Source organism: Ixodes scapularis, unplaced genomic scaffold (genome assembly GCF_016920785.2).
Source record: "Ixodes scapularis isolate PalLabHiFi unplaced genomic scaffold, ASM1692078v2 PGA_scaffold6__148_contigs__length_123643588, whole genome shotgun sequence".
Taxonomy (NCBI): domain Eukaryota; kingdom Metazoa; phylum Arthropoda; class Arachnida; order Ixodida; family Ixodidae; genus Ixodes; species Ixodes scapularis.
The window spans coordinates 9622333-9693744 of NW_024609881.1; the positions used below are offsets into that span (position 1 = coordinate 9622333).

The window sequence follows — 71412 nt, forward strand, 5'->3', positions numbered from 1 at the left end:
TACTTGAGGTACATGTCCTCTCATTTACTTTGTACTTTACTTCAAGTACTTTTTAGATGTGCTTTACGCAACACTGCGAACAAGCAAACACCGTCTAAAAAGTCAAGCTCAGACAGTGCTAAACCTCAAAGTACAAATGACACATTCGCAGTACATCATTGACCAAACAAACAAGTACAAAACAATTAGGCACGCAGAAGCAGAACCAGCTATCAAAGCATTTTGTGAAAAAAAAGTAGCCGATTCATATTTGGCTAGCACAATTTTGCTGACGGATAAAAACCGCTGTATTTTTTATCGTAAAAAACAAAACAAAAAAGTAACTTCAAAAGTAATTTGCTGCTTTTTCACTGTAATTAGTAATTTTCTCAATTTCTATTTGAGTAATTTCTACTCTACTCAAATTACTTTTGACATCAATACTCAGTAACTTAATTACTTTTTTTGAGTAACTTGTACATGTCTGGTTTTGCACCAACCACTGGAGTCTTATTTCCTCTAGAGGACTTCCTTTCCCTTTACAACGAAATTTTGTTTACAACAAAATTTCCTTTACAACGAAATATAAAAAATCACGTGACGCAAAAGTAACGAGTAACAACAAACCTACCTTAATAGGCAATACCGCACAATCGTTAAAAAATGGTTAACCAATAGGAATCTAACAAGTACGTCGATGGGTCACCCAAAAATTTAACGCGTAACTTCCAACGCTTCTTTCAGGTAGGAAATGCGGTCAGCGTCTACAAACGCCCCCTCGAGCCTGACAAGCTAGTCGAGGGGGCGTTTCAATGTGGCATTCAAGTCCATATCACCCTCGCATTGGTGCGTGCTGCCTCTCTTGAACAATTCGATTAAATCAACGCTTTCATAATGACAGGCACTTCGTATTATGTTTCTACAGGTTTTCCCGCTCATTTTAATCCAAGCGACACCCAATTTAATCCCGGGGTACTCAATTCAATCCAAGCGCCACACAATTTAATCCCGGGGTCAGTCAATTTAATCCACAATATATATATATGCACTTATTGTGTTCAGTGGTCGAGTTTTGCTTACAGATTTGGTAACTTAGAATAATAGATCCTTTCCGAAATTCAGTCTGGCCACTTTGATCACTATCATCACCATCTGAAAAATGGTATATGTGCCATACGAATGGCGGCTTTCTAATTACTGATGAAGGAACATTTTGAAGATACTTCTAAGCTGAGGATTCGAGGCCTATACATTCTAGACGTTAGCACGTTGCGAAACCGGAATCGAATGCAAGCGCTGCGTAAGTGTTCATTTCTCTAATTCGAGCCCAGTGAACCTGTTAGTGGCACAAAATCGACTTCGAAACCCCTTGACTTGGCGCTTCGTTCTGACTGGTTGCATCGTTGTGTAAATCGACACTGGAAGAGATGATCCAGAAAAACCTGTATAGCAAAAAGTTTATTCTCGTCTGCCGTTGACATGCAAAAGTGACGGTGCCCGATAAAATACTGCAGGCTACGGGTTCATTGCCGCCATTCGTATGGCAAAAGTTAAACCGCCATTTCAGCCTCCAGATGGCACTGAATTTCGGAAAGGGTCTATTGTTTGTACAATTAGAATTTTTGGGGGGGCAATTGATAATTTGTTCACTAATGCGATTACTTTGAGTTACTATTGCCACTATTGACGAGGCTTAATTGATATGTTGGTTACTCTTTTTACAGCGCAGCTCTTAGGCACCCGGTTCCGGCTTAAGCGCTGTCGGCGCTGGCGTCGCCGACGCCGTCGGCGTAACCACGCGGTGCATGATGGGAAAATTCCCCCGCTAAATTTAGCGGAAAATTTCCCCGCTAAATGTAACGGAAAATTTTCCCTGCTAAATCTAGCGGAACATTTTCCCCGCTGAATTTAGCGGAAAGTTTTCCCCGCTTAATCTAGCGGAAGATTTTCCCTGCTATATTTAGCTGAAAAATTTCCCCGTTAAATCTAGCGGAAAATTTTCCCAGCTAGATTTATTGGAAAATTTGCGCCGCAAAGTCGAGCGGAAAAGCTTCCCCGCTAAATTTAGTGGAAAATTTTTCCCGCTAAGTCCAGCGAAAAATGTTTCCTGCTAAATCTAGCGGAACATTTTCCCCGCTAAATTTAGTGGAAAATTTCCCAGCTGGATTTAGCAGAAAATTTGTCCCGCTACGTCTAGCGGAAATTTTCCCCGCTGAATCTAGCAGAAAATTTTTCCCGCTATATTCAGCGGAAAATTTTCCCAGCTAGATTTATCGAAAAATTTGCCCTGCAAGGTCTAGCGGAAAAGCTTCCCCGCTAAATCTAGCAGAAACGTTTTCCCGCTAAATTTACCGGAAAATTTTTCCTGCTAAATCTAGCGGAACATTTTCCCCGCTAAATTTATCGGAAAACTTTTTCCCGCTCTATCTAGCGGAAAATATTCCCCGATATATTTAGCAGAAAAGTTCCCCCACTAAATCTGGCGGAAAATTTTCCCGGCTAGATTTATCGGAAAATATGCGCCGCAAAGTTTAGTGGAAAAGCTTCCCGCTAAATCTAGCGGAAAATTTTTCCACTAAATCTAGCGGAATGTTTTTCCTGCTAAATCTAGCAGAACATTTGTCCCGCTAAATTTAGCGGAAGATTTTCTCCGCTAAATCTAGCGGAAAATTTTTCCCGCTGTATTTAGCGGATTATTCCCCCCGCTAAATCTAGCGGAAAATCTTCCGAGCTAGATTTAGCGGAAAATTCGCCCCGCTAAGCCTAGCGGAAATTTTTGGCGCTATATCAAGCGCAAAATTTTCCCCACTAAAATTAGCGGAAGAATTTCCCCGCTACACTTAGCGAAAAAATTTTCCCGCTAAATCTAGCGGAAAATGTTTCCCGCTAAATTTAGCGGGAAATTTTCCTCGCTGTTTAGCGGGAAAATTTCCCCACTAAAACTAGCGGAACATTTTCCCCGCTAAGTTTAGCGGAAAACGTTCCCCGCTAAATCTAGCGGAAAATTTTCCCCGCTGAATTAAGCGAAAAATTCCCCCCTAAATCTAGTGGAGACGATTTCCGCTCAATTTAGCGGAAAATTTTCCCCGCTAAATTTAGCGGAAAGGCTTCTCCGCAGCCGAAAAATTCCCTGCTAGATTTAGCGCAAAATTTCCCCGCTAGCGGAAAAATTTCCCCGCTTTATCTAGCGAAAAAATTTCCCTGCCAAATTTAGCGGAAAATTTTCCCCTGAATGGACGGCGAGCAGGAGAGGAGGAAAGGCAAAGCCCCCACTCCGCACCTTCCCCTCCTGCTCCTCCTCAAGAGCTGCGCTCCGATTCGGCATTACAGGGAGTTGTAAACCGCGCTCGAATATATTTAAGTTGAATGGACGTTTTGTTTCATCGTTTTTATTACTCGACTTATCATTGGTACAATTCAGATGATACAAGTACTATTGCAATTTATGATAACTTTTTTGATAACTTCGCGCTAATATTGACGCACTGATATTATTTAAAGCTTAGTTGAGGTATGGCTTCCACTTCTAATCATTTCGACCTATTAATAACACAATCTGCATGATAAACGTTCAACAAGCATCATTAAGTACTCCCTCAATTGCATTGACGAATTATTGGCAAAAATATAATTTGGTAGAAGCTCATTTGACATTCTGCTTACTTTTTGGTCATGTAGCTATATTAACGCGAATAAATGTAAAGTAGCAAACATTTTCATTACTCAGTCAATTAGTTTGACTTATTATTGAAACATGCTACGCCATAGAACTTCAGCTAAGACTTTGATTACTCCTTTCATTACTCCATGTTCTTAATCCCACAAGAGATATCAAATTAGCCCAATTAACTTAAAGGTAAATTTTTATCTTTACCACATATATTAGTCACAAAACTGAGTTAATATCAGGATTATTCACATGGTGATTACTTTAAGTTACTAGTGACCCGTTTGACTTTTAATTAATCGAATTAAAATTTTCCTCACTCTTTATTACTTCGAGTTTTTATACAAAAAAGCGATTTATTCTCAGCTCGGACATCATCATGATCACTCTTTTGATTACTTTGACTTACTATTCACCGAATGAAGTTTTATTCGGCCTAATTGACATCGTCGCCACCCTTGTGATTACTTTGGGCAAATAATAAACTAACTGATCTTTATGACCACAAGTCAAATCATAATTACTTTTTTGGACTTTGATTCGGCCAGACTAACATCTTGATAACATTTGATTATTTTCAGCTAATCAAACAACTGATTTATTTTGAGTTCAACCGACGTTTTGATCTGTATTTTGATTACTTCGAGTACTATTGACTCACTGGACTTTATGTCAGCCTAAATGACATGTTGCAGATTCCCTTGATTACTTCGAGTTATTATATAACTAACTGATATACTATGACCTCACTTCACATTATTATTTCTTTTAACTTTAGTTATATTTACTTTTCACAAATTCGGCCAAATTTACATTTTGATGACTCTTAATGGATCGATCTCACTGGGCATTCAGCCCATGCGTGACGCTGCCATAACTTTAGTTCGCAGGAGGCAGACGGTCGTGCATGCAAGGGCTCGTGCCTGGTAAGATCGGTCTATTAGTTCGAGTTAATATTCAACGATGTAATTTATTATGAGCTAAGTGACATTCTGATTACTTTTTGGATTACTTTGGGTTATCATTGACCCTGTAGACTTTAAATCGGCTTAATTGACATTCAGTTACTCTTTGGATTACTTCAATTTAGTATGCCGCAAATGAATCTATTATGAGCCAAATTAACCTTCAAATTTTTCTTTTGATCACTCCGAGTTACTGTTGACCCAATGTGCTTTAAGTTGGATTAGTTGACTTTGTGATCAATCTTTTGTTGACTTTGAGCTATTATCCTAATAAACTGGTTTATTATGCGCTCAATTGACGCTATTATTACGTTTTTATTGGTTTAACTATTTACTACATTGACTTTATTCGACCTAATCGACATTTTGGTGCATCCCTTTTACTTCGAGTGATATTACCAATTAATATATTATGATATCTATTGAGATTAATATTACTCTTTTAATTACGCCGAATTATCTTTGATCCGATGGACTTTTATTCAGTCTAATTGACATTGCGATGACTCTTGTGATTACTCTGGGTTAATATTCAACCAATTGAAAAATTATGATGTTTGTTGAGATTCTGAATACTCTTTTGATCACAAACTTATCGCTTGTAAACTCAATTCACATTATTATCACTCTTGATTACTGGAGTCACTTTAGACCAGAGAACTTTAACTCGGCCTCATTGATATTGGGATTACTATTTTAATTAGTTTCAGTTAGTATTCAACAATCTAATTTATTAAAAGTTGAATTGACATTATGATTACTTTTTGAATTACTTCGACTTACTATTGACCCAATCTAAATTAAGTTGGCCTAATTGAAATTTTGGTTACACTTTGGGTTACTTCGAATTATTGAAACACAAATTAATTTATTATGAGCTAAATTAACATTCAAATTACTATATTTATTACCTCGGGTTACTTTTGACCCAATGGACTTGAATTCGGCCTAATGGCTTTGGGATAACGGTTGGTTACTCGAACGTTGTCTTCAAGGAATCGATTTATTAGTTGCCTAATTGACATTGAACTTACTCTTTACTACTTGTAGTCACTATGGCCGAAAGGACTTTATTTGGCCTATTTCATAATTCGTGGGTCTTCTGATTACTTTGATGTGATATATATTAAACCAAATGTTTTTATGAACAAGACTCACACTATTACTACTCTATTGATTGCCTCGAGTTTTGTTTGTCTCATTGAACTTTATTTCGACCTAACTGACATTGTGATGACTATTGTTTACTTTGTGCTAATATTCAAGCTATTGGCTTATTGTGAGCCGAACTGGCATTATGACTACTGTTAAACATTTTGATTTACTATTGACCCAAGAGACCACCTCTAAAAATTCTTGCGTGCACTACTGCGCACGTTGCATTTCGGGACCTCTTTGGCCATCCAGAGGAGTGCCATTGTGATTGTGTCGATTTCGATTGTCCTGTTGATGAAGTAGAGCATCTCAGCACTCCCTAAAACTAAACTCAGCGCTCGCTTGCAATGCACCCATTAATCTTCGTTAGAGCCACGGACCTCCAGCGGCCTTAGGAACTTGTCTAGACATGGCGAGGGGTAAGAGTAGGGCCGGCCACGTCCGATACTTTTCTGGCAGCCTGGACTACAACTCCAGAGTACAGCATGACCCCCCGGGTTCACAAGTAATTTAAAAAGCGCGTTTGAGGAGAAAATGAAACGAGATGACCGACCCAGTATTCTTCTTCCATGTGACGTAGTAGTCCTGTTTATATAACTCTAACACGTCGGAAGCCCTCCCTTCCCCGCCCCCCCCCCGCCCCCCCCCCCCCCCCAAACGTGCCGCAGCAATTTATCCGCATTCGTACGCAACACCTAAAGTATTTGGTACGCAACACCTACAGTACAGCACACCTACTTTATTTTGTCCTGGCGTGTTGATAAATTGCACTCCTCCTTATCGAGACTGCTCGCGACGACCGTGGGCTGTTAAAAAGAACATAACATTTTTGTTTTGTATCTTTGCTTTAAAAACAAATGCAAACAGCTAAAACAAAACTTGAAAAGAAAAAAAAAACGCGTTTGCAAAACGACGGCGCCTTTCCTGCCAACGGATTTCATCTGCGTGTCGTCTGCTTTCTTTCGCTGGTCGGCTACACCGACGCTGCTCACGACGCCACTTATCAATACGGTCGCCAAACTTGCCCGCCACTCGACTCGGTCGTCTGTGTTGCCGTCCGACGTTGACACTGAAAAATTTTCGGCGCCATTTTTTAAACAAAGGAAGCTACGCCTTGCAATTTTGTAAGATAAACCGACCTGTTCAATACAAGTTTGACAGAAAATATGTTTCTACGTGCAGGAGCGTTGATTTTGACGGCCCATTTTAGATCGGGCCTGGTTATTTCAGACTCTTCATGTTTGTGAAGTTTGATTGCTTCGAATAAATATACAATCAATTAATCTATCACGAGCTGAAATCTGATTACTATTGCTATTTTTATTACTTAGAGGTACTCTTGACACGATGTACTTTAATTCGATCTGACTGTTATACTGATAACTATGTTGACTACTTCAGTGGATTCAAGGCTGCTGGGGTGTGGCGATACGTTTGCCGAAGCACGTCGTCTGCTAACAACCTCGGATATCCCGCGCGCTAGAAAATCCGAAGCTTCAAATGGGAAGACAAAACTATTATAATATTTTCCTAACCATTGCTCAGTATTTAGGTAAATGATACTGAATAATTTCTTAAGGCAATAAGATTAACACTCACTTTCTGCACATTTTAGTGACAATGTCTCTCGTTTTCCCCCTTGAAGTTTCTGGTTTTCTTGCACGCGGGATATCAGAAGCTCTTAGTAGACGACGCGGTTCGTCAATGGTATCACCACACCACGACATTGAAGCCTCTGCGCCCATGTTTATTGTGGAAAGAATCTTCAAAAATGAAGGATTCCTCTGGTCGCCGACGTGGTAGGCCTAACAAAGGCCACAATGACGTTCGCGTAAAGTATGCCACGGTTTCTGCCTAAGACCGAGCGAGGCTTCTTGATTGCTCAAGACGCGGTGGCGATCTGCCGTCTCTCGCACGAACACTCAGAATCAACATCAAAACTTCCAGATACATCGTGCGAACGGACAGGGATCTTCCAAAGGCCCGGGGAGGGTCAAAATCAACATTTAATGTTGACGTTCTGACCTCTTTGACGAAATAGGTGGACGACCATCCGACCTACACCCTGAAACAACCCAAAAGTGAGCTTCAGCGACAACGGCCCGGGCTGGCAATTAGCACGTATTCAATCGACCGCCTTTTGGACGGACATGGATACAGCCTGAAGCAAGTTTCCTTGCAGCCGGCCGACCGCAACAGAGTAGACGTCAAAGAAAAACGGAAGGTCTTCGCCACTTGGCTTGAAAAAGACGGCCCCCAAACTTAGAGGTTTTACGTGGATGAAACCAACTTCAACATTTGGTGTTCCCGCAAGTTTGGACGGTCTAAGCGTGGTGCGGAGGCCGTACAAAAACCATCAGCCTCAAGAGGGCCGAATATTAAGATTATCGCCTGCATGTCGGCCGAGGGTTTGCTTCTGTGGAAGACGGTAGATCAAGTATCCTGGCTCACATTTAATGAGTTTCTAGAGGATGTGTCGCGTGCTATCATAGCCACTGAGCCAGACTGCGAGGCGATTATTATGGGCAATGCCCCAGCTCACAGGAGGGCAAAAGATGCCGCAGTGTCTGACCTGCACACGGTACAGTACTTGCCTCCCTACAGCCCCTTTTTTAATCCTATAGAAGAGTTGTTTTCTAAATTCAAGCTCGGGGTCAAGGCCTACATGCGGGAGCGGAGCGAAGAGATTTTCACACGGCCCGACGACATCACAGTCAAGGAACATCGTTGGCGCCTACTTCAATCTGCCAATCAAGATGCGATGCAAAAAATTCACCAAGCCGACTGCAGGGCCTACGATCGCCACAGCTTTGAATTTGTCACTCCAGCGCTGTATGGAGCAGACATGTAGAAGACCCCAGCATTGTCACGCCGTGTCTTTTTAGAAGTATTTGAGTGAAGATACTGTGTGCCCTTTTGTCAAGCAGTGTAGGGAGAGATGACATTCACTGAACAACTTGAAGTGTGCTTTACATATATGTTAGAAATCAATACCAAACTGTTCATTCGTAGATGTGCCGTTCTACTTTCCTTTCCCAAGAAAATATTCCCCCCTTAAACTTCCTGTGTCGATGTTAAACAAAAAACACGTAGTGATGCGACACAAAGGCATACAAGCTGAGACTACAAATGCTAAAAAATTATGTAATTGAAAAGGTTCTAACAATAATTAATTAAATAGTAAACATCCCAGATTCGAGAAAGAGTATTGCGAAAAAACTCGGAACTGTATACCATTCTCAGAGAAATGTATGACCTTCGATTCCTTCAATAAGATATGTAACTGACCGAAGCAAGGCCGCGGTTTTGATATTCTCACAGGACCTCCTTCACAGAAACCCTGTCGCATTCTCGGGTGGTCGCCCGTAACTTGGAAAAATAATCTTGCATGCGGGTTTATAGTTTACCTCGATTCGAAAAAACAAAAACGCAAGAAATGAACGCCGCAACTTTTTTTTAAGGAATTGGGCACAAAAGCACGTAAATAATATACTTGCTTTTAGTCCAGACAAAGTTAATAAAATGTGGCATAGCTTACAAAAGCTTTAAAAATGTAAATAAATATTCAACTTAACCATTATGAGCAAAATTATAATGACTTGTGATCTGCACTTCCTTCGCTGCGTTATGCTGAAACTGCGTTGAGGTTTTAAGCTTTTCTATTATTCCAGTCCACATGAATGTCATAAGCATGTTCCACATAAGCTAAAAGGGGCACTGGAACACTTTCTGCGTTAGTTCATTTATGGTCATAACTTAATCTATGGGCTCTAAGTATCCTAAAAACCAAGCATTGCAGCATGCTTGGCTGATTTTTTTATTAATAACGGAATCAAAGATCGCGTTCCTCGGAGGTATCGCAGACACCAAAGGGAGCCTTCGGACGAGGAGAAGAGCTCACTGGAAGGACTTCTCGTCCGACGCCGCCCTCTGATGTCCGCGGTAGTTGAAGTGAAGTATAAAGTAGCTCAAATGACTAGCAGTAATCGAAATGTAATCAAATCATCAATTTAGCCAATAATCATTAGATTGGCTGTATAATGAGCCAAAGTAATCAAAATAGCCACCAAACTGTCATTTCGGCAGACTGGTCTTGTGGGTCAGTAGCAGCTCAGACCAATCAAAAGGGTAATCATAATGCAAATTTAGCTCATAAGAACGCAGTGGGTTCGATATTAGCTCAACGTAATTAAGAGTCATCAAATTGTCAATTAAGCGTATTAATGTTCGTTGGGCCAGTAGTAGCTTGAAGTATTCAAGAGTGATAGCAATTAAAATTGAGCTCATGATATATAAATTGGTGGCGCAATAACTCCAAGAATTCAAAATTAGTACCAATATGTCAATCGGGCGGATTTAAAGTTCATTGGGTCAATAGTGAATAAAAAAGATTAATCGTGATGTCAATTATGCTCACAAAAAATCGATTGGTTGGAAATTAGCGAAAAATAACCAAGCATCATCACAATTTCAATTAAGCCACATTAAAATTAGTTGGGACAAAAGAATAATAACAATGTACAATGTAAACCGAGCTCTTAAAATACCAATTGGTTGAATATAAAGTCGATTCGATTAATAGTGACTTAAAGTAATAAAGCGAGTAATTATAATGTAAATAAACATCATATATTTTTTAAATAGATTGAATATTAGATCAAAGTAATCATAGAGTCATCACAATATCAATTAAGCTGAATTAAAGTTCATTGGATCAAATATAACTTGGAGTAACAACAAGAGTAATAGTGAACCCTTATTTAAAAGTTTAAAATTGATTAATGTTAATAGTACATATAAATATCGTTTGTGTATGTGTTAAAAATCTGAAGTACAAAAAAATCATCTCAATCTGATTGATCTGGCTTCTCTTGCTCCAAAAGTACCAACTTACCCCACTCGAAGTTTGCAAAACTGGAAGTTACCCAATATTAGTACGACCTATGCTGAGCAAATGTTATACGCTTCCAAGCCTAATTAATTTTCTTAGCTCCGAAAATATTGATCCCATTAAGTTACCGAGACAAGATATTCGAGAATTTTTTTCCAGTGTGTTTTTTGAGTAGTCCTTTGCAGAGCTTTGCGATGTATAATGCTTTGTGTTTTCTGTGTATATATCTAAATGTATACATGTATGACGTTTTCATTTTTATGTTACTGCGCAAAACGTTAATATTGCCGCCCGATTACTTTTTGAATGTCATTGTGTCTTGTTTATTTTTTCATGTGCCACTGCTGTTTGTGTGAGAGGGGGGCCGGGGACTCGTCAAGCTGCATGATGCAGCTTTTTTCCTCGGTCTCCCTTCATCATTTGTTTGATGCAAAAATAAACATTATTATTATTATTAATAATATCAACTGAGTTCATTATCGATCAGTTGGTGGTAAAATAACACAAAGTAATCAAAAGAGTAGCCGAAATGTCAATGACGTCGAATTAAAGTCCTCCGGAATAGAAGTTACTCGAAGTAATGCAAAGAGTAATAATAATGTGAATAGAGCTCACAAACGAAATTTTGGAGCTATAATAACACGCAGTAAAAGATAAATTGACCAAAATGTCAGTTAGGCCAAAATAAAGCGGACTGGATTACTAGTAACTGAAAGTAATCAAAAGAGTAATCATAATGTCAATAATCATAATAAAAATTTAATTTGTTGAATATTATCTCAAAGAAACAAAAGAGTCATCAACATGTCAGTAAGATTAAATTAAAGTTTGTTGGGTCAAAAATAACTTGAAGAAATCAAAAGAATAATAAGGATGTCAACTGAGTTTATCATAGTTAAATTGGAGGTATAATAACGCGAAGTAATAAAAGGTAGCCAAAATGTCTATTAGGCCGCATTAAAGTCCATTTGGTCAATAAAAAAGTCATTGTAGTGGCAATTGAAAAATAATTATTAATTTTGTTAAATATTAGCACGAAATAATCAAAACAATCATCGTAATATTAGTGAGGCTGAATTAGAGTCATCTGGATCAAAATTAACCCGAAGTAATCAAAATAGTAATAATAATTTGAATTGAGCTCACAACCGATGAATTTTGCTGTAATTGCACGATGTAAACAAAGGAGTCGCCAAAATACTAGTTAGGCTCAATATAAGTTTGAATTAATAGTAACTCAAAGTAATCGAAAAATATACATAATATCAATGAACATTCTATAATAATTCAATTATTTATATATTAGATCATGGTAATCAAATGAGTAATCACAATGTCCATTGGGCTGAATTCAAGTCCATTGACTCAAAAGTAACTTGAAGTAATTAATATTAATATTAATCTGAATGGAGCTTATAGTAGATCAATTGGCACTAATAATTCGAAATAATCAAAACATTTACTAAAATGTGAATTAGGCCAATAGTAAAACAAATTAAACGAGAGTAGTCATCACGTCAGTTGAGCTCATAATAAGCTATTTTGTTAAATATTAGCTTAAAGTAACCAAAATGTTCATCACAATGTAAACTAAACCAAATGAAAGTCCACTGGGTCATTAGTAACTCGAAGTAATCAACAGAGTAATATGAATGGTAAATTGGGTCATATTAGATGAGTAGGTCGTGTTATGGCTTGAACTAATAAAAAGTCGCCAAAATGTCAATTAGGCCGAATTAATGTCTATTTGGTCAAAAGTAATTAAAAGTAATCAAAAGAGTAATCATAATATCACTTGGGCTCATAATAAATCAATTGGTTGAAGATTAGCTGAAAGTAATGAAGAGTCATAAAAATGTCAGTTTGACCGAATTTAAGTTCATTTGTGAAAAATAAATTTAACTAAAGTCAAATAGTAATAATAATGTGAATTGAGCTCATGGCTTATCAATTAGTTATATAATAACTCAAAGTAATCAAGGGAAATTGCAAGATGTCATTTAGGCTGACATAAAGTCTACTGAGTTAATAGTACTCGAGTAATCGAAATACAGATCAAAACGTCGATTGAACTCAAAACAAACCAGTTGTTTGATTAGCTGGAAATAATCAAATGTTATCAAGATGTTAGTCTGGCCAAATGAAAGTCTGAAAAAGTAATTATGATTTGACTTGGGCTCATAAAAATCAGTTTATTATTTGCTCAAAGTAATCACAAGGTGGTCATGATGTCAATTAGGTCGAGTAAAACTTAATTCGGTGAATAATAAGTGAAAGTAATGAAAAGAGTGATCATGATGGTGTACGAGCTGAAAATAAATCGCTTGTTGATATAAAAACTCGAAGTCATAAAGAGTGAGGAATATGTTAATTAGATTAAAATAAAGTCAAACGGGTCACTAGTAAATCAAAGTAATCACCATGTCAATAAAACATATTAACTCAGTTTTGTGACTAATATATCGGGTAAAGATAAAAATTTACCACTTAGTTAACTGGGCTAATTTAATGTAAGTTGTGGAATTAAGAACACGGAGTAATGGAAAGAGTAATCAAAGTCTTAGCTGAAGTTATATGACGTCGCATTTGTCAATAATAAATCAAACTAATCGACTGAGTAATGAAAATGTTTGCTACTCTAGATTTATTCGCATTAATATAGCTATATAACCAAAAAGTAAGCAGAATGTCAAATGAGCTTCTACCAAGTTATATTTTTACCAATAATTCGTCAAAGCAATTGACAGAGTACTTCATATAATGCTTGTTGAACTTGTATCATGCAGATTGTGTTATTAATAGGTCGAAATGATTAGAAGTGAAAGCCATGCCTCAACTAAACTTGAAATAATATCAGTGCGTCAATATTAGCGCGAAGTTATCAAAAAGTTATCTTATATTGCAATAGTACTTGTATCATCTGAATTGTACCAATGATAAGTCGAGTAATAAAAAAGACGAAACAAAACGTCCATTCAACTTAAATATATTCGAGTGCGCCGCAATAACTCGAGGTAACAAAAAAAAAAGTGAAAGCCCTTTACAACTCCCTGTAACACCGAATTAGAGCGCAGCTCTTGAGGAGGAGGAGGGGAAGGTGCGGAGAGGGAGCTTTGCCTTTCCTTCTCTCCTGCTTGCCTTCTATTCAGGAGAAATTTCCGCCGAACTTGGCGGGGAAATTTTTTCGCTAGATCTAGAGGGGGAAATTTTCTACTAAATATAGCGGGGAATATTTTCCGCTAGATTTAGCGGGGATTTTTTTCGCTAAATTTAGTGGAGAAAATTTTGCGCTGAAGTTAGCTGAAAATTTTACGCTAGATTTAGCGGAGAAAAGTTGTAGTGCCAAAGCGCGACACTTATTCTGGTGGCTCACGCAACGTCTGGAGCTAATAGGGAATTTTCGTAGATCGTTTCTGCTGTCCCGCAACGCTCGCCGCAACCAGCTACGCTAGACGGAACTCTACAGTCAAGGCCATCGGCGCGCAGGCGCAGTAGCGGCTTCTCCGTTGTGGAGGGCTTAGCGGAGGGGGAAACGCGGCCTACGAAAACTCCCTATTGACGTTTTAAGCGTGCAACAAGAGCAGCACCGACGGGACCGAGCCCCTGGCTCGAACAGAACAGCACGAGACTGACAGCGTTCCACGGTGCAGCAGGGCGGTCTCAGCGGAGCCCTCTTTTGATGATCTTTTTCACTTTTATAGGCTCTTTTCGGTATCCAGACTGCCAACTTTGGTCAATATGATCATCTGAAAAATGGCATATGTGCTATACTAATGGCGGCCTTATGTTTAGTGATGAAAGACTTGAAGATGCTCCTAAGCAGATGATTCGATGCCTATACATTCTACATGTTAGCGCGACATGAAGCAGGAATCGGATGCAAGAGCAGCGTGAGCGTTCATTTCTAATTCGAGCCCAGTCAATCTGTTAGCAGCACACACTCGTCTTCAAAGCCCCTTGATGTATAGAATTTTATCACGGCGTCTATGTGAGCTGGCACTTCGTTCTGACTGCATGTTGCATCTTTTTCGCCATCGACACTCAAAAGAGATTTAAAAAGAAATGGTCAGTGACTCGCGTATTCTCATTTACCGTTGACTTGCGAAAGTGACGGTGCCCCATACAGTACTGCAGACCACAGGTTCATTCCCGCCATTAGTACGGTAAAAGTTAAACTGCCATTTGAGTCTCCAGATGGCACTGAATTCCGGAAAGGGTCTATTGCGGTTATAAAGATCAGTTTGTTAATTTGCATCGACGGACGTCTTTCCTGAACCCCACGATTTTTCCGCTAAATTTAGCGGGAAAAATATTCCTCTAGATTTAGTGGGAAAATTTTAAGCTAGATTTAGTGGGGAAAATCTTCCGCTAAATTTAGCGGGGAAAATTTTCCGCTAGATTTAGCGGGGCAACTTTTCCGCTAAACTTAGCGGGGAAACTTTTCCGGTAGATTTAGCGGGAAGAAGGTCCCGCTAAATTTAGCGGGGAAAATGCTTTACTAGACTTAGCGGTAAAAAATTTCCGCTATATTTAGCAGGGAAAATATTCTGCAAAATTTAGCTGGGAAAATTTCCGCTAGATGTAACGGGGAAAATTTTCCGCTAGATTTAGCGGGAAAAATATTCCACTAGATTAAGCGGGGAAACTTTTCCGCTAGACTTGGCGGGGCAAATTTTCCGCTAAATCTAGATGGGAAAATTTTCCGCTAGATTTAGCAGGGAAAACTGTACGCTAGATTTAGCGGGGAAAGTTTTCCGCTAGATTCAGCGGGAAAACTTTTCCACTAGATTAAGCGGGGAAACTTTTCCGCTAGACTTGGCGGGGCAAATTTTCCGCTAAATCTAGCTGGGACAATTTTCCGCTAGATTTAGCGGGGAAAACTTTACGCTGGATTTAGCGGGAAAAAGTTTACCGCTAAATTTAGTGGGAAAATTTTACACTAGATTTAGCGGGGAAAATTTTCTGCAAGACTTAGTGGGGAAAATTTACCGCTAAATCTAGCAGGTAAATTGTTCCGCTAGATTTAGCGGGAAAATTTTCCGCTATATTTAGCGGGAAAAATTTTCCACTAGATTAAGGGAGAGACTTTTCCGCTAGACGTGGCGGGGCAAATTTTCCGCTAAATCTAGCTGGGAAATTTTTCCGCTAGATTTAGCGTGGAAAAGTTTCCGCCAGATTTTGCGGGAAAACTTTTCCGCTAGATTTAGCGGCCTTTTCCGCTAGACTTTGCTGGGCAAATTTTTCGCTAAATCTAGCTGGGAAAATTTTCCGCTAGATTTAGCGGGGAAAACTTTCCGCTAGATTTAGCGCGAAAAATGTTTCCGCTAATTGTAGTGGAAACATTTTACACTAGATTTGGGGGGCAAATTTTCCTCTAGACTTAGCGGGGAAAATTGTCCACTAAATCTAGCTGGGAAATTTTTCCGCTAGATTTGCGGGGAAAATTTTCCGCTAGGCTTGGTGGGAAAAATTTTTCCACTAGATTTAGCGGGAAAACTTTTCCGCTAGATTTTGCGGGGCAAATTTTTCGCTAAATCTACCTGGGAAAATTTTCCGCTAGATAGCTTTACGCTAGATTTAGCGTGAAAAAGTTTACCACTAAATTTAGCGAGAAAAATTTTACACTAGATTTAGCGGGGAAAATTTTCCGCAAGACTTAGCGGGGAAAATTTTCCCCTAAATCTAGCTGCTAAATTGTTCCGCTAGATTTAGCGGGGAAAATTTTGCGCTAAATCTAGCGGGAAAAATGTTCCACTAGATGTAGCGGGGAAACTTTTCCGCTAGGCCTTGCGGGGCAAATTTTTCGCTAAATCTAGCTGGGAAAATTCTCCGCTAGATTTAGCGGGAAAAAATTTCCGCTAGGTTTAGCGGGAAAAAAAAGTTCCGCTAAATTTAGCGGGAAAAATTTTACACTAGATTTAGCGGGGAAAAGTTTCTGCTAGACTTAGCGGGGAAATTTTTCCACTAGACTCTGCGGGGCAAATTTTTCGTTAAATCTAGCTGGGAAAATTTTTCGATAGATCTAGCAGGGAAAGTTTTCTGCTAGATTTAGCGGGCAAATTTTTCCGCTAAATTTAGCGGGGGAATTTACCCATCATTCACCGCGTGGTTACGCCGACGGCGACGGCGACGCCGCTTAAAGGGGTAGTGAAACGAAATTTTAGCGCCGATCTTGTTGCATAAATATGAGCTAGGGACAGGCACCACCTCGGAAATATAAATATTGCGCTGTAAAACACAGGAGAACTAATTTTAAACATATTTAAACGATTTCAAATTCTCATCTGGTGGATGGGGGGAAGTTCTCGTGACATCACTTGTGGCATAATAGCAGCGCCGTTCTGCGGCAATACGGCGTGCCGGCAGAATTCGCCTAGGCCTGAACGCGTTTGCAAAGCCTTGGCGGAGAAAGCCAAAGCGTAGTTGGCCACAGTGAGCTCGTTCTCGTTGCGGCTCTTTGCACGACACGACCCGAGCATGCTTCTGGCACGGCCGGTATTAGTTGCTGCGAGTCGCGAGCTGCGAGCCGACGTTAAAAAGGATATGTTTGAACTACGAGGGTGTCAGCAAGAGCCACGCAAATACCTGTTCACACTCGGAGCGGACACGCGCGTTTGATCGAAGTGCTGGATTCGCTCTGTTAGACCGCGTTTCGGTAAGCGCTTCTGGACCGTTCTTTTACGATTGCAACTCGATACTGACATGACACTCGGCAAAGAAAGGTTAGACCGGCGTCGAGTCAGAATAAAAATGGCATACTAATAACAGAGTGTACATACCGAGTTGCGAAGGTAATCCGTATGGCGTTTATTTTAGCTCTATATCACACAAAACAAGGAGATAGAATCAATGAGAGTCCCTTTTCGACGACAGCGTTCGTCACCTCTGTCTCGGAAAACAAGGAGATCGAGATGACAAGGGGAAAATATTGACCTTTGAAATTTAGTTCAGGGATCAAACTACTCATCCGGTAAGGGTCCACAAGGGTCACGCGGGCATATTCCATTCAGCAGGCCAGCCGGTCATGGACAGACGGTCTTGGCCAAGGACCGCCGGAGCAACGGTGCGCCGAGTCGATGTTGCTGCTAGGCCTACTATATTCTGCCGAGCTCGCTCGGTCGGCAGAATCGTGGCCGTTGTAGCTCTTCTCGTGTGTTTGTGGATCCTGCGTTCTTGATCATCGTGGTCTGTTTTAAGTACTCCTTCCTTTTTTCTTGCTGGTTGAAGTCGGGACGCACGAGAAGAGCACGTAGAAAAATAAATGTCCGTTGGTGGCCGATACCAAGTAACTGAGCGACGCTGTCGGCCTGGTTGATTTGATCGTAAAAAGTGCGTAAGACAGCTTCGGAGCTGTCGTAGGATTCTGTCGTAACCTGCGCAAAGGTTACGACAATTTCGTTTTGAGAGTACGGGTTTTCTCTCAAATTTGTCGTACGCACTTTTTCGTCGTGAGTTCGCTTTGAGAATCCGGCCTCAGAGCTGGAGCCTGGTTTTGTCAGTGCTGCGCCATGGTTGCCGACTTGCCGTGGTGCAGCGTGCGTGCAGCCCTTGCACATCTCAAACGGCCACGTTGTCGCAGGTCGTATATCGTCGACGCGCCACCAAGTGGCAACGCTCGTAACCACAACATTCACGCCGTAGCCTTTCCCGTCTGGCACAAGTGACGTCACGAATGCGCCCAATATCCCAAGACGCATCGCGCTCTCCGATGGCCGATTTTCGAGCGCGCGCCCAATCGGGCCCATTAGGGTGAAAAATATTCGCGACTCCAGCGACCTATAGGGGGCGCCACCACTAAACAAACATGGCGGCTGAGTCCAGGTCGCGTCGGCTCGGCCGGACCGCCTGAACAGGTGGCGCGTTCAATTTAACAGATTTTCTTTTGTTTAATGAACAATTTTATAGGTATTTGAACTGAGACTGTTCAGTGTAGCCGGTGCACATAAACTTGCAGAACATAGATTTGTTTTCCAAGTGTGTTTTCTGTTCTTTTCATGTCAAACTTTCGTTTCGGAGATTTCGTTCGAAACCGAAACTATGGGCTCTGGAGAGACGGTGATATACTAATCAGTTTTGCTCATCTAAGGAAAGCGGCAATGACTGCAGAATTCTCCCACCGGCAGTAATGTTCAGCTAACTCGCATGCCTCGACCATGCGACTTACCTGTCCGCGAAATCGGGCTTTTGTGCGTATCCGCGTTTAAGCAACAGCTTCAGTTGTCTGCTCGGTCAACAACTCAGGCTGCAGGAAAATTACGAAAATTAAGCAAGCGCTTCTTGAGCCAAGGATCATGCTAACCCGCCGGCACCCCACTGAGCAGCTGATACTCGTATTTCAATTCAGGTTTTAGTAACAATCGAGAAGTCATTTTGACGAGCGGGTTATGTATTATATTACGTACTACGTCCCACTAAAGCGATATTAGTATATTCTTCGGTTTGAAATATGACCTTAGTTAATTAGCTATTAAGTGAACTGCTGAATAAAAGTATATTTGGCAGACAGAGAGATACTAAGTTAAACTTAACCAAATGGTTCTAGCCGGTAGCACGGAGACGAATGCGGACAAACTGAAGAGAGTCTTCATTGGAGATTCACGCAGAACCTCTCTGCACTGAACTTGACTTCGAATCCTGAACGGAAAAAAATGAGTATTTTTGTGGCCGGTCAACCTGAGCAATGTGGACGTATATTGCTGTTGGCTTAATTCGACGGGGGTATAATATAAATAATGGAGGCGCGATAGATCATAATGCCGTGACAGCTTCTAACGTTGCGAGACTCGTCCCCCACCTTTTGAAAACAGATAATTTCCCTCATTCTTCATTTGCAGCGAGCAGGCTTTCCTGAATCAAATAATTGCGAAATCAGCCCAAATCCTTCAGAGTGGTCCAGAAGATTTTTCGGCAAAAAGCAGCCAAGATGAATAGCCAACGCACCGACCGCCGTGGGTGGCTCAAACTTGAAGCTAATCGAACCCAATCAAACTCAAGAGAAGCAGCTATCGAACCTTCCCATTCACTTGACTGCAGCATTGGTGTTCCCTCCAGTGAAATGCCTCGTCTGTCGTCCTCCCACTGTTCTACGTCCTTATAAAGAAACCCCTTATCAGTTACCAAGTAGTCGTCACTTTGAATGTGATTCGAGACAGACAAGAAATCAAAATGTTTTTCCGCGATTCCTCCCCATCAAAGAAATCGAAAACACGTGATGGAAGGAAGCAATCTACTGAGGCTTCGCCACACTAATGAACACTCAGGCAAACTTAAGACATTTTCGAACCTTCGTGAAATTACATTGTTCGCCACCGCGCCGACAACACGTGTCCGCGAAAGCCACCAGAGACGCGGAGGGGCGCGGAGCGACCTGGACCGGCTGGTTCCCGGTTTTCCCGCTTGGTGGCGTCCGTTTTGCTGGAGTCGCGAATAGCCATCCGTTCAAAATACAAACGCGCGATTATGATTTATGAATATCATTGATCATATTGAACCTATTTCTGACCATAATAGGTGTATTTCAAGTTTCGCTTCAGTATCCCTTTAAGCCGGAAACGGGTGCCTAAGAGCTGCGCTCTAAAAAGAGTAACCAACATATCAATTAAGCCTCGTCAATAGAGGGATTAGTAACTCAAACTAATCACATTAGTGATCAAATTCTCAATTGCCCCCCAAAAATTCTAATTGTATAAACAATTGTTCTAAGTTACCGAATGTGTAAGCGAAACAGGACCACTGAACACGGTAAGTGCATGTATATTTTGTGGATTAAATTGACCGACCCCGGGATTAAATTGTGTGGCGCTTGGATTAAATTGTATGGCGCTTGGATTAAATTGAGTGACCCCGGGATTAAAATGAGCGGGAAAACCTGTAGGTACACTTCTAAAATCCTGAGAACATCTTGAACAGATATCCCCGACTGCGACTGGAAACTTACCAGATGTTCTTCCAAAAAGCTGCTGACCCTAGCCAATAACGTCTTAGGTTCTAAAGAATAGTACAGATCTTTTATGTCAAGATAAAAGATTGTGCACCTCTTTCCGTGGAAAGTTTGCAATTCAGCCACTAAATCATCAGAACAACGCAGTGACAACGGGGATCTAGTATCCAAGATCGTGAGAGTCTTCTGAAGAAATTAGGACACTATTTTCTGCCATGTGCCATTCTCGTTTATGACTACTCTTAGAGGAAGATCTACCTTATGATCTTTAAGGAAAAATTTAATGCCAAACGTGGCTTTAGAAACATTATTAATTCTGGTGGTCAAAGCTGCTAGATCGGCGTCCTTACAAACCCTCACAATTTCCCTTTTGGACTTTTTCAAACAACCGTCAAACGGCCTAAACAACCCCGCCATGGCTTCGTCTGATTTCCTTCGGAACTCCAACACTGGTAACACTGAAAACAAACCCGACTTATCGGTTTCTAATTGAGTACTACTTTTTTCTCATCTAATTCCCTCTTGACTGACGATCTTGCTGAAGTCCCTACGGTCGCTTTTGTACGAGTCGTCAACCAAATCCGACATCTTTTTTTAAAGAAGACGTTATCAATGCAGTTTTTACCGCCGGGTCAGAGACGGCACTTGATACAGTATGAATCGCAGATACAATATCCATCCTGGACGGTTTTATATTTACACTAAATTTAGGGCCGTTAGCAAGAATGCGTTCCTTCGGTTTTGACAGTTGAACATCACATGGGTTGACGACCTTCTTTAGCACAGACAACGCGGAAGACAAAACCGGATTCGACCTTTTCCGGGGATATATCCTAAAGGCCCTGTCACATTGAGGAAACACCGCAGAAACACGAACAAAACATGTTTCTCAACAGTCGGGAAACATGTCGGCTGTCGGCTCTGTTGCCCGACAACCCTGTCACATTGAGGAAACAGCAACACAACATGGGCGACAGAGACAATGTTGTCTCGGTGTGACAGCTTTTGGCAACGGAAACCTCGACAACTTGTGTCGGGCGACACGTGTTGCCTATTTCGGTGGCTGAGCGAATTTTTTCCCAACAACACGGCAACATCTATATTTTTCTGTACAGATAGTCGCACGAGAATACTTCAATAATTGACAACGTCCAGCGTGAAGGGCCATTTTGAACGCGGCTTCTTGCGCGGCGGCAGCTGATCGTCAGAATCATCTGAATCGATGGCACAAAGAAGCACCGAAGCAGAAGCTGCTGCTGTGGCCGGCTCGTATGCCATCGTGCAAGGGTCTAGCCCTGTAGCAGAACGCAACCGCCAAATCCAGAGAACACGAGATGGTTCGCGCGGCTGGTGAATCGACTACGGTAGAGCGACGGTGATGAGACGGCAATCCAAAATGGCAACGGGGCAAGCGGAGCCAGCGGATCTGAGCCTAGCCGCCTATACTTCGTTTCAGCGTCGGTCCAGACGCAGCCGATGCTACAAGCGCGAGCATCTGGCCCAGAACAGTGTTTGCACTATACGAGCGCGCGTGCTTGGCAGGGATGCTGAAAGCCCGGAGCTCGCGCTTGTAGGCTTAGCCGAGCCGGCCGGGCAGACGAGGGCGAGAGAGAGAGGGAGGCAGCGCGCAGGAGAGGAGGCGATTTGTGTTCTTCCAACACGCTTTCTCGGAGTGACAGGATGTTCCCCGAGTGTCGGAGAACAAGTTGGGAAACATGGTTTTCGGACGACAGCAACATGTTTCCGGACTGTTGCTGTTTCCGCAATGTGACAGGGTCCCCGAAAACATGTTTTCCTCGTGTTGAAGGACAAAGTTCTCCGACTGTTTCCGCAGTGTGACAGGGCCTTAAGTCTTAAAGTTCTAAAAGCTACGTCATAGTCCATCTTCTTTAGTGCAAGCCACTGAGTGAACATGGAAGAAGTGCGAAAGTTCCCATCTAGAAGGGCATTTCATAGCCGGTCACATAGAAGACTCACAGTTCGAAGTTGATCTCTCGCGCCGTCCCGGTAGTCGTTGAGGATCCTCTTCTTTCGATGCCACCCGACTTGCATGGATGCCAGATGACCGAATCGTGTTGGGTCGACGTACTTGTGTCGGAGGCACATTCCAATGTGCGACACCTCCGCTTCCATCTGGGCCATCCGTTGTCCAAGTTTGCAGAGAACCCACAAAGAGTGGGAAAACACTTGTGGAAAGTGGGCTGAATTCATAGAAATAATCGAATGGGGGGCGAAGTTTGCATCTTGTAGGATTCATGAACAAAAAGTAAGGGCGCAAACGAGCTGGTGTATATTGCACATGGTTGAAAAAAAACCCGAGACTGCGGGTAAACGACACAACACTAAAAAGTCTCTAACACAGCTGAAATTTTTATTTTCCGAAATCTGGTTATATAGGCACTTTGATACAAAAGAAAAAAAGGAGGAGAGGGTGAGAACCCCAAAGAATGCCACTTTCCACCAATGTAACCTTTGACTAAATACAAGGACACCGCACTCTGCGTCATGCACCTCTCTTATCTTTGACCCCTCGCTACCTGACCGCCAAACACACTGGAAAGCCTAAGCCCATTAACACACACACACGCGCACAAAAAACGAACGACTTAACGTTTTTTCTACCCAAAAATCTACATTAACAACACACACACAAAAAAAAAACACTTTACGTTTCTTCTACCCGAAAACCTACAAAGATAAACCTTGAAGGTCAGAACTTTTCACAGCCTAAGAAAACGCCGATGTTTGAACATCGGCGTTGGAGCTCTAAGACATTGCAGCCGCTCTCGCCTTGCCTGGTTCCTTGCAAGCTACATATGTCCTCGGACAGTATTCTATGCTTTCTGTTTTTATTCCTGCACCCTATGACCCAGCAATAATGTCCCGATGACCGGGGGACTGTTGCCATTGAAGCCTCTGGCTCTAATTAAGTTTGCGAGTTTAAAACAGGAAAGAAAGCGCGAACGAAGTTCGGGCACAGCAGACATCCAACACCGACGAAGCCCATCATCCGGGAATTTCACTCTTTCTACACAATCAGAAAGGGGGAAAGCGCCGGTAGCCCTTTCCCCTTTTCTCTCTCGCCCTCTTTCAGTAAAAATGTCTATAGAATAATAATAATAATAATCTTTATTTCATCTTTTCCACATACAATTTTACCGAGATTCATACCCCACATAAGCCTAAGCGGCTTGTGCGTAGGGCAGCGACAGAGCTCTAGTCACTTATAACAAACCCTTTTTTTACACTTGTTCAGTTCCTTGCAAACAAAAAAAAAATGAAAACAAGACATATATACACCTTTACTCCATAATTCTCTACAAAATAACACACACAATACTACACAATTTAGATTCCAGCCCCTGGTAGACTTCTCTTCTGCTTATTGCAGCTCTTTTCTGTTAATAAACCATTGTTTTAACTCACGTTTTAACTCGCTTATTTTTGTAATTTCTATTATTCTTGGTGGTAGCTTATTGAACGCTCTAGGTACATATGATGCTCTGACTGCTTTTCCATATTTCGTCTTAACCTTTGGTTCTTGGAATAAATTTTTAGGCCTTAGGTTTCTTATCGGGATATACTTTGTTTTATATTTATCGCTGAACTGATGTTGAATTATAATATTTAATTCCAGTAAGTCACTAAGTTTTTGAATATCCAACTGTTGATACATGTAATGTAAAGGTCTATTTTCATCTACATACAAGTTTTTTACTACTTTATTTAAGATAGAATTTATTTTATCTTGTAAATACTTTGCACAGTGCCCGTATATAGTAATTCCATATACTAAGACATTTTCCAAAGCTATGATATATCATCTTTAATATTGGTTGAGGTAAACACGATCTTAGGTGGTATAATTGGGCTGCAACTGATCTAAGACGTTTACAGATGTGTTCCACATGTTGGCTCCATTTGAGATGCTCGTCAATGTATAGTCCTAGGTATTTCACACTCGTAGTTCGTTTCAGGGGTTCACAATTACAATTTTTACATGAGTCACTATGTATCTTTATATTCCCTTCCATTTGAGTTCGTCTTTGTGGACTTCTAAAACACATCAACTCTGTTTTCTTAGTGTTAATTATAATTTGATTTTCTTTGTACCACTTAACCAATTTGTAAACATCCTCTTGAATTTTATTTTCGGCTGTCGTATAGTCTTTATCTGCATACAGAATAACGGTGTCGTCTGAAAACTGAAACAACACGCTATTTAAATGAACATTCACAATATCGTTAATATATATATTAAACAATATAGGTCCAATACAGTCCCTTGAGGCACTCCCTGTTTTACTAGTCTCTTTTCACTGAAGCTACTTGCTATCTTGACAACCTGAGTCCGACCAGAAAGGTAGTCCTTGAACCAGTCTAATAGTTGGCCTCTGACACCTAAAGAGAATAGTCTGTCTATTAGTGTTTCATGCCTTACTGTTTCAAATGCCCGAGAAAAATCTATAAACAGTGCTAGCACATAATTCCCTTCGTCTAGTTTCTTATTTACGAAATCACTAAAGTCTTCTAGTAGAGTAATTGTACTTGAATTTGTCTTGAAACCATATTGCGTTTTTGTTAATAGGTTATATTTATTAATGAAGCCATTTAACGCTTTATGGACATATTTTTCCATTATGTAATTAAGGACTGGAAGAATACAGACAGGCCTATAGTTAAGAAGAGTTTTTTTATCTCCTTTCTTGTAAATCGGTCTTACCACAGCTGTTTTTAAACCACTTGGTACGTTCCCGATGGCCAAGCTCTTATTATACAATGCTAGCAATACTGTCTTAATTATATTTACATTTTCTTTGATGTCGCGTGGTCTGATCGAGTCGATTCCAACTGCTTTGTTTGTTTTCATGTTACTTACTATTTCTACTAGATCTTCCTCGGTCATTTCAGGGAGATACATTGAGTTTCCAATTCTAGCTCTATTTTCCGTTTCCTTTTGGTATCCACGATTGCAAAGTAATTCTATTGATTGTATAAAGTCGTTATTAAAATCATTTGCTATTTTCTCATCATTGCAGTATGTCCCAAAGTTCTTTTTGATTGTTTGATCTATTGACAGTCTAGTGTTTCTACCCAGTACTTGATTAATTACAGACCAACATTGAGTTGGATCCTTGGTGTCTTCAAACTTTTTCCAGAAATAATTTCTTTTCTCCTTTTTTATTATTGATGTCACTTTATTTCTTATGGATCTGTACTCTTCCTTGCGTTGGCTGCTTTCTGGACTGCTTTTAAGTAGTCGCCACGCTTTGTTTTTTTTCCTGATTAGTTGATCTATTTCTTTTGTCACCCATTGGTTCCCTGTTTTCCTTTTCTTTACGGTGACCTGTTCAGACGACTTTTTATATATATCCGTAAACGCATTTTTTATTTTATTGTATATAATTACGGGGTCTTCTTCATTGGCTATGCTTTCCCAGTTTATCTCTCTCACGTATTTATCTACTTTTGTGTTGTTGATATACGTAGTTACTTGGTCCCTTTCGCTTTCAGGAATACCCAATTCTGGAATTGCTATTCCCACAAAGTAGTGGTCGGCTAATTTTTCAGCAATGACGTGAGCTTTACAGTATTTTTTGCTCCTAATGCAAATATGGTCAATACATGATCTTGTCAATTGCAAACCCAAAATTTCTTCTCTCGTAATATCTTTAATCATTGATTGAAGTCCATGTTCAGCCAAGCAATTTAGGTACTTGTCTACTAGATTACTTTGCTTAGTTATATCAATATTTATATCTCCAGTAATTATTAAATTTTTCGAATTCTCTACCTTTATCCAGTTATCGATATCGTCAATGAATTCTGCTATATTTCCTTGAGGTGCTCTATATACTGCCAGAATTTGTATCTGTTCCTTTTCATTCTCAATATCTATTTGTACTGCTTCTGCCCTCGAAAAAGTTATTTTTTTACTATTCTTTATATTCCACTTTTTATTGACCATAACCATGATTCCACCTCCTCGCTTGTTCTTTCTGTTATTTGTAATCGTTTCAAAACTTTTATTTTGGAATAATGCTCCGTCGCAGTCCTTTATGTTCGTTGCAGATATGACTAAGCAATCAATAGAGTTCATGAATGGATCAAGAAGTAGGTTCATTTCACTGTAGTGTTTCTTCAAGCTCCGTATATTTACATGTAACAAAATGAAACTGGTTTCGTTTGCTCCTGGTGAAATCTCTTTCCACCATTCTTTGAGTGATGAAATCGTTTGTTTTCTTTCCATGTCACCCATCGACTGTAGCGGCTGCATTTACATTGCACTTACTTTATTTTTACCTGGTCCCCTTCGTTCTCAATCCGGATAGTTGATGCGCCTTCTTCTTTTCGCACATACGTACAACCTTCTTTGTGCCAAATAAACTTGTACCCCATGCTTTTTGCCTTCGCTCTTGCTTCAAAAAACGTCTTTCTGTTTTGTGCAGTCATGTTTTCTTGGATAAAAATAGTGCCGGTATCATCGCCACCCCTCAACTTGCTCTTGTTTCTTAGCCACACGTTCCTATCGTTACGATTGATAAATCGCACTATCACCATGGGCGTTTTGCTGCCTTTGTTTGGAACCCGGTGCACCGCTTCGACGCTATCAACTTTTAATCTAGGCACCTCTATTTTGTCAGCAATTTGATTCAGCTTTTCGAGCAAGTTTTCATCCTGGGTTTGCACTAACCCATGTACTTCTAGATTGTTCATTCTTCCGTACTGCTCCAGCCTGTTTAAATCTTTCCTTAGTTGTGACGTTTCGTCAGTTGCCTTCTCCTTTTCGAGCACAGTGATTCTTTTCTTCAGCTCTTTAATTTCGGTGTCTTGTTCCGTCATTTTCTTTAACACCTCGTCGTACTTGTCCGACATAGTCTGCATTGATTTTTCAATGTCTAGCACTGTTCGTTTTACAGTCATCAACTCATCTACTTGTTGTTTCAGCGGCGTGAGTACTGCCAACATTCTTGTCATTTCTGTCAGTTGTTTTTGTATGTTTGTGGTATCATCCGTATTGCTCCTAGTTCTCACTTTCGCTCCCCGACAAGTTTGACATTTCCAGGTTTCTTTGCATCCCGTTTTTTTTCCGCGAAAGGTGCTTTTGCTAGTACCCGAGCAAGCGCCAAGGTGATAACAAAAGTGACACTCGCAACATTTTAACACACTCTCTTTCTCGTTATCTTCAATACTTTTTTTACAGGTTAAACACCTTTCATCAAGATCGTTTGCTCTAGCCATATTCGTGAACACTCGCAACGGCCAGTCAGTCAGTCAGCGACAGGGATTAGCTCTGAATTTAGTAGGAAATGAAAATCCTCCCACCTGCGGATGCAAGTTCTTTTAGTTTTCGCTCTCGAGCCCTGTCGCTGACTGGCAGCTGTCGTCTGGCGCTCCTCTTTATGGTGTCCTGGTGTCGCTCTAGTCGCTGCTCTGGTGGCGGTTGTCCTGGACGGTCCGATGTGGCAGCGTTCCTCCGGTGACTTCGCTGTTGGTGGATCCGCCCCTTCAGCTTCGGCTCTTTCCTTTGTTGTTATCTGCGGATGCAAGTTCTTTTAGTTTTCGCTCTCGAGCCCTGTCGCTGACTGGCAGCTGTCGTCTGGCGCTCCTTTTTATGATGTCCTGGTGTCGCTCTAGTCGCTGCTCTGGTGGCGGTTGTCCTGGACGGTCCGATGTGGCAGCGTTCCTCCGGTGACTTCGCTGTTGGTGGATCCGCCCCTTCAGCTTCGGCTCTTTCCATTGTTGTTATCTGCGGATGCAAGTTCTTTTAGTTTTCGCTCTCGAGCCCTGTCGCTGACTGGCAGCTGTCGTCGGGCGCTCCTCTTTATGATGTCCTGGTGTCGCTCTAGTCGCTGCTCTGGTGGCGGTTGTCCTGGACGGTCCGATGTGGCAGCGTTCCTCCGGTGACTTCGCTGTTGGTGGATCCGCCCCCTCAGCTTCGGCTCTTTCCTTTGTTGTTATCTGCGGATGCAAGTTCTTTTAGTTTTCGCTCTCGAGCCCTGTCGCTGACTGGCAGCTGTCGTCGGGCGCTCCTCTTTATGATGTCCTGGTGTCGCTCTAGTCGCTGCTCTGGTGGCGGTTGTCCTGGACGGTCCGATGTGGCAGCGTTCCTCCGGTGACTTCGCTGTTGGTGGATCCGCCCCCTCAGCTTCGGCTCTTTCCTTTGTTGTTATCTGCGGATGCAAGTTCTTTTAGTTTTCGCTCTCGAGCCCTGTCGCTGACTGAAGCAGCTGGTTGCGATCTTTCAATTCTTATAACCGTTTACACTGAAGAAAACTGATGATGCTGTCCGAGCAGAAGCTTTTGATCCGTTTGAGCATGGTGTTATGCGTGAACCACTGAAAGGGTACGGCTTAAAACTAGCCTGTTGGAATATCCAGCAAAACTAGGACTTTCGATTAATGGTCATGAAGGACGACGACGACGACGCACCTAAACGGATGCTTGATTTCTCACCTCTGCAAGTAAATCAGTTTTTTACTATCATTTTGGTAATTTAAACTACAACCCCCCTGGGAGCGTTCGCAAAACCTCTTGGGCAGTCATCCTGACCGAAGCCCGTACTCCGAGCGACGCAACCATGAGCGAATCCACCATAGGCTCTGAGAGCTTCGATGACAACGATATAGATGACGCAGAAAAAGAGGGTTCCGGCTGGACCCTCAACTGTAGGAAGCGACGCCACCTCTCCGGGTGCTCTGCTTCACGTCAAGCCACCATCATTGATGCCCATCACGAGAACCGGACGGTCATCGTCAAACCCCAAGACCCGACAAAGCTCATCGCGAAGATTAACCCTCTAACTCTATCTCAAGAGCTAGATTCCATCACACTCCATGGAGTGATTCAAATTCGACCGAACTACAGACTGAACCTCCTTGCAATTGACATGCGGGACAACAGCTCCATGCAAACGATCCTTACTTTAACAATTCTATTAGGGATCAAAGTCCAGACCTACGAAGCTCACCCACGATCTTCCGCCGTAGGAATTATTCGTGACGTAGACAAGGACATCACAGAAAGCGACCTCAAAAAGGCTATAAGCGCAACTACGCCAGTCATCCTAGTCAAAAGGCTAGGCGCTTCAGAAACGGTGAAACTTGTCTTTGCAACCGAGACCATGCCAGAACACGTCGTTGTGGGACATATACGCTTCAGAGTACTGCAGTACACCGACAAACCACGACAGTGCCACAAATGTCGGCGGTTCGGGCACATTCAGACCGCATGCCCCCATGTGCAACGTTGCAGCCGCTGTGGCGGCACTCACGACCGCATCGACTGCCAAGCCGACCAACCTAGGTGCGTCAACTGCAAAAGAAAGCATGAGGCGACCTCTTGAAGCTGTCCCTTTTATAAAACGGAAGCAGCTGTATCGAGCTATCGTCAAACCCACAAGGTCAGCTGCCCACTAGCGAAATCAGCTGTCCTCTCCGACAACAAGAACAAAACTGCTGGAACTCTGAATCCATCTTCCAGGAACAGCCAAAACGAGAAAGTGGAGGATGCTATGATGCCGCCACTAGACGACGATCACTTTCCTGCTCTTCCACGTCAGTCAGCTGCGTCCACATCCGCATCAACTAGCGTTGGACCCGAAACATCACCGCGGCAACACCAGGACAACTTCGCAAGAGTGATAAAAACTTCTGCTCAAAGGGCTAGCGACACAACGTACCGATGTCGTACCCAAGGCTCCGACAATAATACTGAACCTCAAGGACTAGGATCCGCGGTGTACACCCTTGCGACGCTACTTCGTACCTTTCTGGCCACACTGGAGCACCCGCTCGCACGAGCAGGCATTACCCTAATTGACTTCACATTACCTCTCGTCCACTCTTGGATCAAGTAGACTCAGGCAACTGCCAGAGCCTTAACAGATATTAATACCAACACCATGCTTGATACCCGAACGATCCCCAAAAAACGATCACAAACCCCAAAACGCCTTAAAAAACTTCCATCTATCATCCAATGGAATACCAATTCGTTCCACCGTCGCCTGCCAGAGCTTCGTCGCAGACTCATCGAACTTAAAACAGACGTACTTCCTCTGCAGGAGACATACACCCAGAAGGGTTCCCAGCGAATCTCCCCTTACGTGGAGTACCACAGCGTCACTGCTCACCCCGATGGAAAATCAAGGGCTTCCCTTTTAGTCAAGCGACACTTCCTGCATGGAGAAATAGATCTGTCTGACCTGAACACCACTGTTGCCGAACATGTCGCCGTCAAATTACAGATTGCTGATCAAACAGTCGTAATTATATCATCCTACATCCGACCAGCCCAATCGTGGGACCCAGACCTGCTGAGAGTAATAAGAGACCGATGCCCAGGGCCTATAGTGTGGTGCGGAGATTTTAATGCCAATCATTACCCCTGGGGAAGTGACACAACGACGGAACGAGGAACCGCACTGCTTGAAGTCACCAGAGACCTTGGACTACGTTGTCTCAACTCCGGAGCTCCAACATTCGTTCGCGCGAATCTACAAAAGGCAAGTGTACTTGACCTCACTTTTGTATCAAAAGAAATAAGATTCCTATGGGACATCGAACCAGACACCTGGGGGAGCGACCACGTACCAATCCGACTCACCCCACGTTATGGCACCCAAACAAAAACCAGGGTTCACAACATTACCAACTGGGACAGGTACAGAGAAGTAGTCTCAAATCTGATGAAAAGCACAAAGGCCCCTTGCTTAGAAGAAGCTATACAAACGTCCTTAAATATAGCTACAACAAAAATCACCCTCCCGATAAGCAAGCCCGTACCCGATCTTACGTATCTTCAAATACGCGCCAATGCCAGACAAGCACAGCGAATCGCCCGACGCACACACCAAGATGAAGATTGGATAAAATCTCGACGCATCGACGCAGCACTTCGTCGATATACCATAAGGCTGGGGAGACTACAATGGGACCAACGCAGTGAAAGTCGACAGATACTGGGTCAAGGCGGCCTTGGACCACTGTGCAATGCCTCTTAGAACCAGTGACTCCCCAATGCCGCTATGCAGCAATTGCAATGGGAAATCAAACATCGCTCCAAGAACTGGCTGAACATTTTGCAGACGAGTTCTCACGCCCCATAAGCCCTCCCCAAGGAAATCCGCCTTCCAAAAGGCCCCCCCTTCCAACCTATTCAACAATCAACATAGACGATGACTTTACCTTGTCCGAGCTCCGATATGCCCTCTCCCGATGCCCTCGACGTGGAGCTCCGGGTCCTGACCGCATCACAAACCAGGCTCTAAAAAACCTAGACGAGTCATTCCTACCCGGACTGTTACAACTTATAAACAATATTTGGCAATCTGGGGATGTCCCTGACACCTGGCGACACTCAGTAATAGTACCAATCAAAAAAACTAACAAGCCTGCAGCTGACATATCTTCGTACCGTCCGATTTCTTTGACTTCGTGCTTATGCAAACTGACTGAGCGCCTGATCCACCGCCGTTTAATTTGGCAATTGGAACGAGCGCAAGCCTTTCCCTCTTAGCTGTCAGGATTCCGAAGAAGCCGGTCAACAACAGATGCTATCGGCGACATCGTATCGTCGTTAGAGCAAGCAAAGGCAGAAGGAAAGGTCATCCACGCCGTTTTTCTCGACATCCATCGAGCATTTGATGCTCTGCCACACTCTGTAATCCTAGAACGACTACAGAACACAGGAATAGAAGGGCGCGCCCTTCGCTTCATTACTTCTTTTCTTTACAACAGAACATTCGCTGTCCGGCTGGCTGGCCGCCTGAGCACGATACGAAGCAGCACCCAGGGGGTACCACAGGGCGGTGTTTTGAGTCCTCTACTTTTTAACATCGTAATGGCTGGACTACCGACTGCTCTTCCTGTGGGTGGCCCTTATCCCATACACTGTGCCATATACGCGGATGACGTCGCGCTATGGTGCGCTGGGCCTACCCGACTGTCCACTACCGTCCGCGCAGTGCTACAACGAGCTCTAGATCGCACGGCCTCTTTCCTCCACCATGCCGGTCTGACACTCTCTACATCTAAGACACAAGCTCTCACCTATCGCCCTAAAGGCAGAATGAAAGGAAAATACTCTGCACTTAAAATTGGAGGCAATGCCATTCGACGTGAACCACAAGTTCGATACTTAGGCGTAATCATTGACGACCGCGTCACTTGGCGCCCCGCGGTAAAAGGTATCCTCAATGAGTCCCATAAGCTCCTCGGCGCTCTCCATCGAATATGTGGAAAAAACTGGGGTGCCAGACAGATGACAATGACGACACTCTACCGAGGACTAATAATAAGTCGTATGCTCTACGCCTTGCCATTCTTAAATATAAATCATACGCAATGGAAATATTTAGAAACCTTCCACAGGAAGGCCCTCCGTTTCTGCCTTGGGCTACCTAAATCTGCACAGAACATTCCAACTTTGACCGAGGCGGGAGATTCTCCACTGCAGCTCCAAGCACAGGAGAAAGCATTAAGATATGTCAGCCGTCTATCAGATGCTCCATCCTCGGACCCACTTCTTCAACGCCTCATAACACGACACCACTCTCAGGTTGGAAAGGCTGTAAAAACATTCCGCGATACTATCGGCTACCCAACGGATGTATGCCCGATACTTCCCCCTTATCGGGACGACTGTCAACTCCACGTCTCAACAGAGATAGCCGACCTCCCCCGACGCAAGCACGTTTCTGAAGTGGTAGCGCGGAGCATCGCCGTTGAGACAATAGAAAATACCTACTCCGGCATGACGCACATTTATACCGATGGAAGCATAAAAGACAGCTCGTGCACTGCAGCCTATGTCTCGCCTGAAGATGGACACCACGGTAAAGGGCGAATTGATATCTGCGTTGATTCCACCACTGCAGAGCTTGCTGCCATTTGGTTAGCAATTACCCAGACTCTACGACACACCAACCTATCCAACATCGCCATCTTCTCGGACTCTCGAGGGGCCTTACAGCAACTAACACGCCTGGAAAAAGCGTGCCCACTAGCCAGATCCATCGCAAATTTGACCAGGCGCGCTGCAAAACAGGAAACAACCATCTGGTTTCAATGGATCCCATCACATGTAGGTATACCCGGAAATGAAAGAGCAGATTCGCTGGCAGCAGAGGCCCACTCAGACCAAAGTCCCACTATCTTTGTCTACCCGTACAACGCAGCAAAATCTCTTATAACAACGGCAATAGAAAGCATGCACCCGTATATTGAAACCAGTTCAACACCCATTCCAGCATTGATTCCGCGAAAAAAGTTCTCCAGGCCTCAACAATCACTCCTACACAGGTTGCGAGCCGACTGCGCTTCAACCAACAAGAGACTTCACCTCATCAAGCGCATTAAGTCTCCCAACTGCACCACATGCAACATCATCGAAGACAGAAACCACATTATTTGGGAGTGTCAGTCGCTAGAAACAGAGCGAACCACACTAACGCAAACACTGAAGGCTCTCCATGTTTCGCCGGGGGATTCCAACGCTCTCCTCTTCCCATCAGGATCCCGGACGAGAAGAACAAATATACTGAAAGCACTCATTGACTATTTAGAAACGACAAACCTGTCATCAAGACTGTGAACTAGCATACAACATGCCTTCATCCTATGGCCGCCGATGGGTCGAAGCGGCGGGTGCTTCGTTCCGTCGCCCTAGTCGTGGCGGAGGCGCTCGTGCCCCGGCGCTTCGGCTTCTTGAAGTCAGCGCCCAGCAGGGGAGCGCGTGCTCCGGCTGCGTTTGGTTCGGCGGTGGGATGCGACCTGTCCTTCCATCGCATCGGCGGCTATACCCTTCATTTCTGTAAATACGCCCATCCCTATTGTCACCTCCTACCCTATCCTCTTTTTCTCCCGATCCCCGCAAGACGACGAACCAGACCCCCCATGGCTGACTAACAATGCGTCTCGCATCCCTCTTTCTATTTTATCTATTCTTTAAATTTTATAATAAAAGCAATATTTACACATACACATAATGGTCATTATAGGTGGATCAGATATTAATTAGCCTTGGTGAGGGCGTCAAGAACGAGAGCTTTCTCGAACAAAATACGACGGGGCAAGTTAGCTGACGTAGGTAAATGTTAAACATGATGATGTTGCCCAATCCTCGGGTAAAGTTACCATCTTTAGCTTTCTCTGATGCTTATTGGGCAGTCAGAGGTTTCTGCTGGGGGAGTTTTATCGACAAATGTTAAATTTTTCACCCGCACACGGATGATGATAGACATCTCGGGGGCCGCTGTTACGTTTGTTCTGAGCATTTCTTTACACACTGGTATATTTCAGCGTTTGTACGGCAACAGAACGATTTAAAACCTGCAAATAAATCACGGGTTGTCAATCGCTTCCTTTGAGAAATAGCAGACGCTCACAATTCAAGCTCGCGTTTGATTTCGTGGCCCGCGGGACGCGATTTCTATCAGAAAATCTACTTTTTGTTCCATTCGGTTCCGCGACACATCGTAGCAGACGAACCCTCGTCGTCTGCTCTCGCTCCTGGCCGGCCCCGCCGGAGCGAGGCACGACGGGATTGCATTTTGGCGCACTCCCGATTTTCTCGGTGCAGCGAGTGCATGCACGCGTGGCGTGTCAGCACTGAAACGAACTCGGAGAGTGCAACCACTCGTGGAGTGCCGGCCGAAACGAACCCGTTCCACGCTGCGAGTGGGCACGCGTGGGCACGAGTGCCATGAAACGAACTGTGACGGAGGTTGTCTCGTCTCCAGCCACGACGAGAGAAGGGGGGAAGGAGGAACTCCCCTCTTCCCGAGAATCCCTTTTGTGTGTCCGAGAAGTCGCTATTGTCCCCCTAGAAGATTACAGAAGATTAACCCGTCACTCAAAATTCGTACAAAAGCAGCTGCTTCGGTGGCTGGTACCACTAGGCCATCCTCTCGACGTCAGCCTCGCCGTAGCTTTGCTCGTCTTGAGACGACCTACGTCACGATTGTGTTGGATGTCACGTGGTCTCCGCAGGGCCTTCTCCGAGCGCTTGCCAGAGTGGGCCGTTTATAACGAAAAATACAGCCACCAGGCTCAAAATACAAACGTGCGATTGTCATTTACGGATATTGTGGATCATATTCAACCTATTTTTGAACACGACGGGAATATTTCAAATTTCGTTGAAATATAAGGGATACTTCAACGAAATTTGAAATATTCCCGTCGTGTTTTTATCGCTTTTATCAAGGGGCTTTACGCCAACGAACGAGCATACGGCGCCGAGAGCAGGCCTTTTTAGCAGAAGATCTTTTCGACTCAAAAGCGGCGCGCGTTCCGCTTGCGACCGTCGCAGAAACAAAAAAGACAGGCGCGGTAACAACAAGGAACTGCAGTTCCTCGTCTGCAAAAGGGGCGGCTCTCGGCGTCGTCTGGTCGTTCGTTGGCGGCAGTTGGCGTCGCGTCCGCTTGCGCCATCTCTTGTCTCCCGTGCGAAACGGCGCCGTGTTCTTTGAAGACCGGTGGCGTCGCTGCGTTTCCACAGGAGCTAAGCCTTTTTTTTTTTTCTTTACTTTTTCCTCAGGTAGGTTCGCTCTTTGCAAATTTTACAAAAAAAATGCACCATCTGTGGGCAACGCTGCAAAAAGTCGTAGCGTGATAGGTTAAGAAACTGAATTTTCCGCACGGCAGAGAGTTGGGCGAGTTGGTTAAGCATCTTAATAGGTGGGAACAGCGCAGGAAAAACCGACGAAGGACGAGTAGAAGAAGTGCCCAGAGAAAACCACTGTGATGTTAACCACCGCGATCCGTTTGTCTCATGCGCAGTGGGGGTTGTATACCAGATCCCCTTCACATGTGGTCGGGTGTACATTGGACAGACAGGGAGGTGTGTGAACGTGAGGGCGAGGGAGCATTCCCTTGCTCTCCGTTCCTCACCCTCTGGCCACCTTGCGGTACATTGTAGTAGGTGCGGCTGCGTTCCCCTGTTCAATGAGTTGACGATCTTGGCGCGCAACAAAAACAAGACTGCCCGGGAGAGTGATGAGGCCTTTTATATTTTATCAAGGGGGAGGAAGAATGCGTCAGTGCTCCGTCGGTTAACTTGGGGGCTGACGAAGTGTTTTTTATCAAGAACTGTGGCAGACGTGTGTGAAAGTGATATGGCGTGGTAGTGTCTTGTTTTATCGGGTTCCCTCCTTTTTTTGGCTTCTGTGTTTTTTCCTCTCCACACCCAGTGTTTACTTTCTGGTTCGCTTGAAAATAAACATTCAGTTGTTAGTCAGCGCTGTGTCTGTGCACTTCTTCTACTCGTCCTTCGTCGGTTTTTCCTGCGCTGTTCCCACCTATTAAGCTGAATTTTCCGGTCGATTTAATTAAAGAGCCTGCCGTCTCCTTGTTTCACGCTGTACAGGGTGTCACAAATGAAAATTTACACGGTCTTTTTTACCGCAAAAATAAACTAGGCGACGCCGAACGCTCATTCTCCGCCCAAAGGTAGAGCTAGAGATCACAACCAGATGCCAAAGTTTCAGCCCGATCCAATAACCAGTCTTAAGTAGTAACGCGTTACTAGTAACGCGTTACTGTAACTTCGTTACTTTTTTGGTAACTTGTAACTGTAACGAGTTACTTTTTTAAAATGTAACTTGTAACTGTAGTTCTATTACTTTTTTCTGAGGTAACGATGAAAGTAACGACGTTAGTTTTGTCGTTACTTTCCAGTGTTTAATGAATAATATATCACTGAACGAGGGGGTGCAATTCAGCCATTCTTTGCACTTTCCAAATCGTCTATTCCGACATTTCGAGTGTCAAAATGGCCTTGCACAAAGTTGTGAATACGTTCTTTCTCGCGAGTCACGACCTGAATATAGCCACCTGTAGATTTTATAAAAAAATATCTAGTCATCTTTACGCAGACGCTTGTACTTTGTGACTGAACACTTACATCTTAGTTTCTTGAAGCACCACCTATGTTGTGGTTTTTTCTTTCTGTGTAAACGCTTTTTAATCGGGTGAATCAACCGTGAAACAACAATACACGTGCAGGGGACTGCGAATGTCTCGTGTTTTGATTAGCGCCACTACTCAGCACTGAGCATGTTTCGTTTCTTGATTTGCGCCACTACTCTGGCGTGGAAACTTTCAAACACTAACTTCAAGAAGCAACTGCTGCTAAGTTACAATATTAAGTAAAAAGTGTACTTTTTAGTTTTATGCAATAAAACATTGTGAGGGGCGTTTTCTAGTTTTTTCTAAATTTCTTTTTTTTTTGTGTGTTATAGAAAAGTAACTGAAAAGTAACGTCGTTACTTTTTAAAAGTAACTGTAACTGTAACGAGTCACTCTTTTGTTGCGGTAACTGTAACGGTAACTTCGCTACTTTTTTTCTGAATGTAACTGTGACTGTAACGAATTACTTTTTAAAAGTAACTTACCCATGACTGCCAATAACTTAATCAAAAGTTATAAGTGATTTTCTGAAATTTTCAATGAGAAAATGGCGGCCGACGGAGTTTTCATACAGATGACTAAAAACGGGCAAAAATGGGCTCCATTTTCCCATTGAAATTTTCAGAAAATCACTTATAACTTTTGATTGAGTTATCGGATCGGGCTAAAACTTTGGCATCTGGTTGCTCTACCTTTGGGCGGAGAATGAGCGTTCGGCGATGCCTAGTTTATTTTTGCGGTAAAAAAAGACTGTGTAAATTCTCTTTTGTGACACCCTACATCATATCGAGCAATACAGGGTGAAACAAGGAGACGGTAGGCTCTTTAAATCGACTGGAAAATTCGGTTTCTTAACCTATCGCGCTACGACTTTGTGCAGCGTTGCCCACAGATGGTGCATTTTTTTTGTAAAATTTGCAAAGAGCGAACTTACCTGAGGAAAAAGTAAAGAAAGAAAAAGGCTTAGCTCTTATGGAAACTCAGCGACGCCACCGGTCTTCAAGGAGCACGGCGCCGTTTCGCACGGGACACAAGAGTTGGCGCAACGAACGCCGCCAACGAACGAGCATACGAAAATGAAAAAAAGCCATCGTCCACCTCTTGGGCAACCATTGCAGCTCTAAATGTTACAAAAATTGTTATCATAGTTTAATTATTTCCTCAGCGGCATTTGAAGTACCGTGACTCGAAGCACAAAAAAGTGCTACGTTTGATACAAAATATCTGAACAAAAAAACTTTTACACAACATTAAATTTTTTTCTGCATATTACCAATTATATGCACTACATCTATGGCTAATTTCATTGTCCTAGCGCTTGTCATTAAAAACATATTTGTGCTGAAAAATGTCAATTTTAGGGCAATATTTGGAGGGATGAAAAAAACAAAGTAGTGCAAATACCAAAAAAGTGTATCGTTACATTCTGCTCCGACATCATCTTAACAAAACTGCTATATTGAAACCCTGTTATCTTTAATGGATCGTTCAGAAAATATGAACTAGCGGAGCAAATTAGGGTCCGCGCCATCATATTCGCAACGCTACAAATGCGCAGGAACAGTAAAAACCAACACAGACATAATATCAAATGAAAGAGGATTGCATTGCCTTTCGAATGACATCAATCCCACAAAAAAGTATGTAAAAGGAGATGAGTAATGACCTGCCAAAAAGTACCTAAACTGCCACATTCAGTGGGACCGTGGCCTTAAGAAACCGAATTTTCCGGTCGATTTAAAGAGCCTACCGTCTCCTTGTTTCACCCAGTAGTACAATTTCCCAACTTGTATTTACAGTGTAAGGGATTATTGCGTCTTGCTAGCGAGATTACCTTAGTTTTGTTGGCGTTCAAAGGCAAACGGTTTCACAGATACAAAGCCTCTGGTATGCATAAGTTTTATTCTAGCGTAGGTTGTTCCGTTTATTCGAACTTGCAGCGTACACAGTTTTGTATTAGTTAGTTAGTTGGCGGTACCTAACCCCTTTTGAGACAGGGGGGTCAGCAAAATTTCAGATTGCCGACACAGGTAAAAGTTTTAGTTTCTTGTTTTGTTCTAGCTTTTCCTACTTTTGGGACACTTTTTGTTCTTACTTACTAGATGGCGCGAGCCGCCCTCCAGTTTATAGGCTTCGGCTTCAGCCGTGTTCATTGATCCATCGTTCGTTTAGCACTCTTGATCAACAACCGCACCGCGTGAAAGTGAAGTTGGCTTCCCCGGTTTCAAAGGTTCAAGGACTTCTCTACTCAAGAAACAGGTACTGTTCCCAAGACTGAATCCTTAGGTGCGATGTAATAGCTTTAAAGGGATACTCCAACGAAATTTGAAATATTCCCGTCGTGTCCAAAAATAGGTTGAATATGATCCACAATATCCGTAAATGACAATCGCACGTTTGTATTTTGAGCCTGGTGGCTGTATTTTTCGTTATAAACGGCCCACTCTGGCAAGCGCTCGGAGAAGGCCCTGCGGAGACCACGTGACATCCAACGCAATCGTGACATAGGTCGTCTCAGGACGAGTAAAGCTACGGCGAGGCTGACGTCGAGAGGATGGCCTAGTCGTTCCAGCCACCGAAGCGGCTGCTTTTGTACGTATTTTGAGTGACGGGTTAATCTTCTGTAATCTTGTAGGGGGACAGTAGCGACTTCTGCGACACACAAAAGGCATTCTCGGGAAGAGGCGAGTTCCTCCTGCCCCTCTTCCCTCGTCGTGGCCGGAGGCGAGACAACCTCCGTCACTAGCTGTCAAGGTTCGGGCATTACAAGCGAGGCGTTAGCGACATCCACCAGGTGCTCTTTGCTAATCGTTTAATTCGTTTTAAAATTGCTTTTCGTGACTTTTTTTAACAAGATATTGGTATGTTCGATGTGATGCTGCTCCTTTGAACACATATAGACCAAAAAATGAGCGCCGAAATTTCGTTGTAGTATCCCTTTAACACAAACTTCGCAAGGCCCTGCTCACGGCCGTGGCTTCATGTGAGACTGCTTCAACGTCGACTTTTCGCGCTTTTGCGCACGAGTAGCGTCATCTGAAGGCGTGAGAACGGCGCGCTTGACTGACTTTTAACCAATAAATGGAATTATTATAATTACAAAAAAAGAAAAGAAAAGACTCGAAGGTGAAGAAGTAGTGGATTTGGCAGTGGCGCTGGCTTTTACTGCCAAGGAGGAGGGAAAAAGCTGGGGACAGGCGGGACGGCAAACTTGGGACTTCGTCCCAAGTTTGCTCTGTCCCGCCTGTCGCTAGCTATTAGCATCTGTCTAATAGCTGGATACAGGGGAAAATGCAGCATCTGGCGTCGTTTTGGAGTCTTTCGAGCGCTTTCCATTGGCTTTTGCCAAGTGTGTAGTAAATGGCTCCGTACATTACCTTACACAAGTGTACGGCTTGGACTAAGGTCTTTGCAATCTTCTCACCGGCTCGTCCCATTTTCTGGGCAATGCATCGAATGAGTGCTGTGCCCTGCTTCGAAGTCTTGGAGATTTGGGTGATCCATTCCGCCGGGAATCTTCTAGCATAGAAGGTGACAACTAAGATTTTGCGCGACATAGCTTTTTCGATTGGTGTACCATCAAATAGCTGCATAGAGTTGGGTTTTTATTCTTGGTGAAGACCATGTACTTGGTTTCTTCTGATGAAGGTTTAAGACCAGTCTTCTTGAGGAATCGGTCAATGGTATCAAGGCCTCGTTGCGGGGTTTTCCTTCTTTGTTCCGGAGTACCTCCGTAGGTCCAGATTGCAATATCATCTCCACATATTGTAAAGTTTACTTTTGGTATCTTTTCTGACTTGCTCACTAGGAGGGCCATGTTCAAGTTGAAAAGAGCCGGGGAGAGAACAGCTCCCTGGGCAACTCCGATGGCATAATAGCTTCTTGAAGCAGACCCACTTGATCATGGAGGCATTATCATCATAACCTTAAAATGCAGGCCGTTCACCCTTATTGGCGTTAGACTGATGTCAGCTGTTAAAACCCCTTTGCTCTACTGATGTCTGACTCCTGGTTAGCTCAGTTGGTAGAGCGCTCCACTGGAAATGGAGAGGTCCCTGGTTTGACACCAGGACCAGGCAGATTTTTTCAGTCGCACGCCAGTCACCTAGCTGTGTTTGGAGATTTGTATTTCTCATTTGTCCCCCTTGTTCCCCTTCTCCAGGGATTATTATTGTTATTGTCCACCTTGCTTGCTCCTTTGCATTAATTGCATTATCATGATATCTTAAAACGCAGGCCATTCACCCTCTGCGTTGGACTGGTGGCAGCTGTTAAAACCTGTTTGCTCCTCTGACGTCTAACTCCTGGTTAGCTCAGTGGGCAGAGTGCCCCACTGGAAATGAAAAGGTCCCTGGTTCGATACCAGGATCATGGAGGTTTTTTCAGTCACACACCAGTCACCTGGCTGTGTTTGCAGATTTGTGTTTGTCCTTCGTCCCCCTTGTTCCCCTTCACTAGGGATTATTGTTATTCTTCTCTGGCTCGCTTGCACCTTTGCATTAATTGCATTATCATCATAGTTTTCTTGTTTTGAGGTGGCTGGTGACGAATGGCAATTTTGATGGGAAAATTGTCGCTGCCCCAAGCGTCCGGGTAGATGGTCTAGTTTATGGGGAGCCTTGGATCGACAAGGGTAAGATCACGGGTGGCGCCGGTTGGGTTTTGAGTCGTCCCGTACCTTTTCTTGCATCGTGTGTCATTTGCAAGGGTGAGGTTATCCATGTTCAGAGCTTCTAGAAGCTCTTCAGAAGGGCAGAGGGGGGGAATCATACTTTTGGTTGATATTGGTTTTTCAGCTAGGTGCCGTTATAAAAAATACAGCCATTAGCATCCGTCCATCCACGCAACAAAAGTGTCCAGCACTAGCCTCCTTCCTGCCTTCGATCACGCTTTCGTACCTTGTGAGCCTCGGGCGTGGTCGCACAGGTGAAGGACGACGGAAGGCAACCTGCGCTGCTCGAGGCCAGGCGTCCGAAAGAGACGTGCCTTGCCCACCCATTCAGTCGCCCATTCAGTGACTAGAATAATATTTATATTTTATTGGAAAAATTGAAGGTACTGTGGGTGGCTCTCAAGACGTCGGCTGCAAACATTTGCCATCCACTTTCAGCATCTTTCCCAATTTACACTTTTGCAATTTGATACCTTGCCTGTAGCCTGATATGAAGGCTGCAAACTTTGGCTCTGTTGTCTGGAACTCATGGCTGTATCCCTGTGCGTATACATTTCTGAAAACCAGCCGTGACAATGTGTCAACAAAATACTCAGAATCTGCATACTACACACGTAACATTTTCTTTTTCCTTTCTTTTTGTGAAAATATGTTTGTGGAAGTCATTGATGTCGCATTAGCCGCCATTGTGATTTATTTATTTATTTCCAAATACTGCGACCTCAATGGAGGTAATTGCAGGAGTGTGGAAAAAGAACACAATAAAGTACAAAGGGATGAGATATGCAGAACAATATACAGACAAAATCCCCCTAAAATTAGCAGACAAAAGAACAGTCGCATATTAAACAAAAGTAATTGTTGAAATTTATGAAACAAAAGCATCATAGGGGAGCGTACGAATTGACCCGTCTAGTTTATTCCGAAGTGTTATTGTGCGTGGGAAAAAAGAATTTTGAAAACAGTTGATGTGAAGCTGAAATGGAATAATGTTTAAAGGATGTGAATGTCTTGTGCATGTGCTAAGTGAGAAGGAAATGTAGTTAGTAAGTTTAATGCCACAATCCTCGTTAGCAATTTTATGTAAAAGTCTTAGTCGCTCAATAGTACGCCCGAAGGAAAGAGAATCAAGCCCCAACGATAACATAAAGGTTGAAAACGAAAGAAAAACAAATCTAGAAATAAATTGGATGGCTTTAGCCTTAATCGAATTAAGCAGATTAATATCTCCTTTTAAATAAGGGTCCCAGACTATGGATGCATACTCCAAAATAGGCCTAATAAGTGTTTTACAAGCTAGCAAGTTGAGTTGTTTCGACTAAGATTTCAGCGGTCGTTTAACATATCCCACGCTTTTAAGGGCAGGGGAAGATAAAATTAACGTGGTTTTCTCAATTAACTTTAGGTGTAAATATAATTCCTAGGTATTTAAACTTCTGAAACTCAATTCAAATTTCCTCATTACACCCATAGCGAAAGGCTAAAGGGGCCATGCAATCATATTTAAGCGTCTACCTTTTTTGCGGTTTCCACGTCTCTTGGGGTTTGTGCAAGCCAGCGGGCACGGAGAGAGTGACTAAATATCAGTGCATCATATTTTAACCGGACGACATGGAAACCTTTTCCACCGACGAGGGCGACCCTCGGTACCGAAAGCGCGCAAAATGTGGTGACGTCTTTGGACCTGGGCTTACTACTGGTCAGAGTCACTAAAAGCTTCTTTTTAGTTGAAATACAAAATATAAGTGGCGCGAACCGTTTCAATTATTCATAAACATAGTTTTTGTTCAGTATTTTAGATCAGAAAATAAACAAATGCAGTTCATAAAGTACTGAAACAGGAAATGACGTGTCGGCATACCCGCCACCAAGCAATGGAAAAGGCGGCACATACTAGAAAGGAGTAGGGGGATCAGGCGCCGACACGGAAAGGTCCCGGATGTATGCGGCGGCGTTCCGAAGGCCTTCGGCGAGAAGCTTTGTCTTGCGGTTTGGCCGTTTCGCAGTATGGCAGTGCAAAGTGGCTCCCATTCTGAACTGATCTTTACCCCTTGTTTGCTCTCGTTTGTGGCCATTGAAGTGTTATGCTGAATTAGTATTTAATCACGCAACAAATGCAATGAGAGCCGCTCTGGCTGCCCGCTGCATACAGCCTATCCAGAACAGTGGCGCCCTCTCGCGCCGTCGACACTCAGTGCGGAAGCTGTGAGCGCTCACCAAGCTCACTACCCTTCCTCTAGTTTACGGCCACTCTCATGCAACGCAAGCAACGTCATGAGGGAGATTATTTTTTGGTTGTTTTTGTAATTTTAATTTGCCCATAACTTTTAAAATAAAGGGAATTTCGAGAAAAGAAAAGTTTCACTAAGTTACTACGTTCACATAATTGAATAAAACAGCGCGAAGATAGAAATAGGAAGAGACACACCAGACAGGCAGCGCTCTGTCCTGTCTGGTGTGTCTCTTCCTATTTCTATCTTCACGCTGTTTTATTCCATTATGTACAACGATTACCAACTAGCCCACCTTTCAACCTTAGTACAGTTACTACGTTCAGTGCGCTCAGGCTTGGTGCAAATTAAAAACCTGTAAGAAAAGTCCTTGCAGGGCCCCTTTAAAGGTGATTTTTTATTTGTAAACCTCATAAACACAGTCTTTTCAAAATTATCTCAAAAATTATTTCAAAATTTTAATGGCAAAGCCATCAAAATTGATGGCCTTGCTGGTGAGCATACACCTTCTGCAATATTTCCTACCACCATATTAATTTTCTCGGCAAGAACAAGTGTTGAGGGGTACCATTAGACCATTTGCTATATCTTCCAAGCGCCCCGGCCCGCGCTAGAGGAATCATGGGAACTGTGTTCCTTGAGCTCTTTAGTGATCATTAATTTCGACCCAATCCATGGTTACACAGGTTTTGAGAGTAATTTGTTGTCACCCTGAACAAGCGCCTGATATACCCCAAGGACCTGTGATATTGCTTTTAAAATTTCTCCTCAAAGTCACCGTTTTTGAGACAGTGCATGCTGTTCACCGTTCAACCTGGATGGGCGCTGCAGAAACCTCTTCCATTATTATCATTCTCGTACAGCTCCAAAGACACTGATTTTAAGTTAGAAACGCTACAAATGCTATAAATAGCCCCGCTAACTCCAAGCTAAATCCTGGTTTTTGTTGTTGTGAATTCTCGGCTTTTTAAGCAATTCATACTAAAACAACAATCACGAGAATGATAGTATTGTAAGAGATTTCTGCAGCTCAGCCAAGTTGAAAGTTGGATCGCATGCACAGTGTAAAAAATGTTGACATTGACGAGAAATTTTAAAAGTGATATGACAGGTCCTTGGGATATATCAGGCGCTTAGTCAGGGTCACTCCGAAATATGCTCAAAAACTGTGTAACCAAGAACAGGGTCGAAATTAGTGATCACTAGGGAGCTGAAGGAACACCGTTCCCATGATTCCTCGAGTGCGGGCCGGGGCGTTTGAGAATATGGCAAATGGTCTATGACGTAACGTGGAAGCCCTTGAAAAAATTGACGAGATTTTTTCCACTGCAAAATTAAGCTATGCATCGGCGAGCACTCAGTCTCTTCCTGTATGTAGTGCTAGCAATCCAAACCAGATGACAAAGTTTCAGAACCAACCGTTACCTACAGGGTGTTTCAAATAGCGGCCAGGCTCCTTAAACCGGCAGCAAAAATGAGTTTCTTAACCTATCGCGCTACAATTTTGTGCAGCATTGCCCACAGGTGGTGCATATTTTCTATAAAATTTGCAAAGACCGAACTTACCCGAAGAAAAAGTGAAAAAAGGAAAAGGCTTTACTCCTATGGAAATGCAGCAAAGCCACCGGTCTTCAAACAACCGGGCGCCTTATTGATTGAAGACCGGTGGCTTTGCTGCATTTTCATAGGAGTTAAGCCTTTTTCTTTTATTACTTTTTCCTGGGGTAAGTTCAATCTTTGTAAATTGCAAATTTTATAGAAAAAATGCACCACTTGTGGGTGATGCTGCACAAAATCGTAGCGCGTTAGGTTAAGAAACCAATTTTTGCAATTGATTGAAAGACCTGGTTGCTATTTGAGACACCCTGTAATTAAAAAAATGCATGTGGTCTTCTGTAAGTCTCAATGGGAAAGTGGCATAATACATGGAGCTGAATGACGGCAATAGTCTTGTTTTCCCGTCTATATTTTCAGAAAACCACCTCTAACTTTTTAATAAGATGAGAGTCAGTTTAGAGACTCTGGCATCTGGTTCGAACCTCAGTGCTATTTGGGCAGATACTGTCCACTCGGCAGTGCATCATTGCTGCAGTGAAAAAGAGTGTAAATTCTTTCGGGGTACACACTGTTTGTTAATATGATTACTAGATTATAGCTGTAATGATCAGGCTTTGTGTGGTTTGCATTTTAGGTTTGTAAATCTTGAACACTCGGCAATGAAGCTTAGACCATACGTTTTATACGCATGAATGCACTGTAACATCTTCCCTGTTGCTTGCATGAGACCTGGTGCAATGATGCCTGTACAGCATCCTCCAAAGTATATATCTCTCTATTGCAAACTATATATGATTGCTGATTACATTAATGGGAAATCTGGGTCGAAGAATCGCAATCTTTTGCAAAAAAAAAATTAGTTTGGGATTTTATGGTGTTTAATAACCTTTGATTCATATTTTAATTTAAAAATAATAAGAACTAGTTATGAAGTGAAATTTGTGAAATAAGCATTGTAAAAATTGGCACCCCAGAACTGCATAAATTTAAGCCATTTTTGTGTGCGCGGTTCTTCAAATTGTTGTCGTTGCCACCACATTGTCTCCGCTCTGTTGCAGTCTTGTGCAGCTACAATAGACCCTTTCTGGAATTCAGACTGGCAACTTTGATCACTATCATCATCTGAAAAATGGCATATGTGCTTGACTAATGGCGGCCTTCTGTTTAGTGATGAAGGAAAAAGTTGAAGATGCTCCTAAGCAGTTGATTCGACGCCTATACAGTCTAGATGCTAACTCGACGTGAAGCAGGAATCGGATGCAAGAGCTGCGTAAGCTTTCTATTCTAACTCGGGCCCAGTCAATCTATTAGTAGCTTACACTCGGCTTCAAAGCCCCTTCATGTATAGAATTTTATCAAGGCATCTATGTGGGCTAGCTCTTCGTTCTGACTGGTTGCTTCTTTTTCATCATCGACACTGAAAGAGATTTAAAAAGAACTGGTAGGTGACGCCCGCATTCTCATCTACCGTTGACTTGCGAAAGTGACGGTGCCCCATACAGTACTGCAGACCACAGGTTTATCGCCGCCAATAGTACGGTAAAAATTAAACTGCCGTTTGAGTCACCAGATGGCACTGAATCCCGGAAAGGGTCTATTGCTCACATAAAATTATTAACAAAAAAATTTTTTCAACTGTGGAAGAGGTCGCTACGCATCAACGCTAACATTCAAACATGTTTTTCTCTTTATGTAATTTTGGGGCATCTTTACAAACAAAAATTTTTGTTTTTAATATTGTTATGGTGCCTGCATCACGTCTCCGACTGGTGTGTTTAGCGTCCTATCCTGCCCATACATCGAAAGTGGTCCCCAAGTGGCCACAAATGACGTCACAGACGCCGGAGTGTCATGCTGTTGCCTGTCGCGATCCTCACGGTTGGCCGTGGAAATGCTGGCGAAAAGCACAAGCGAACGCGAGTGTCGCTGTCGTCACGGCGTCCCAAGCGTCCCAACTTCTTTCCTGCTACCGTATGTTCCGTGGACTGTCACAGTGGAAAGCGACCTGCAGCAGAACAGGCGTCTGCTACAGACACCACGGCTGTTGGGACGCCGCCAGGGTCGCGATCGGCGACAGCATGGCACTTTTATGACGTCATCAGGTAGAAATCAAGGGACCTCTTTTTTGGACGCGGTAAACACACCAGTCGGAGACGTGTTCCAGGCACCATAATATTGTCCTATACAACCAAGTTCGGCATGCGCATGCTTTAGAATATATGGATTGCAACTATCTAGGTTTGGTTAGAATGTATATTTTTTTATATTTAAGAAAACATAAAAAAACTGTTGTTAGCCGTTTGAAAGTGGTGTTTTCAATGTTTTCAGGTGCTTTAAAATAAAATAAGCCTACCACACATTATTTTTGTTGTTCATTACACACAGCTGTTTAAAAGGAGCAAATTAGTGTTTTTTTACAAGGCTCTTTTTAGTGTTGCCAAGCCCCACGTGAGTGCAAGAACATGGTTTTTTCCCGCATGTTTAGAGCATCCAGAACATAAAGAACAAGCTATATCACAACTAACGGAAGATTTATATCAAGGAGATCAAGCATTATAAACTGTGGAAGTTTAATTCAATTCTATGAAATAATGAAAAAATGGTTTTCCCTGGTGCATGTCCCACATTTAGCAACACACTAAACTTTTTGTGGTAAGAGGAATATGACGGCTGTCCTTCATAGTCGGATCTAAGCGTCCCGCATTTCTTAGATCTTGCAGAACAAATTTATTGTTAATATGGGTACACCTAAAGGGTGCCAGCCATATAGTTCTCTCATATTTTGTATCGTGCAAGTCCTAACTCCTTTAACAGTTAGTATTTTAACCGTACTGGCACTGCAAAACAGAACAGGTTGTTTTGAGACACCTTCAAACTCTAAGTCAGGTGGCACAGGCTGTCACCCATTGCCAAGCACATAGGCATTTTATTTCTATCATTCATTATAGATATCTCAAAATGTCCAAATCCTTGGTGTCTTTTGTGTATTATTTTCATAAGTGTCTGACTAGCTTGATGTGCTTGGAGGGTGTGCTCACTTTGTTCTTAATTGCTGTCATTGCTCATTGCATTTGGTTCCTAGCATCTCAAGTGGACCCGTGCGTCCATCTTGATCTTGCAAAACTCTCCACGAACCAGACCTCGGGCAGCAATTCGAATGGAACCGACTCAATCCTCAATTCGTGGTGAATTTTTTTTGTTTGTTTTCATTTCTTTTGTAAACAGAGGACAATGTCTAGACTACAGGCGGTCATACTTTAGAGCAGCGCTTCTTGTACAGCTGTAAAGAGACCCCTTGGGGTCTGTGCCAATTCGGAGATCCTTCACTAGGGGAGCAAAGAGGCCAGATGGAAATGTGCAGGGTGATTGGGTTTTTCTTCGAGGCGATGGAGGCAATTGCAGCGAAATTGTATTTGAGGAGAGGTTCGTGGCAGCGGCGAATTAACGTTGGGCAAGCTAAATGTTAGGCTCCTATACATGATGGGTGTGTAGATAGAAGATGGGAAGTGTGCTGTCTACCAGGTACTGGGCTAATGCTGGAAAAGAATGAAGAGGAAAAATTCAGTTAAAGGCTGACCTGCAAAATATTTTCCAACTAGGATGAAAATCCTTCTCGCCACCCTTCCCATTTCCCCCTCTCCCGCTGCTGTCCTTACGGCAAGGGAAACTTTTCTTATTGCTGTGTCTTGGGGCTGGATAAGCGGGGGAGCTTATCTCAGCTCATCTAGCCCCAACATGCAGCAACAAGAGGAGTCCCCCTGCAGTCAAGTTAATAGCGAGAGAGGGGAAAATGGAAAGGGTGGCAAGAAGGATTTTCACCCTGGTTGAAAAATGTTTTGCAGGTCGTCCTTTAATGGGACAATGAAGGCTATTTCGGAACTCTTTTTGGCGATTGAACTGGGTTCCAGGCATGTCTCAGGCCACGTTGTCCAAATTTCAGCCGAAACCGGCGCTTGTGTGCCGCACAAATCAATTAAACATTCGCGGTAATAATCGCACCGGGATCGACTGTTGGCGACGCCCCGAGAGTTGCTGGAGAAGCCAAGAGAAGCGGAGCTCACGTGACCGATGCGGGGCCAAGGAGCGTGACGTCACAAGAGACGCGTCAGCGATTGGTCGAAACGAGAGACGTGCCCTCGGTCATGTTTTGGTTCGTGATTTTTAGAAATACTGTTCCAATTTCCGCTTGAATAACCATGAAAAGTATAAATCGAACCGGAAATGATTATTAAACCGTAAATAAACCAGCGTAATTGTTTTTTTCTTTGCTACGCTGGAGGCGAAACGGCCAACGAGCAACTATGGGCACTTCGGCATGCGGGTCGCCCGTTACCGGCTGGGCGATCTCCGTCGGGTGGTGGCGGAGACCGCCACACACATACTCCCGTTCTGTTAGTGTTGGGTCACTGAACCGAAGCTCGAACTCGCTCGCGAGAGCAGCATTTCCGCCCATGTCAACAGATTCGACGAAACGACTGCTCGATTGCGCCACCGCGCTGCTTATAACCCACCGCGGTAACCAGAGTCTCGATCTCCTAAATACTACCAATACAGACTATTCACACTTGACGTCACTCCCTACGTCACCTCCGTTTTCGGAGGCCCCGAAACGAGAATGGATATTGTTCAGTTTCGGCTTCTTCAGTTCTTTCGTAGGCACAGAAATATGCATCACAAATGTCTACAAAAAATTAGGCAGCATGCTATGTTCCCAAGAAGCATAAAAACACCATTTAAAATATTAAATAAAATTGTCTTCATTGTCCCTTTAAGAGTGCAGTGAAGGAAGCTGAAAGAGATATGATAGAGTTGAGATTGGAAAAGAAGCCTACTGTGCAGAAACATTTGGATTAAGAAAAGATAACTTTTTTGACAATTCAAAAAGAAGTTTGCTCTCTGTGTGGCAAAGGCGGGTACTGAGGGCTGGGACTTTTAGGTCAAGATCTGAGGAGGCAGATAGAAATTGTACACTATGGGGACAAGCAAAGGTAACAGTGGAACATTGTAGGTATGGTAAGTCTGGTACATACCCAGACTGAGGCAGACTTTTTCATTGCTTTGGGATTGGAGGGGTTGATGAAGGAATAAGTGGTTTCCAAAAGATTAAGCAAACTAAGATTGCTAGAGAAATGGTGAAAACGGCTTAGGAAGGTGACAAAAAAGAAAAAAAGAACAAGAACAAAATTTCGTTATAATTTAGGCAGAGTGGCTCAAAGGTTTGCTCGAATCGAAGTCCTCTGTCCCAGTTTATCCATGCACCCAGGATAAGAAAAGATTGTTAAGCCGAGAATCTTTACATTTAAATTTCCCACAATGCTGTGTTGCTCGTTTCCAACAGCCCGTCTTCCATTTCCAGCTGGTTTCCTCTGAAACCAGAGAAAACTGGATAGCACTGGACAAATGGTAATGGTAACCGTTACCCAGGGTGCAACTGCTCTCATGGGCTGATGACCATCATGTGAAAAGGCAGAGCTTATTGCCTCTGTTGAGCATTATTGGCATTCATGGTGCTCGAAGTGGGGCAAATCTTATCATGAGTGGCACTTGAGTGCATTGCCGTGTGGACCCAACAATGAGGTAGAAGGGCTCGGAGCATCTTAAAGTTTATTTTTTGCCCACTGCCACCAAGTATGTGACATAGCAAGGGTTCTGCTTTTGTAAGGTTATTTTTAAGTGAAACCGGAGTGTGTTCTTCTGGGTTTAGTTTTTACCTGAAATTCAGTTTTCTGGAGATTTCATTTATCGTCCATGAAATTCAGAGTTTTTCTTTTATGGTGAAACATACTTTGGGTAGTTGCTCCAGATTTCGTGAAGCCATGGCCCACAATAGGAATATCATAATACATATTTATATTCCTAACGAGCGTGCTGGTACGATGCACTAGATAACAGAAAGTTATCTAGTGCATCGTACTAGATAACAGAAAGTTATCTCTGTTTTATACTTTCTGTTATCTAGTACATATTTATGTATCTCTTTCTGCATTAAGCATCATGTATTTGATTCTTTTGAAGAATTTAATTTATTATCCCTCTGTTTCTGCACATGTCGTGTATTTTTCTTCAGATCTATCATGTGATCACAAAGTCTTTTATTGCATACTCTGCAGCCAGGGTTTCGCACTGCCAAACAGCGAACGAAAAATGTTTCTGCATACTCAACAGCTGGCGTATTTTCGAGTATTGTCCTCCCGTGTCGGTCTGAAGTGGTTATGCAAACTTCATAAGTGAACTTATTGATGATAATAAAAAATATATTTCATTACTGACTTAAGATTTGACAACAAAAATAAAAGGCCGATAAGCCTTAAAGATAAACATCATAAGTAAATGAACACCTAAATTATCTTAAAGATGTTCCGCAAAATCTTTGCGGCATTTTTATCTTCGACAGGCACGTGTATAAGTGATTTAAAAGAACCTTAAACAAATTTTTGATTTTGAAGCTGATTTAAATAACTCTGTGTTTCTGATTCTTGGGGATACAGCCCGTTCGTTGAAAGATAATACGTAATAGGTCAACTCTTAGCAGGGCAATTCGTCAAAAAGGACAATTCATCATAAGGCGATTGATGAGAGGGACAACTTGTCGAAAAACCAGAGATAATGTTTGAAGATCTTGTACCAGCCTTTTTAGCATTCAGTCGCTTTTGTTATTCAGCTTCTGTGTAGTGTCCTGTTTAGAAAGTGTAGTCTTTTGTTTTCTTTTAGGTTGATAAACATTTTATTCACCTTGGAAGCATAGAATAGAAACTTTCTGGTCTCCTTTGTAATCCACCTCCACATTTTCTCAGCGCATGCATGACACAGACAGGGACTGCACATGTGTGACCGAAACGTTTGCCATCCCTTTTTTTTTTGTTAGTGACAGAGGTGCCAAAATTGTGGTGGACAAGACACAATGATTTGGTATCTATTATAAATTAGTAAAAGTCTAATTTCGTGTGTCAAGAAAAAAAGTAATTAAATAAAAAAAGGGAGTCTCTGGTAATTGTACGCACCTGGAAGAACAACTATAATATACCGAGGAAGCGCCCAGCCCACTTTCACTGAAAACCCGGTTAATCTAGAAATGGGCACTTGTCCAGTCAAATCGGTAAAAATCAAGATGACGATCAATAAAGAGCTTTGAATTTAGGGAGGGTGAACGGTATCGGAGAAAGCACATTTACTTTTACATGATGAATGATGGGGTCTGCGTCATCATTTATCATGTGAAAATAAATAAACTAGTACCTTTTCATTCTCACTGAACCCAGAAAACAACTCTAGTGCAGAATAGGGGCCAATGCTCTCATCACAAGTAGTTTTTCCCTTTCATCTCAAGAAAGCGGATATCCCCATCATCGCCGCTGGCAATCTGGTGGCAGCTGCAACGAGGTGAATATTTTCGCCTGATGACGGCGCTTTGGAGAGAGTGGGCGCTTAATGTATGTTTTGCAGAATTCCCAAGTTTGGCAAATGTTAATAGTGGGCGCTTGTGTGGTTTTTACGGTATGCTCGATAAACATCAGAAATGATACAAATATTAGAAATATCTGATAACAGTTTGACGAATTGTCCTAGTGCCCTATGTGACGAATAGCCCTGCTACCAGTTGGCGTGTGATTAATTGTCTTTTGACACATGTATAGCTTCTCAAATACATAGAAGTATGCTATTGCCTCTTTTATGTGATGAGCAGCAACCTTATCTATGTGTGTGGGCTGGAGGAAAGCAAAGTACACAGGGGTGCGTGGCGGAACTATGGCAATTATGCACACATGCCATGAGAAAGTGACTAATTAAGTAGCTGCCGTGTTGAGTAGAGCATTAAATTCTACTTTGTTCTATTTCACAGAAAATGCCCGATTAGCAAGGGGGGTGCTAATTTGCAAATTAAATTGACCGGTGTCTTGTCATGCACATACCATAACAGCCAGGCTATGTTGTTGATATTTTATGAGAGAATGTTCGTTCGGGCTCGCACTTTTTTAGGCCAGACTCGCTTTGAGTACGAAGGTGTGTATAGATTATACTAAACAATTTGTATCACTCCTTTCTGCATGATTCTTCTCCAGCGTAACATTAATGAGTATAAACAATGTTGTTTAAGGAAGCGAGAGCTGCAATTGCCGCTCAGTGTTCCTATAAAAGGCAGACTGAAATGGCTCGTCCTTAAACTTTTGAGACAGTTTGAAAATATTATTGATTTTAGCTCAGTTGTGTCATCATAAATATTGTTCAACTTATTTCGTAAACTATATTACTCTATAGGGCAACGAGATGGTCTTTTCGCGATTTTATGCACTGTAATTAATTGCTTAGTTCTTGAGCACAACTACGATCCATTTTTTAATACTGCGACGCAAAGTTGTACCAATCGCGTGTATTTTTGTCAACCTACCACACTTTGTGACACCCTTTCGATTCAGCTAAAATAGATGTGACTGAGGTAAATAAATGGATGTTGGGTTGTATAAACACAGCGTTATAAATGTCAGTCCAGATTTTTTTTTTATTGCTGCGTAAAAATTAACTAACGCAATTTCTTATTTTTGGTACATGAAAATAAAAGTAGACTTTACGAACAATAAAAAGAAAACTACATAGATAGTTACTCGTTTCACGGTGAAAATATAGCCGTTTGCCAAAACAATGGGAAAAATAATTCTCAATTTAGCGTTCCAAATTGGTTTGAACCATTGTCTTTGCTCCCTGCGGAACTTTGCCGAAAGCCGTCAACCCGAACCCAAAGCACCAAGAAGCATTCTGCGAGGGTAGTTACACGCAGCGCATCTGCTGGAGTCTGCAGCCGTAGCTGTTTTAAAGCAAGAACCTTAAACAAATATGCCATCTCGTTTGTGCGTTTGTAAAAGCCTTATTTTAGTCATTTACTTCAAATCTTTTATACGGGGAAGGCGAGCATGGAGGGCGTCTTTACCTATATTCCCAGCATTCTCGTTGATGCTAGGGTAATTTAGCAATACGTCTATTACTATGCCTGGCATCATCTATTTTATTTTGAGCTACGTTGTCGATCCTCGCGTAGCACTGTGGAAGCTACACTAGGCTGCACAATGTAGCACGAAATAGTTGACACAGAGTATAGGAGCAACGATTAGGTCTCGTAAATATTGGGCACTCGAGTATCAAAGTATATGTCACTCCATTGTAAACTAAATGCTAGTACCGTGGAAAGGGTTTAGCAGCGCTCAAAACATTTGAAGGGACGAACTGACAGCTGTGATTTGACAGCGGACATTGCGTTAAAACTCACCGTGGCTGACGTTACTCTGAAGGGTACGTATTTGTTTACTTATCAGCGAGTTCTAGACCTGCCTTCTTTGTGTGTTTGCGGCCTGCCTTCAGCTTAGCAAGAAATATTCCTCATTCCCAGCTCTGAACTCGGTTACGAGAGTGGAGGGTGACCAGACGTGTTAACGCACCACAGCTCGGATAACGTGGATGAAAGCTCGTGCTGCAGAACCCGGGGATCCAGGGTTTAATTCCCGCCCCTGCCAGCTTCAATCTTTATGAGCATCTTACCGGCGTCCGGTCGTGTGTCGCCACTGCCCGATGCACGTTAAAGGCCCATACGCACATTCGCGTTTGAGCGCGGTGCGTTCCGTAGCAGCAAGTGGACGCGTTGCGTTGCGAAGACCGCTTGCGCCAAACTTGTACGCACAGTTGTGTTGACACGCAGTCAACCGCAGTCAAGAGCCAATAAGAACGCGCTATCGTCTCTAGTGGCTCACCAATGGTAAGCGAAATCCAAGGCAACATGGCGGCGCACAGCGACAGCGTCGAAGTAATCGATCTTGGGAGAATCTCGCCGGCTTCCCCGACGTTTTGTCAAGCTTGAACCATCGCAGCCTTGGAAAATACAGTCCCCACCGCTCCCCAAAACGAAAAAGCAAGCACTGCGACTGACGAACCGGATACGTCTTGCCGAGTCGGCCGGGTGGGGCGAGCGAACATGTCACCCCCTCTCCTCTTTCGGCTTCTGATTGGTCGAACGCACCGCAACGCTTCGGAAAGTTGAGCGAGTCTCTACTCACTTGCGTCGCGCTACCGAGCGTTGCGGGAAGGCGCTCGTCGCTCCGCAAGCGACCGCGCCTGGCCGCAAGGACTCCGCAACGCACTCAAACACGTTCAAACACGAATGTGTGTATGGACCTCAAGGACCCCAGGCTAGCGGTTGTACTTTGCTGGCAGAATTTATTATTTAGAGTAGAGACGACAGACACCCATTGGGGCTCACTAACCTCCCGCTCACTTAACGTTCAATATGGTTACAGTTATGGGAGCCTCGTGGGAAAGGGCTTGGCTTCAGTGAGACGGCGTTTGGCGGGTGCCTTTGGAGCCTGACCCCATCCAACACTTCGTATGGAACCGAATCAGTCTTCAAGTCACGGTAAGTTCATAGTTTCCACCTATTTAATAAACGTAGAAGAGTGGCGGTGGCTTGATTATGGTCGGTCGTAGTCTAGGGCAGTTCTTGTACAGCTGATTCCAAACCGCTAGGGTTCATGCTAATTCTGAGATCCTCCGCCAGAGAGGCGTTCTCAGCAGGGTCGAAATAGAGTTTCCTTATAGGTACTCATAGTTGCGCGTCTGTTTTCTACGTGCCGCCGCTCTGATATTCACCGAGATCAATCATGTGAGGAGCAAAGAATCCTGCGCCATGCAGGAAAGTCGGTTCCCCAATGTTTCGCGCACGCGCACCAGCGTTTCTTACTCTGCTTTTGCCTCCTCCTCCTCCTTCCCTGTTTTCCAAGTGCAGTGCCGCTATTCGCTGTATTCAGTCACGTGACCGGCCGCAATCGACGGAGCACGGCTCCTAGACGTGCGGGAAGCGGCTTTGCCGCACCACTTAGGATTTCAAGGTAGCTTAACGTGCAACTCTGGCTCCCGGCCTGTACAGAAAGTTCAAATCCCAGAAAAAGATGTGCATGGTGAAAAGTGTTGGGCTTGGAGAAGACGAAAGCAACGAACTACAAATTTTACAGGACGTTCATGGCAGTGGTGAGTGAATGTTGGGCAAGTTAAGTGTTAAGTTCCTGCATGTTGTATTCGGGGCACTTCTGGCCCCTTGACAGGGTTCGAAAATCCTTTCCATTTCGGGTATTCGTCTGATGCTTTTAAGAGGCAACATCTTAGTAAAGTTTTGTGTTTTGTAATTCAATCGGTGTTTTGTGGTGTTCTGCGTGATGGTGGTTACGAAGATGCCATAGTGCTTTGGGGTTGACTGCATGGTTTTGATTCGAAGGATCTCCATGAAATAAAAGACTCCGCAGGCCGTGGCCGTCGAGCGTAGCACTGGGCTCAATTGTGGCCAGTCACTTCGAATATGCGTCGATTTCACACAAACACAAGGAATCCTCGCTTTATTTTTATATGTAGGTTGCACGCACCTGACTCTTCCAGTGAGTAGAGAGGCTGGCATATAAAGATTGATTGAAAGAGTAATTTGTCTGCCGCTTTCAAACGTTCAGACAACGAAAAGTATAACTAAATTTACATTTTAGATTAACGCATATGCTGCCATAGGTGTCATGCATGAAGAGTTGCTGACTCTATTTTTAGACATTTAATAATACAGTAATAATAATTTGTTTTCTTAAAGCAAAATGCTTTTGTTTACATGAAATTTCGGGCACTTGCACGTTTGTGACCGGACAGTTTATTTGACGGTCTTGAACAAACACCAGTTGAGAAACCCACTCACTTACAGAACAAAAAAGAGTAAACTTTGGGATTGTACCAGGACAGAACTGAGGATTGGGATCTTTCGGCGTAACACTGAACCTGGGAATCCGCAAGGCGGCACTTTGCCTGAGATAACCTGAGAGCCACAAAAGCTTTTTCTTTTATGCCTTGCAATAAAGTGTCTACACGAAGCAAGAAATGAGAAATAGCATAAAACTATTGGTACCATTGTGTTTTCGAAGACCTTTATTCAGCTGCCCGCACTCTGGCCCCACTCGTGTCGAGTCAACTCAAAGTGCCGTGCGCACAAGGTTTTGCATGGCCACCGCCCCCGTGCTCGCAGCGCAATACCACCTAGAAGACAAGGCCTGCGCATGACGTTTCGTTAGTAGATCCCCGACCCGCCCCAAGCGGCAAACAGCCCGAAGCTTGACGAGAGTAGGGGCCGCGTCGCAACTACGTCGCATTCACTTGCGGCCGCAGCTGGTTGGGTGACTGCTGAGCGCGAGCTGATAGCGAGCTTCCAGTGCATTTGCGACGTACACGCGAACGCTCCCTCGGCCAGGAGCGCGAGCTAGCACGCGCTCCTGGCTTTGAGACGCGCATTTCTAGCGCGCGCGCTCGTTCTGCGGTAGAACGCTTCGAAGCAGCTACCCGAGTATAAACAGCGCCCTCGAAAATGGCGTCCAGTGTCAGCGTCCAGCGTCCAACGAAGGGCTCTTCAGCCCTTCGCGCAGCAGTAAGGCAATTTCGCTCATGCATTTGACACTCCACGTGAACGTCTAACTTCATCGTATGCTATTTGTAAGAGACATTCGGCGTGAGCATCTGTTTCATTATCTGTTACACAAACCACTGAAGCAGGCGATGGAGCAGACGATGTAGCAGACGATGTTGCTCATCCGGGCTAGCTAGGGGGCGCTGAGGGGATCTACTAGTGATGACGTTTAGAGGAGGAAACGCGCAGGCCTTGTGTTCTAGGTGGTATTGCGCAGCGCCCCTGGGACTCTACATCTTTCCTCCCTTTTTAAACTGGAACATACTCAGCAAGTGACTTTGAGCCATTAACAGCAAGTAACTGTTCGTTTAGAAGAGGCTGTAATTTTTTTTTTTTTACTGTTCTATCAGTCTTCGAGGCTTGCGCCGATCTCACACAGGATACTGTCGCTCTCTGTCACTCTCATCTGCATCCATCAGCGTTTCAGCATCTTGGGTTGTACGGCTACTTTTTAGGCTTGAGACTGGATGGTGCAGGCAAGGACGCTTGAGGAGGGTAGCTGCCGCCTGCATTGTCTTCAAGTGCACTGTCTGTCGAAGCCTTGGCAGACACCTCTGATGCTTCGTCTGAACGCAGCTCGGAAAGTCCGAAGTCTTGTGAACGGGCTCGAAGCAACTGGTCCTGATGTCTTTGCCACACCTGACTCGGGGAGACTTGCACCTGGAAAGACACTGGACCAGTCTGGGCAGTGACTTCTCCTGGCTGCCACTTGCAACCACTTTGATAGTCTCTGGCATAGACATGGTCTCCTGCGGTGAAATTCCGCTCTTCACGTGGGTGTTGCCGCTGTTTGCTGTAGTGTGCATCAGCCACACAGTCAGCAACTGATTGTTTCAGGAGGTCCAGCCTGGTGTGGACACTCCGCTTTAGCATCAACTGGGCCGGGGACTCCCTTGTTGTCGGGTGCAGGGTGTTCTACTACAGAAGGAAACGTGACAACCTTGTACTGAGCGTTTTGCCCAAAGTTGTTTTCCAGAGGTAGTTTTTTATGGTCTGTAGAAACCGCTCAGCTAATCCACTTGTAGCGGGAAGGCATGGTGCCGACGTGGCCTGGGCTATACAGTGTAGGCCGCATATAACGTATGTCGCGGGAGTCGCGAAAATCTGCACTATAAGCGGTACTGCGTTATAACCAAAACATCAATTTTTCAAGCCAAAATACATGCCATCAGACAACTTACATTTGTAAAACAATTTATTTTATGTTAGATGAAAAATGAAGCTTAGTTTGAGGAAAGTCGTCTTTATTTCATCAGACTAGTACACTTCTCTCTCAAGCGTGTCACACATTTTGAAAGAAACGAGTGACTTTTGCCTGGCACGGCGTCGCGGGTTGCGGAGGGACTTTGTGAGCGTTCAGGATTGCTAACCCTAATCACTTTTCTCCGGTGATGAAAACGCGTGAAAATTCGCATCCTTTATACGGTACGCGCCAGTAATACCTTCAACTTGAGCACAGGCATGAAATGCTCCGAATAAGAAATCCGGGCGATGTTCGAAAACACAAACGCATAGAAAGAACCACTGTAGTCGAAGTAAACAAACACGACGACACAGGCGTTTCTGCCGTCTTGAGAGTGTTGCCACAACATCGCCGCACGAGTAGGTGGATCTTCCCTTCTAGTACGTGCTGGGTTATCATAGCGACACACAAGGAAAATTCCCAGTCAAGGATAGCGCTTTTACGCGGACCGATGAGCTTCCACCACGCCGCAGTTCACTTTAACGGCATCTACGTCGACGATCACAACCGACGCCATGTTAATAATAATAATAATAATAATAATAATCTTTATTTGCTCAGGAGAGCCGCGGCATCGCAGAAAGGAAACACCCCGTACCAAGGAGGCTCGCGGTGCCGCGTCTAGTGAAGGGGATTATGTGATGATGTAATATACAAGATGAAAGTGCTGATGACTAGAATATGTGTGTTAGGCCTAACAGCATTCTTCACGGTTATGGTCTTCGCGGTTGTGGTCTTTGCGGTGCTGCCATTGGCTGCTTACTTCTAGCAGGCCGGTCTCGAGCACCTGGAGTGGGCTCTTCGCGTCTCCGACTTGCATAGTAGCCGGCCGAATTACCGGCAACGCAGGGAATTCATCACCCTCCGGGCGGGCTCCAGGGGTTGGCGCCATTGTTGGCCGAGCGGCGGTCTTTACGAAAGCGGGCCTTGGAGTCTTTCAGCTTGCGGTCCAGCTTGTAACTGAGCAGCCTGAGCACCATGTCGATCGAAGACATGGTCTGTGCCACTGGTCCGGCTGGCTTTCGGACAATCTTTTCGATCGTCCGAAAGAAAATCGCTCGCGGATAGAAGCAGCCGGCCCAGCCGGCCCGCGACCGGCATGCAACGCGTGCGAACACTTCTCCACGACCTGCGATTGGTCTGTCGTTGCGGTTGTTTCCAACGCAGCGGAGGGAAGCACGCACGTGAACGACAGGTGTGTGCGTCCCTCCGTCGCTATGGCAAATGAAGCCCCTCTCTTCGCTTCTCCCCGTTTCTTCGAGCAACCTCCTTAAAGGGTAACTGCAAAGAAAAAAAAGTTTTTTTTTAAACAGCCTAGTTGGGACAAGTACGTCACAAAACAAATATCCCGCGAAAGAAAAAAATTTTTTTTACAATATTTGCGTCACAGGACGTAATTTAGTCAGAGTCACAACTCTCCACATTTGAAACTCCCGCGCTTTCGCCGCCCCCGGAGAAGAAGATCGCCCCGCCCCTCGCTCTTGGATTTGCTGTTGGATTGTCTTGGCTGCGGAGTTGAACGTACGCAGCGTCCCGATTTCCGGTGCGTCTTGTGTGCGTACTACTGTCCACAGCCTTGTGTAGCTTCTGCACTTTACTTCTGTGTCCTCGCGCAAAATGGACCCCGAGTTGAAGCGTCAGCTTCTTGACCGCAGCGAGCAGCTGGGTCTTCGGTCATTCGAAGACACGCCGCGGAGGACGGCTGCCGACAACGACGACGGCGCACCGCCCGAACCTCCCGAGCCTTCGGCGCGCTTGGACGACACCCGCTGGTAATTGAACTCCAGCTGTTCTTCGTTAGGCGTTATGCATGTCCGCGTTCTGTTATGCTCCTTTGTATTGCTTAAATGTATCACATTAATGTACAATTTCCCCCCACTGTAATGCCACCCTGGTGCTGTGGGAAAGTGAATAAATAAATAAATGAAATGAAAAGGACTGCGTCGCTGCTACCTTCTCGCGCGAGACGTCGCATGCTTCGACGAATTGGCCACTGAATGGCTCGGGTGGTACCCAACTTCCTCGATTTGTCAAGACTGAAAGAAAAAAAGTTAGTCTACTGCTGCTATTGACTCTTGCGATATTACGTGCAACCAGGTGCCTCTGCGGCCGCTGCCAGCTAATGCCGACAGCCCGCGAGTGCGTCTGCTGCCTGGAGGTTCCGAAGGTCGCCTCCAAGGCTGGTAACCGCTGCATCACCGATCACTCCGACTTTTTCGGTGGCATCCTGAATCCAGTCGTGCTCCAGATCGCCTACCGGATGAGGGCGATGGAGCTAAATGACATGGAGCTCATCGGACAGAGGAGCACCCATAAGTAAGGCTAACACCACGTCGTGTTGCATGCTGTAGACCAGAAAAGTTGATGTATTTTTACTACATTATTTGGCCTGACTTAGTAAGCAGATGCTGGGGCATGACTGACTTTTGCTGTGATTGTAATTGACCTTGCTGTCGATGGGGGCCTATTTGTTTGGTGCATAGACAATCGGCAAGAGGAGCGATACTTGTTCACATTATGTGCATCTTGTTACTATCTGAGGTGATAAGTTAATTTTACTGTGGGCTGATTTGATTGCATATAGTCCATTGTTTCTTTTTTTTTTTTTTCTAGATTCACAACATTTCTGCTCTTCAGAGCAGTCTCTTCCCCGAGTTTTTCTTGTATTCTCATGTGTCACCTAAGTCATCATTCTGGTCTTTCAACAGGAAGTACCGGTATGTGGCGTACCGGCAGTTTGTCTGGTGGATCTGGCGCCGCCTTGGCAGAGGGAACCGGATGGTCTTGCCAGCTTGTGTTGTACAGGCTATTCGAAACATGTATCCATCTGATGAATACCGGGGCTTTGAAGCTCTGTGAGCCGTGGGATTTATGAGCACACAACTTCATCCCTAAAGTTACGAGAACAGTTAATGGGTGCTCCTCTGTCCCATGAGCCCCATGTCGTTCAGCTCCATTGCCCTTATTCGGTAGGCAATCAGGAGCACGACTGGTTTTAGGATGCCACCAAAACAGTCGGCGTGATCCGTGATACAGCGGCTACCAGCATTCGAGGCGACCTCCTGAGCGGTCAAACGAACTTCACCTCTTTTTTCTTTCGAAATATCTCTTTACATTTTTTTCACCCAATTCCAACGGCTGCTGCTCGACAGTAGAAAGGATCGCACATAATTGTAAGTGACCGAAGAGGCGCTCAGAATATGTGAAGGGTCACGTTAGAACGGTGAGGTGTAAGAAGTGTACGAACGACAGTTCTGGTCCTGAAATTATTTTTGTTAAAAAAGTAGTTCCCAAGCTTTAGATTTTAAGGGTGATTACTACACAGCTAGTGTCTTGATGCTATTTGTTAACTTAGTTTCATACTCATTTATGTTATGTTGTAGGTTTTTTTCTGTGTTTCCCAGTAACATGAAACGTCTTGCATTGCACTGCATGTTGTGTTTGCGAATTGTGGTATTCGGTTTTTTCCTTTTGACTTGGTGTGCAATGTTGTATGCAAATAAAGAAGTTCTGGGAAAAAAAAGTCAGTGGAGTAAACTTTTATTGATATTTACACATGCAGTGAGGGAGGAGGGATGTACGTTATAGAAAGCCTCAGAATATGGTGGCATGTGGTTTGTATTACACTTGCCATTCATCAACGGCACACCAGTTTATGGGGGGGGGGGGGGGGGAGGGGGGGAGGGAAGGGAAGCAATGAGGGAAATTGGCACTTGAAGCATTCTGAAAAAAGAACAAACCAGACGGGAAGTTACCCACACTGCAAAAGTAACAATAAGATAGAACTGTTAAATGCAATATATTTCGACAAATCGCAAGAAAAAAAATTAAAATTGAGCCCGCACAGGACACATTTCCTTTATGCCTCGGGGTAATGTTTCGGCACGGAGGGCACACCTGGAACTTTCACGAAAGAAAAAATCATTTCCCTACACGTTGCCTACCTCATGCCCGAGCAGAGACTCGGTCACGTGGAGAAGAGTGACTAGACCACCTACGTGTGCTTCTGAAATACAAAAACACCACACAGACAAGCAGCACAAAGGCACTTACCTGCACTGCAAAGAAAGGAACAATGAAACAGCACTGCAAAGAAAGGAACAATGAAACAGCAATGCAGTTCAGTTAAATAAATCGCAGCAAAAAAATGTACCCGCAGAGAACACATTTCTCTATGCCTCGGGGTAATGTTGCAGCACGGAGGGCACACCTGAAACTCGCAGGAGGAAAATGATCGCTTCACTACGCATTACCTACCTCATGCCCGAGGTGCAGACATGGCCGTGCAGAAAAGAGCGACGTGAGCACCCACCGCTGCTTCTGAAATATAAAAACGCCACGCACAAAAGCAGCAGACAAGCACTTACCTACACTGCTAAGAAAGCAACACAGTATAGTTAGACAAACCAGCAAAAAATTGAGGGACGCACAAGGCACATTTCCTTTATGCCTCGGGGTAATGTTTAGGCACGGAGGGTACACCTGGAACTTTCAGGAAAGAAAAAATGATTTCCCTACACGTTGCCTACCTCATGCCCGGGCAGAGGCTCGGTCACTTGGAGAAGACTGACTAGAGCACCTACGTGTGCTTCTGAAATACAAAAACACCACACAGACAAGCAGCACAAAGGCACTTACCTGCACTGCAAAGAAAGGAACAATGAAACAGCAATGCAGTTCAGTTAAATAAATCGCAGCAAAAAAATGTACCCGCAGAGGACACATTTCTCTATGCCTCGGGGTAATGTTGCAGCACGGAGGGCACACCTGAAACTCGCAGGAGGAAAATGATCGCTTCACTACGCATTACCCGTTACCTACCTCACGTCTGAGGCGCAGACTTGGCTGCGTGGAACCAAAGGTGCTTCAGGACTGGTCCTGAGACGATCTACAGAGAAAATTTAAATATTAGCAACAGCTAAAAATGCTTGTATTGCCAATTATCAACAAAAACATAAAAATAATGCAGTTGAAGGCTATTGTAAAATCTATCATCCCTTGGATCAAGAGGTAGCTAGGCTATTGACATATTTATTACTGTTGAGACTGTCTTGTTATCAGAAACATTCGGTACTTGTGTTAACGTACCCGGCATGAAAGCTGAAGCGGGATCGTCTGGCCGCAATCAGGTCACTCTTGGGGGGCCTCGGGTACCTGGAACACATCGGTGGCAGATGCTGCGACGCATTCGCCTCGAGGGCTTCCCTCAGGGTCGGCCACTTTTCCAGGCAGGTCATGACCTCATCCATGAGCTCATCACGGTACTCTGAAAGACAGAATCTTGTGTCACTGTTTTGTCCCCAAACGAAGGAGCAATAACATACCAAACGTTGCGTCGCTTGGGATTGGCCGTGCTGTGGAATGGCCCTTCCGTGCTCTGGACGTGACGACCATGAAGCGCCGTACTCCTTCCCGGGTTGTGGCCTGCTCCCGCCCAACGTTTTCGTTGTAGTGCAGTACAGCAACCAGGGTTCTGCAGTGAAAACAGACAAGATATGGGCTGGTGCTTATACAAAAGAACTTGGTTCCAATGTGGAGACCGAAATGTATACATACACTTGAAGGAAGAAAGTATAGACTCCGTATTATCCTAGTTTCACGGGCGCTCTCAACTGCCATTGAGTGACCTTGTACTGCACATGTCTATCATGCTAATTCCACGAAAAGAACATTAGGGATTTTTTTTTTTTATTAAATATTGTTTTCAGAATTGGCTGCAGGCCACCATGCCAGGAATGGTCATTCAATTAGAAGAGTTGTTTACCTCGCTTCCATTCCTTCTGGCGTAAATGCCCGAGATTTGGAGGCGAACCCAATCAGCACGCTGTTAAACGCTTCCACGGAGGATGTCTGGGACCCGGGGGACAGATGCCTGATGTCCTTGAGGAGCCGCGGGCTTGAAACGATGCTCCGGAGCTTGTTGTACGCTGGGGTTCCTGGAATAAGCACACAGCTATGATGGACGCCATTCAGAAGTATTTTTATTTCTCCTACATCAGAATCGCAGGAGGGGTGTCCTGGACAAGGAACCGAGAAATGAACTTACCCTCAGTCAACCATGCACGGTCAGAAAGTGGCTGGTGCAGGCACTCGCTGAACGGTCCATCGTGGCCATCGTGCTTGTCCACCACGTGGTTCAGTAAGCTGAGCCACATACTTACTAGGAGTGGGCCGTTGCCATCACCCAGCGCTGCACAGTAGTACAGGTGGTTCGTGATTGGCTGCACCCACACCTGCAGTTCCCTCGACTCGCTCTTTCGGCTTGCTGCTTGGAGCTTCTTCTTCAAGCCTGGAAAAGTGTACAATTGTTAGCTATACATCAGAAGTGTCCACTGCCATACAGAAATTTGCCGGGTAGTCAGGTATGGCCGTGACTATTTCAATGTCTGTGAACAAACTAAGTCTACGATATTATTTCCCGAAGACATGCAAATAGCTTTCAATTAATATTTTGACAGCTTCAGGTATCATGTCAGCTTTTACGCTCTTTGCAAGGCACGGTGCTTCGCAAGTTCTACCTGAAAAAAAATCATTCTCTGTTCGACGTGTGTGGTATGTGCTCAAGATTCGAATGTGTATGGTTTGTGCTCCAGAGTTCGACGGGTGACGGGTGGTGCATGGATTTTGAACTGTTGTTCTCTCGTAAATTTAAGAAACAAAGTTTAATTTGAGTATCGTCTTATTCTGCATGTAAGCAAGGTGTTTCTTGACTGGTGTCCTGTGCAACAGACTGGGTATGGGTTCAGGCGTACAATGTTTGGTCTCGTCCTCATTCCCACGGCGATAACAGCACCAAGGAGCAACTATTCACGCTAGTGACTCACAATTGCTGTGAAATAATCTATGAAAAGCAACGTTTGATTATCTCTATACTAATGCCCAGTCTTGATTCGAACCACAGTTCAAAGGTTCCGTTTCGCTGTCTGTAAGCAAAGTGTTCGACAATGCCGTTGGCGTACAGGTCGTACAAATGACCTTTTGTGTTGGAAAACGCATCAATTTTGTTGCATCAAAGCCCTTGAAATGGTTATCTCCTTTTATTCCATTACATCCAGTGAGAACAACAATACTTCTACGAAGGAGGTCACAATAATAAAGAAACTATTTTGGCGGGTGCACGCCCTTTGGAATCACCGTCATACACATAAAAGTAATTTATAATGTTATTTTGACCACGGACTGTCGAATTAGTCACTGCCTATCAGTAAATAAAATGAAATATTGGGAAACCAACCTTTGTCAATGTGCCATGTGTCGAAGTAGTGCTTTGTGCCCCTTTCTTCGGTCCTCATGTGGTGCTCAACGCCTGGGTGACGGTCTGCATATAAGGGCTTGTATTGTAATGAACACCAAATAACAGATAGCTGGTTAACCTTACAGAGAGCCAGAAAAAAACAGTTAGGTGAGTAGCTTATGTTGAAAGTTTCACGTACCCGAGATGAAAGAGCCAATGGTGAAGTCTTCCTTCTTGAGCTTGGTGAAGCCACGGACGAAGGCCACCTTTTCCATGGCGTTGCTGGAGGGCACCTCATCTGACTGATCACAATGTGTATGCATTCATTAGTACAACAGTCACCGTACTGCAGTCTGATTGTAAGGTTCTTAGAAATATCACACTTAAAGAGACAATAAGGATGATTTCTAATTATTCTAAACAAAGGGGTGTGTGATGCAGAGTAGGCCTTTTGTTTTGGTTAGTAAATCTTACCTCACCGACTTGCACCTGCTCGATGTGAATGACTTTTTTGGTGCTCGCCTCGTGGAAGCTGTAAGTGCAATATTTTGCACTAAACCCCGGCGAGTCGCAGCGCCCATCTCCAGCTAGGTCGATGGTCTTTCCTTGGAGTCCTTCTAGAAGCTCAGAGTTGTGCCGCTTGTACACCTGGCAAGCAATTATGTCTTATAAGTTAGTTATGCTATGCCATTTTTTTATTTTTAAACCCCTTCCTATACTAACTAACCTGCTTCACAGCGGGCAGCAGGTAAGCCTGCTGGTAGTAGTGGAAGGTGCGCTCCGAGACTGTTGCGACGTTGATGGACTTGAGCAACCGCAGGGTAGTCGCAACAGGGGCTCCTGAAAACAGAATTCCCGCACAAATCAAGATATTGCCTGCTGCTTTGCCACTTACCTGAGGTTGGCTCCACCACCGCTCCACGTGGTTCTGTGCACAGGTGCTTGTTATCTTCACTTGAGTGCCCTGGACTACGATGTTGTTGCGGCAAGTGGCAAGGCAGGTGCGACACACTTTGAAGAGCTCCAGGAGGCAACCCTCAAATACAATAAATTTGCGCTCCTTCTGGGGTGGCACCTGTTCACGGTCACTGAAAATAAAAATTCAACTGTAACACACACTTGAACTTCCCTAAAAGTGCTACCTCATGAAGCTTTCGTCTGCAGAAAGCACGTAGGTGGTGTCGGGTTCACCAGGACCAGCAGACTCGTCCATATCTTGGTCTACAATGTAAGGAAGTTTGAAACGGTCATGAGTTTGCATAGCATAGTATGGACACACTTCCGAGTTGGCATCCCTCTGACAGACATCTTTGAATGTTAAGTGAGGGCCAAGCTTTCGTCTCAGACCATCACACCAAAAGAAATGTCCGGTGTGACTGTTTCGCTCTGGTGGAACCATCTCATTCTCTTTGAGGCATGTGCAGCTCCTCACCTGGGTCAGTGCCGCACTCGGCTTCGAAACGAATGTCCGACTCCTCCATGTCGGTGCTCGTGTCGCTCTCTCCGTCGGAACCCATGTCACTGTCTGAGGAGTCGTCCGTGGTGTCCTCCAGCTCACCATCGTCTGCAATCCAAGGCCTATCCAGCTGTTCACTGGGGCTTACCTGTCCTGCGCCGTGGTTACCCTCAGGTGGTATGGGCGTGCACCTGCGACGGCTTTCGTGAAGATCACTGCTGAGCTGGTCCGGGGCTCGCAGGCTGGAGGTCAGGCTGGAGGTCATGCTGGGGATTGGCGAAGGTGGCCGAGCTTGCAGTGTTGTGGCAAGTTGCACTGGACTGGGAAGCGCTCCTGGGGACTTTCCGCCTGGTTGTGGTGTGGGGGCACCAAAAACAAATGTCCGGTGGGATGGTCCCCTCTGGTGTAACCATCTCATTGTCTTTGAAGCATGTGCAGCTCCTCACCTGGTTGAGTGCCGCTCTGTGCTTCGAAATGGATGTCAGACTCCTCCATGTCGGTGCTCATGTCGCTCTTTCCGTTGGTGCCCATGTCACTGTCTGAGGGGTCATCTGACGCATCCTCCACCTCCCCATCTTTGCCTGCAATCCAAGGCCTATCCAGCTGTTCACTGGGACTTACCTGCCACGCGCTGTGGTCGTCGTCAGGTGGTATAGGCGTGGACCTGCGATGGCTGTCCTGAACGTCACTGCTGAGCTGGTCTGGGGCTCGCAGGCTGGAGGTCGTGCTGGGGATGGGCGAAGGTAGCCGAGCTTGCAGTGCTGTGGCAGGTTGCACTGGACTCGGAAGTGCTCCTGAGGACTTCCTGCCTGGTTGTGGTGGGGGGGCAGCCGCATTGCACCCAGGGTTGACCTGTGCAGCTGGAGATAGAACACATAACTTAAGCTCAGTAAGAAGTTGGCATGAAATGCTGCCGAGATTGCGATGTATTCCTAAAACACCGTACTTTAAGCATTCAGTTATACTCACACACGGGTATGACAGAATCTGCAGTGTCTGCATCTGTGGCCTCTGTTTGTGTGCCAACAGTTGCACGAGGAGCAGAGCACCTGCAGCAGTGAGCCTACAACACAGATTGCAAGAAGTACTAAGTATGGTCTAAATCTCTTGCATGCAGTAGCAACTGTACACATAGTCAGCTGAACAGGAGAGCATCCGACAGCCTACAAATAAATGCCATGGTTTCAAGCACTTGAATGTGCTTCTTGACTGACAGTCATTCACAGGTGCAGCCACTTGGTCTTTGCTTGGTTCTGTCAGTTGCTAAGTGCAGAGGAAATTATAGTGAAATGTGCAGCTTACACCTAATGTACATGCACACTGGGGACCAAAATAGCGGCAGCAGAAAACTTACTGCAGAGGGGCTTCCAACTTGGCTGTCATGGTTAGGAACAGGTGCTTGCCTTGTTGGTCCGGTTGTCAGCTGGTTAGATTGTACAGGAGAGAATGCGTTCTAAATTTTTGGGGACCAAAATAGCAGGCAGCAGAAAACTCACTACAGAGGGGCTTCCAACTTGGCTGTCACGGTTAGGCACAGGTGCTGGCCTTGTTGGTCCGGTTATCAGCTGGTTGGATTGCACAGAACAGAATGCGTTCTAAATTTTTGGGGACCAAAATAGCAGGCAGCAGAAAACTCACTGCAGAGGGGCTTCCAACTTGGCTGTCACGGTTAGGCACAGGTGCTGGCCTTGTTGGTCCGGTTATCAGCTGGTTGGATTGCACAGAACAGAATGCGTTCTAAATTTTTGGGGACCAAAATAGCGGCAGCAGAAAACTCACTGCAGAGGAGCTCCCAACTTGGCTGTCACGGTTAGGCACAGGTGCTGACCCCAGCCTTGTTGGTCCGGTTACCAGCTGGTTGGATTGCACAGAAGAGAATGCGTTCTAAATTTTTGGGGACCAAAATAGCGGCAGCAGAAAACTCACTGCAGAGGGGCTTCCAACTTGGCTGTCATGGTTAGGCACAGGTGCTGGCCCCAGCCTTGTTGGTCCGGTTATCAGCTGGTTGGATTGCACAGAAGAGAATGCGTTCTAAATTTTTGATATTTCTTCATTCAATTCTTGGTGGCGTGGGTAAACAACACTGAAGGCAAGTAGCCCGTACCCGTAGGTGCTAATCACTGGCCACAGTGATTTAGGATGTTTGTAATTGCTGGATGCAAAATATTAACTTCTGAGCTGAAACTCGCTTACCAGCGTTACAACAATTTTCGGATAAAATAGAACAGTTCTAAAACGAGACAATGCGCCACCAGAAACCTTAGCGTAGGTAGTAAGCAATTATCCCTAGAAGTTTGACTTACCGATGATGCTGCACTTGCTGCTGTTGCACTCGGTAGGAATAGCGTCGGGACCGCCCCACGTCTCCGTCGTGGACGTTCGGTGAGCGGGGTGCGAATCTCGAAGGCCTCCGGAGCGAAGTGACGCGAACATACCTGGACATGTTTGTCGCTGCGCGAGCGTCCGATTGCCTCCAGCCAAATAGCATTCAGCTTGTCATCTTTCGGGGCGACATGGCTGCTGGAAGACTCCTTGTCGCGATCACTAATCCGGCAAAACTTCACAGAGCAACGGAGCCGGTTTGCAGGAACTGACATCTCAAAAGAGTCGGCATTTGCACGCGCAAGCAACAGAAAAAAAAAAAAAAGAAGAAAACACGCTAAGGAAGCTAAGTTGACCCAGGAAAACGGAAGTAACAAACTGCGCTATAACAATAAACCCGCGTCGATTCCTATCACTAAAACTTGCGACAGCTGCTAAACACACACCACTTCACTTCAGGATGTCTTACTCAAGCACCTGGGTCAACACGAAATACTCACTTAGACGAAACGAACGAACTACGCGCGACAGCCGGGAGCAGACGTCGGCTGCTTCGGCGGCCACGAAAAGAATGGCGGAGCTTTTGTTTGTTATGGTATGAATTCAAACGGAAGTGGCCTTCTTGTAAACCTTTTGTAAAGAATAAAAGCTCTCATTACGTGGGTTATTCTTTAAACGTAAAAATATGCCGCTTAAAAGGAAATTGCAGCATACAACA

General features: G+C 44.2%; 3 protein-coding genes, 2 long non-coding RNA genes and 1 other non-coding gene across 6 annotated transcripts; 4 read left to right on the forward strand and 2 right to left on the reverse strand.

The window, feature by feature from the left end:
• The first annotated feature begins 29178 nt into the window (after positions 1–29178).
• Positions 29179–29943, forward strand: LOC121838361. Its single transcript, XM_042294559.1, has one exon. It carries the CDS (start codon positions 29179–29181, stop codon positions 29941–29943), a length of 765 nt encoding a protein of 254 aa, XP_042150493.1.
• Positions 29944–41516: 11573 nt separating this feature from the next.
• Trnas-gga lies at positions 41517–41589 on the forward strand. Its single transcript has one exon. It is a non-coding gene; the product is annotated as a tRNA-Ser (tRNA).
• Positions 41590–47109: 5520 nt separating this feature from the next.
• Positions 47110–56276, forward strand: LOC121838431. Its single transcript, XR_006078506.1, has 3 exons — positions 47110–47240; positions 49053–49155; positions 56251–56276. It is a non-coding gene; the product is annotated as an uncharacterized LOC121838431 (long non-coding RNA).
• A 4996-nt stretch (positions 56277–61272) lies between these two features.
• LOC121838428 (P2X purinoceptor 7-like) lies at positions 61273–63138 on the forward strand. Its single transcript, XM_042294700.1, has 3 exons — positions 61273–61454; positions 61780–61998; positions 62391–63138. Exons 1-3 carry the CDS (start codon positions 61300–61302, stop codon positions 62539–62541), a joined length of 525 nt encoding a protein of 174 aa, XP_042150634.1. The 5' UTR covers positions 61273–61299; the 3' UTR covers positions 62542–63138.
• Positions 63139–64279: 1141 nt separating this feature from the next.
• LOC8035449 lies at positions 64280–68614 on the reverse strand. The gene is made up of 11 exons (XM_042294699.1): positions 68349–68614; positions 68059–68137; positions 67644–68004; positions 67391–67564; positions 67116–67218; positions 66917–67000; positions 65729–65971; positions 65447–65618; positions 65007–65155; positions 64771–64948; positions 64280–64570 (listed from the first exon to the last, which is right to left on the reverse strand). Exons 1-11 carry the CDS (start codon positions 68431–68433, stop codon positions 64549–64551), a joined length of 1650 nt encoding a protein of 549 aa, XP_042150633.1. The 5' UTR covers positions 68434–68614; the 3' UTR covers positions 64280–64548.
• A 779-nt stretch (positions 68615–69393) lies between these two features.
• On the reverse strand, positions 69394–70714 carry LOC121838430. The gene is made up of 4 exons (XR_006078505.1): positions 70299–70714; positions 70011–70079; positions 69727–69795; positions 69394–69435 (listed from the first exon to the last, which is right to left on the reverse strand). It is a non-coding gene; the product is annotated as an uncharacterized LOC121838430 (long non-coding RNA).
• Between the last annotated feature and the right edge of the window lie 698 nt (positions 70715–71412).

What these genes read in the sequence shown, in the direction of transcription:
- LOC121838428 (XM_042294700.1), top strand. Translation starts at nt 61,300, where the DNA reads ATGGACCCCGAGTTGAAGCGTCAGCTTCTTGACCGCAGCGAGCAGCTG. An exon ending in CGCTTGGACGACACCCGCTG is followed by an intron (nt 61,455 to 61,779) that starts GTAATTGAACTC and finishes ACGTGCAACCAG; the next exon opens with GTGCCTCTGCGGCCGCTGCC. An exon ending in GGACAGAGGAGCACCCATAA is followed by an intron (nt 61,999 to 62,390) that starts GTAAGGCTAACA and finishes GTCTTTCAACAG; the next exon opens with GAAGTACCGGTATGTGGCGT.
- LOC8035449 (XM_042294699.1), bottom strand. Translation starts at nt 68,433, where the DNA reads ATGGGTTCCGACGGAGAGAGCGACACGAGCACCGACATGGAGGAGTCG. An exon ending in CACATGGCACATTGACAAAG is followed by an intron (nt 65,972 to 66,916) that starts GTTGGTTTCCCA and finishes ACACTTTTCCAG; the next exon opens with GCTTGAAGAAGAAGCTCCAA. An exon ending in CCAGAAGGAATGGAAGCGAG is followed by an intron (nt 65,156 to 65,446) that starts GTAAACAACTCT and finishes TTTTCACTGCAG; the next exon opens with AACCCTGGTTGCTGTACTGC.
- LOC121838361 (XM_042294559.1), top strand. Translation starts at nt 29,179, where the DNA reads ATGAGCGAATCCACCATAGGCTCTGAGAGCTTCGATGACAACGATATA.